We start from the raw sequence: 72,089 nt of genomic DNA on the forward strand, positions 1-72,089 counted from the left end.
TTCCCCCAAAATTCGAAAATCTACTTCCCCGAAAAGTCGATAATCTACTTTCCCGAAAAGTAGAAAAATCTATCTACTTTCGAAAGTAGATAACCAACTTTCCCTGAAAGTAGATATTTCCCATTTTATGATACAAATTTCCTGCTTTCTATGATAATCACTTCGCAAAATTAGGTAATATTTCCAGTTTCGAAAATCTGCTTCCGATAATCTACTTTCCCGAAAAGTAGAAGTTGAATATTTTTCGGGAGATAACCAACTTTCCCGGAAAGTATATCAAAGTTTTATGATACAAATTTCCTGTTTTCTATGATAATCTACTTCGCAAAATTCAGTAATATTTCAAAATTCGAAAAATCTACTTCCCGAAAAGTCGATAATCTACTTTCCCGAAAAGTAGAAAATTTATCTACTTTTCGAAAGTAGATAACCAACTTTCCCGGAAAGTATATATTTCCCATTTTTTGTGATACAAATTTCCCGTTTTCTATGATAATCTACTTCGCAAAATTAGGTAATATTTCCCCCAAAATTCGAAAATCTATTCCCCCGAAAAATCGATAATCTACTTTCCCGAAAAGCAGAAAATCTATCTACTTTTCGGGAAAGTAGATAACCAACTTTCCCGGAAAGTAGATATTTCCCATTTTTTATGATACAAATTTCCCGTTTTCTATGATAATCTACTTCGCAAAATTAGGTAATATTTCCCCAAAAATTCGAAAATCTACTTCCCCGAAAAGTTGATAATCCACTTTCCCGAAAAGTAGAAAATCTACTTTTCAGGAAAGTAGATAACCAACTTTCCGGGAAAGTAGATATTTCCCAATTTCTGTGATACAAATTTCCCGTTTCCTATGATAATCTACTTCGGAAAATTCGGTAATATTTCCCAAAAAGTCGATAATCTACATCCCCGAATAGTCGATAATCTACTTTCCCGAAAAGTAGATAATCTACTTTTCAGGAAAGTAGATAACCAACTTTCCCGGAAAGTTGATATTTCCCACTTTCTATGAAACAAATTTCCCATTTTCTATGATAATCTACTGCAAAATTAGGTAATATTTCCAAAGTCGAAATTCTTCGAAAAGTCGATAATCTATTTCCCGAAAGTAGAAATTCTATCTACTTTTCAGGAAAGTAGATAACCAACTTTCCGGAAAGAGATTTCATTTTTTATGATACAATTCCTTTATGATAATCTACTTCGCTAAATTAGGTAATATTTCCCGAAACGTCGAAAATCTACTTCCTGAAATATAATCTACTTCTGAAAAGTAGAATATCTATTTTCAGTAGATAACCAACTTTCCCGGAAAGTAGATATTTCATTTTTATGATACAAATTTCCTGTTTCTATGATAATCTACTTCGCAAAATTAGGTAATATTTCCCAAAAATCGATAATCTACTTCCTTGAAAAGTCGATAATCTACTTCTTTAAAATCTATCTACTTTTCGAAAGTAGATAACCAACTTTCCCGAAAGTAGATATTTCCCATTTTTATGATAAATTTCCCGTTTTATGATAATCTACTTAAAATTAGGTAATATTTCAAAAATCGATAATCTACTCTTGAAAAGTCGATAATCTACTTTCCCGAAAGTAGAAAATTCATCTACTTTTCGGGAAAGTAGATAACCAACTTTCCCGGAAAGTAGATATTTCCATTTTTATGATACAAATTTCCCGTTTCTATGATAATCTACTTCGCAAAATTAGGTAATATTTCCCAAAATTGAAAATCTATCCAAATGATATCTACTTTCCGAAAAGTAGAAAATCTTTCTACTTTTCAGGAAAGTAGATATTTTCCTTTTCATTTTTTATGATACAAATTTCTATGATAATCTACTTCGCAAAATTAGGTAATATTTCCCCAAAAACTCGAAAATCTACTTCCCCGAAAAGTCGATAATCTACTTTCCCGAAAAGTAGAAAATCTTTCTACTTTTCAGGAAAGTAGATAACCAACTTTCCCAGAAAGTAGATATTTCCCATTTTCTGTTATACAAATTTCCCATTTTCTATCATAATCAACTTCGGAAAATTAGGTAATATTTCCCAAAAGTCGATATCTACTTTCCCTTAAAGTCGATATCTACTTTCCCTTAAAGTCGATATCTACTTTCCCAAAAAGTAGATAATCTACTTTTTAGAAAAGTAGATAACCAACTTTCCCGGAAAGTAGATATTTCCCATTTTCTATGATAAGTAGATAACCAACTTTCCCAGAATTAGATATTTCCCATTTTCTGTTATACAAATTTCCCATTTTCTATGATAATCTACTTTGGAAAATTAGGTAATATTTCCCCAAAAGTCGATAATCTACTTTCCCGAAAAGTATATAATCTACTAACCAGAGAGGAAACTTGGTAATCATGACAGAAAATTACACAACAATGAAGTCAAGATGTCTTGCACTGGTAATGTGGCTGTTGTGAACAGATAGTGGTAATATGACTTAAAAAGTGGTTGTATACAAATGAGACTACATACCGAAGCTGACTACATAATGACATTAACTGGATAAAATAATGGTCATTCTAAGAAAGATACACATACACTACACAATTTATCACAGGAATGAATTATACAGCAATTTAAATACATCTTTATTGACTAGTTTAATAAAAATATAAAATTTATAAAAATGCCCTTAAGCTTACATGTTTTGAGGCAGAAGTATCTCAAACCTTTGTGACATTATGAATATTAACCAAATATATTTTGCAAGAAGTGTCCAGTTCTTAAACTCATGAATTCTGACAAGTAGGCTACAGAATGGCCATATTGTTCACATAATGTTGAAGATTGAAGACTATTCAAGCTAACCGAAATGTTTCATGGCCATTATTATTATTAGTGGGATTATGCATAACACATCAAATATGTTAAACTTTTTTTTTAGTTTGGTATGTAATGTGTCACATGAAATAGAACTGTACCACATGCTAAATATACCTGGAAACTACATGCACTAGGAATATTTGACAATTTGATCTGAGTAAAATGACAATATCCACAAGAGATAAAACGAAGTAAAACACTAACCAATTGGATGTATTGTAGAGGTTTACACCATATTTTCCCCCCAACTCTCAACATTAAACTGAGGTTATTTCTCATTATCTGTGTATAGGCTGCAGATACTTGCATAATCAAGATCACCTTTGAACAACTTGCACATGAGGGACATACAGTACAGGTACACAGTACACAGAAAAATTAATAACTTTTAAGTAGGCAAAACTGCACTTTAACAAGTTTGCCACAAACTTTAACACAGGGAGCAGAACAAACACGATACAGTAAAATAAGGCCACAATATTATACTGGGTCACATGATCAAGTACACGATACAATATCAATAATGCAACAGAACAAATGTAAGAATTCCAAGGTACATCTTTGACCATGAACATGTCTACCTAATTTTCCTCATGTGCAAAGGCATCAAACAGCTACTATACACTCTATTTACATTTGCAACCTCATATATCATATTTAACATACAAAAAGTACAATAACAATTTGAGAAAAATCACAGCCCATATCACAGCTTTATCTAAAAATAGTATTGGAGAAATGGCTTCACATGTAGTCTCCTTGTGACCATATTGTCTAACAAATGTATTACAGTCTTGTATATGACTATTTCTGTTGATCCCTGAGCCTAGCACACTCCATACTAGAGAGCAATACATCACTTCACAAATATGGGATAATACTCCTGAAAAATGGAAGACTTCAAACACAATTAATCGTAAATAGCATAAATACGGTGATATCTCCGTTGGGTGGAACAATTTGTGCAGAGCACTTCCGAGAATGAGAGATTTCCTGGTAACGAGACGACTCTCTTAAATCCGGAAAAAATCCCCCATCCCCGGAAATTTCCGGGTAACGGAAAAATTTTCTTGGAAGTTCCAGAAATTGCCCATTACAGTAAATCATCTCTCGAACCCGGAAAAATATCCCTCATCCCCGGAATTTTCCGGGTAAAGGAAAAAATTTCTCGGAATTTCCAGAAGATGAGCCTGATTTTCATCTCTCAAACCCGGAAAAACTCCCCTATCCCCAGAATTTTTTCGGGAAAACTTTCTCAGAATTTTCCGGAAAATGTTCCCCTTGGAAAATAGTTCCCAAAGGCGAAATTTTCCGGAAAAATCCGGCTTTGGGAACGATTTTCCTAGAAAATTTACATTCCGGCTATCGGAGAGTTCCGGGTTTGAGGGATTCCGGCTAACGGAGATATTACTGTACATTGCCCTTCAATTTATACTAATCACACTGGCCACATCCATTGAGACAATAATTATCAATAGACCACCAGTTGTATTTTATCAATTATCACAATGACAGTTTAAAGTAATAACCTTCCAGTGTACAGTATTGGTCACACTCATCTTTTCTACAGTTTATTGTTATGTGCTTTAATAGTTTCTACCAGTCTATGATGCAATTGACACCTGATAGACTCGGCTGATCAAGTAAGTCACGATCCCACTGTAATAACTGTTATCTATATGGTGACTGGTGACAACACAAGATGCAGTAAAATCTTCCAATATCAATACAGTATATTAATTTTGATAAAAACAAAGTCTTACAGAATCAGACTTTAAAAGTTCATTCAATGTAAATGTAAAATAAACAGTACATATAGTAATCATCTCAAGAAAACATTTCATAAATTGTTCAGATATTTCAAATTAAGCATTGGTCTATAACTGAAGAGCTGTTTCCAAAAACTCTGGTGTTATCAGCAGTTTTAGTTTATTAGAATTTGAGGACCAGTTTTATGCAGTGGGACTCGCATCATCACGAGAATGTCTTGTAACAAAAAGTCTAGAGCTTTATTTTTTCTACACATAAGCCAAAAACAAGTGAACAAGGCTTACACCTGTACTATAGTGCTGTACATATAAAACACAGTGTAAGTTCCTTATGGTGTGTTCACTGTGAGTGGACAAAGGTTCTCAGGTTATGACATTAAGAACAGTTAATCGGAATGTCACATTTGTCCTTCCATATTTAACCTAATCACCCAGCATGATTCACAGTGATTTATACCATGCATTATGTAAGTTCCTAGCTACTGGTAATGTAATATTGTCCAATTTGAGGCACATGCATTTGTAATGGAAATGGAGTTTTTCCCCTTGACCTTAACATAAAAAAGTCTAATAAGTTTGGTATGGCTAGCGAGGCTTTTTCATCTCATTCTTAGAATAGGAATAATTGTAGCAGCATTGGCACAAAACTAATAAAGTTTAATTTAAAATAATCAGAGACAAAGTTAGAATTGGTTCTAAAAAGCCTGTCAGGAGACTTTAACTGCTTTGGGTGATAGTGCAAGTCTTTCAAATGAAGACATTTCTCTGCCCATCCTTTCTACTCGATGGTACAGTATTAACAAGTTTCCAGGACTTTGGTACATTATATTGAAGCTACCCACCCTGTGTTGTAAAGAAACACTTTTTAAACAGTTTGAAGGAAGTTTTTCATGGAAGCCAGTTCTTTAGACAACTTGCCTATCTCTGATACATTGCAAAACTGAACACTGTACAGTGGTGGACCACAAGTCATTACCTACCTAAACATTAGACTCTTGTCTTTTACTAAGTAATGGGCTGTGGTCAACAATTTACTAATACCTGTACCATGTATCAAGAATTGCAAAATTTATAATAATTGACTTAGCTCCAAGTTGCATTTCAGCTTGTATCCTGTGTACACAGGTATACCACAACCAGGAGAGTTGTTGCAACACTGGTGGCAACATGATTCGGTAATACAGGATTTAACACAACATTCAAACAATGAGTCATAACAGGGATTTACTCTAGTGTTACCTGTGACTCGGTAGGTGCTGCCACATTACAATGATACAGTATAAAGAGAGCAGTAAAACTTAATTCAACCAGTCAGAAAAATGATCGGCTACTGAAACGGCCAAAATTCAATTATGGTGATAGTGTTACACCACAGAAGAGTACTCAATGTGTGGATGTATGTGTGTTTTTATTACTGATAATTATAAGCCAATTTCTTAAGCATTTTGTTGTTATTAAGTTAGTGCCTCTCCCATGGCTGACCCTGGTGATAACTGATTTACACAGGTTTTATTTAGTTATTGAAGGAAAGTTTTTGATGATGTATATAAGTGTTGAAGAAGAAACTACTTCAAAAATTAATTTAATAACAAAGACTATTGACCTCAACCTCAATGTAAAAGTGTTTGTGACCACATTTATCATAGAACAAGTTGCTACCCTTGTTAATTTTTCTCAATAAATTCACTAAATAATGAATAATTAATTTGAATCATTAAATAAGGAAATATATATGACAGTTAACTCAAAGTCCACTATCCAAGTCACACTATCACTATAGCTATCCATCTCTCACTGGGAAAATTAAATGTTTACTTGAAATAAAATCTATATCTAAATAATGGCTGGAAGTAATGTGAGTCCTGCCAGTCATGTAAATTACAACTTCCTGAGATAAATCTTCCCTTAATACCTAGACATTAGGCATAACTAATATGACCATAATAATGTCTTATACATAATAGTTTAATGAACTATTCTCTCTCCCTCGCATTCTTGCTCCTCCACGAGTACTTTTCCACAAGTTTACTTAAAGTAAACCACAATGACAATCTTGTCGGAGAGGTTACTTACGTATTTTCTATTGATGTTCTTACAGCTGAAGCATAAATAAATGCTTAGTTTCATTTTAGTCACATAAAACATTTATATATTACAGTCAAGTTTAAGTTTAAATAGTTACTTACTGAATAGAGTTTGGCACAAGACTGTATGACATAGGTTCAGTGACCCACCTGTATCAAGACTACCTGCACCATCCTCACCTACCTCCACTACAGTACATGGTGTAACAGTGAAGACCTCAAGCGGCAACAATAAACTCCTTTAATACCCATACGTATACAGTACACAAACTCTTTTGTAATATAACTTTAATTGGTAATATTCAAGTATGTCTATGTCTGATTAATAAAATTATTTGTCCAAAATTATGTTACAGATAAATCGTTTTAATTTTCATCTAAAAACATAAATTCTCTCCCCTTTTAGCACTTTTTTATCTTAATGAAATCTAGGAGAAACATTAAACCATTGGGCTGGACAAAGGGAATGTTTGTTTATGTTAGAAAGCAGAAAACATGAACCTACCCAACATAAATGTCTACTTTTACCATTTTATTTTTGGTTGCATTGTGTTTAGTTGAGTTAAAGAAGTTTAATAAGGTCTGGCTGTGTTGGGTTAGGGAAGTTTAATAAGGTCTGGCTGTGTTGGGTTAGGGAAGTTTAATAAGGTCTGGCTGTGTTGGGTTAGGGAAGTTTAATAAGGTCTGGCTGTGTTGGGTTAGAAAAGGTGACTAAGAGCTGTTGGGTTATGGAAGGTTAACGAGGTCTCACTGTGCTGGGTTAAGGTAAGTTAATAAATTTTTAAATCTTATAATTTAAGCTTATTGTAGAGAATTTGTAGTCAATAAGTTGATTAAGCAGACTTTGTATACTTAATAATTACCATTTAATATATTAATTTTGCTTACCTAATTGTTATAGCAGAATATAACAGACACATGTCAGCTGGGGCATTTTCAAGGCTGGCATAGTGATAAAAGTAGGTTGGGTACTGCATTTATATTGAACTTTCATATGTTGGCATTAATGTGTGTGAAGGTCATGGTAACCTTCAATGAAGAACTTTATGTTTCCATACAGTTACACAACACACTTTCCAATTCATTATGTGTGCAACTGCCAGTAATTATTGTCAATTATTAATATCTAACTTTCTGATACTAATCATCATTCTATACCCTTCCCATTTTTCCATCTTAAAGATTTTGAAGAAATTTCACTTGCACATTACTCATCTAATTGTCAGGCCAAACATGCGTGTGAGGGCCGGTGTATGTGTTGAGGCAACTGCCAGCAAGAGTGGCAAATCATTAAGGTCTAAACCTAATGCTCGAGTTAACTCTGGTAAATGGTAGGGTCCAAGACCTGCTTCTGATCCTGCAAGAGAAACACCAGCTCCACCCAGTAAGTACTCGGCCAACAACTGTGACTTCAGGTACAATTCACACAAGCGTTCTTCCAGGTGCTGCATGATCTGTGAGGAGAAATTTTATTCAACATTTCAACAATTTCAATAATCAAGAAATACAAGAAAGCATTCATTCAATAGTTACATTTTAATTTGCCTTTGATTAACATTACAGTACACATGAAAGAGTTTACTAGTATGCCACGAAAGTAATGATAGGTACAGTAATAAGTATATGAGTACTTAAAACAACTACTACAGAGAAGTATAATCCTTAGTATCTTATCTTCTCAACCCTCCGTTGAATAGGATTAACTAGCAGTGCCTATATATCAGTGACCTATTCTCCACATACCACATATATCAACTACCCTATAACTATACAGTACAGTGTATATACTGTAAAAACACAGTATATGACCTAATCAAAGATACACTCTGGACACCCAATGAACATTTAATTTGGGAAGCCCACATTATCCTCCCAACAAATTTATATTAATAAAACAAAATCCATATCAAGGATATTCTATTTTTCTAATCAGGTTCTATATTATGGATGCAGGCTTCTTTGCCTGTATATTCAGGTCTTTAACCATTTCTTAGGTGGATTCATCCTCAATTTAATTCATACGTAAACCTTTTATTATGCTGTCTACCCGGTTATGTGGGCTGTTAGGGTAGTGATGCCTTTTTCATATCAGTGTTTTATGTATGTAATGATCTGTGTTCTAGGTATCTTTATGGATAGGCCTGATGAATTTCAAAATGAACACCACGAACACCTGTTGTCTCGGTAGGGTTATCAAAATCCTTCGTCCGTTATGTCATATTTTCTAGCACAGAGTCGTAAAGAAACTTTCTGGAGTTTGTGTACATCCCTGATACAGAATTTTGAGTTCATGGTGCTAAGGTCCATTGCAGCTATGTTAAGTCACTAATTAGCTCTCAACATTACTTACTTCACCAGCCTATCAGTCCCAAGACTAATTAAATTTAGTGATTCTACTGTAAAAATTTAAATTACTGTATAAAGATGCATCAATGCTGGGTACTTACAAATTGGGGGTCGACATCCAAGCGAGTGAGGTCCAGCAAAGAATCTGTGATGGCTGACACTAGGGGAGACATGCCCACTCTCAGACCCACTTGACCACTCGAGCCACTACGTTCCACAACGTATGAGTGAGATGACATCACCTGCACTTCCCTGGTGTACCAATAAAGTTTTCTTAAATGAGACACTTACAGTAGCTAACCTAACACCCAGGTTAATGTATAACAGTAAAAACAAAAGATGACAATTTGTCAAATCATTCCAAAGTCATATAGCAACAAATGTTAATAGACCAATATATTCTGAAAATGTTTTAAACATGATAACAATTATGAAAAAGTTCTAAGCAAACAAGGTTTCAATGGTTGCCTAAGTATTTTGTGTAAAGACTATCATTGTTCACAAATGAAAGACATAACTACAGTACTGTATATCTTTGATGATGTAGATGGGAAAAGGGTCTTGACCTGTTGTGCTACTACTATTTACCAGAATCTACAACTCGTGAGAATATTTGATGGTAATATCCTCTGCATTAACCAACAGTGCTAAGTCTTGTTTATAGACCTTTGTATTGAATTAAATAAATCTGCCATCAACACTCCATCATCATACATAATAATCAATAACCAAGATAACCTCCTCCATACTTACCTCAAACTTTGCACTATACTGTACTGTAATTTAATTTTCTATATCACTAAAAGCTTTATACACCTTCTGTAATACAATTATCTAGAGGAAAACAAAAGTAATAAATATATACCAAGTGTCTGTGTCAGCCACAACTGCCACAGCTTCGGCGACCTGCTGATCAAGAGTGGAGCGTTGAGCCGCAGCCGAGAGATCTTGTCGAAGTGCATCCTCCCAGTGGAGAGTCTGAGTGGTGGCATGGACCACAAACACTGAGGAATAGTGGTCCATTACACCCCCGAGTAAGGAGCCTGCCAGACACATAACACTGCTGCTCCCTGAAGGTGATCCCCCGGGTGCACTATTGTGAGTCACACAAGCACACCTGTCACAGAAATATTTTAATGGTACATGAACCATAATGGGTGACAATAAAATAACAGTTTCACCAGTAAAAAGGCTATACTGCACACAAAAAATTCGGCAATACTTCTATGATACTTTTAAGACAAAAGGCTTCAACTAACATGTAATGACTAGATATATATAACCAGGGTACTAAAATTGTGTAGAACTGTGGGAATATATTACATCATACAGTACTAGACTCTTTTAACATATGCCATCAAAAATAACTTAGTTTATTAGGTCTATTCATAATTAGGTTTAACGGCCAAAACAGCTTATAGAGGAAAGTAATGTTCAGTACACTTGCTCTTCATCCACTGAGTTAAATGAGAAACTTAAGATCAAGATATCTATGTCCTATTTAATGTAATTCCCACTTGCATTCACGCAGCTATGACATTGCAGAGCTCTGTGAATGTTTGTAGATATCCCCATAAGACAAAATATACCGTTAGTAGCGTACAACTGTTAAAGAAGAGATCTCAAGTTTGGCAATCTTAAATCACACAAGCTGGGATACAAATTCTCTAATCTCTACTTCCTAATCCCTATATTAATGTTTTTATTTTTTGAGTCGTCATTTGAATCTGTACTGTGATAATGACTTACCTGGGCATTTGGATATTGGTCGACTGCTCAGTAACACAAGCAACATTTACTTCTTTCAACACTTCACTTGTAGAATCTTTCTTCAGAGATGAATCAAAACTATCAGCACACATTGAACCACAGGTGCTATGAGACTGTTGTCTGCTACATATGCAAGATTCACCCTTTACAGCTTCCGGCAATGGTTTTTGTATATCATGTTTCCTTTCACTATCAATGGGTTTCAATGATTTTTTAACTGTTGCAGGTTCTTTGTGGTCTGCTGCCTGTTCCTCCACAACCCCTTTTAAAGGTTCAGCTTTCTGATGGTAAAGCACTTTTGAGGCAAATACACCATTGGTTGGATCACTGTGATGTCTTCTGTGTGTTTTAGTGACTACTTTCATATTGGTAATGGTATTACTTTCACCCAATTTAGGATCCTGCTTGAAATCACTCAGGGAAGGGTAGATTACCATCTCTCTCTCAAGTTTGGTCAGGTCTCGGGCAGAATCGCGTCCAACATTCCTGGTTCTGACTATTTTTCTTGTGTCAAGTGGCGATGGTAAACAACATACTCCGGCTACTTTAGACACCCCGAAATAATTTTTTTCTTTACCGGCAGCAACTATCCCTTCAAACCCTATGGCAGTGGCAACATTACTGTTCTTTGAAACATGAGGGAAGGCTGCTTCACACTTAACTGGCAAGTTAACTTTTGGTGTCATTTCCATGGAGTCCTTTACTCCATCATGAACATCTCTCTCTTCTAATAAATATAAAACTTTTCCTCCTACTTCTATCTCAGGGTGAATATCTGTTGCTGGCACAGTAACTTCATCTAGAGATATTTTTTCACTGGTTCTAGTACCATAAAATTTTACACTATTACTACTTCCATTTTGGTCATTATCAACAAAATCCATTTCTGTGGAGTGATTCAAACCCACATCACTACAATGAAAACCATAACCCAAGGCCTGTGACTTTTTGGTCCGAGGCAAAGAATTAACACTACTCACAGGTTGTGACTTATCAAGTGATACCTTTGTCCTGAGCTGGTCAGCTTCCTGAGACACAGACTGATCTTTCTTCTGAGATCCACTACACTTAGATACTCTGAAAAGTTTATGTACTTTTTCAGCAATTATTTCTGGTTCTAATATGACTGGCCCAAAAGTTTCTCTATGGTCATCTAGCTCATGCAGTGTTGGATACAAACGTTCAGGGGTTACTTTCACATTCTTGATAATAGTACTGTCACTACCACTAGAGTTTGAAAAATAAAGATTTGAATCACTGCCATTATCACTTACTAAAGAGGCTAGATTTGTTGAGGTCTTACTAGAGGTTAAAGTTCTACCAACATCATGTGATAGTGTTAACAGTGTTGCTTCATCTGGAGATAAAAAGTCATTGCCTTTATTCTCAAAACTTTGCTGATTTTTGTTATTTTTGTTACGCGAAACACTTTCAATATATTTAACATCTCTAATTACAATCTCTTCATCATCATTTAGCATCCACTTTGAAGATTGATCTGTTTCTTTTTTGTGAGGCTGCTGTCCTACTGCTGCAGGATCTGGTTCACACGCTGACCCACGTTGAGGTTCTTCAGCCTGAGTGTGACTAGCTGTCCTCATGGTCATCTCAGCAGTGCCATCTCCCCTGGACTCTGTAGGGAGAAGCCTGCTGTTACGTCCATCCCGGTTTGTTCGCCAACTTCGTCTGATACTGGACTCCCTCTGTAACTGTCGTGTCTGTGGCTGTTGTGCATCCCTCACACAATCTTTCTGAGAGTCTCTTCTTCCACCCTCAACAATGGTAACAATGGATGCGACAGAAGAAGTGCGTGAAAAACATGGACGTTGTTGTTGTTGTTGTTGTTCAGGAGATGTGTTACTTCCCATATGGTGGGACTGAATGTCTTGTTCCACAACCTGAGAAAAAAGAAAAAATAGAGCCAATATATATAGAGCTGGACAGTATGGTGCCACATAATTTTATTATTTCCATAACAACACAAGCAGGAGAGGATGACCCCTCACTCTGCATGTATACACCTGGTGTACACTCTGCATGCATACACCCAGTGTACACTGCATGCATACACTTGGTGTATACTCTACAAACATACACCCAGTGTACACTCTACATACATACACCAGGTGTAAACTACAGCACATATATGCATACACCCATGTACATTCTACATACACCAAAGGCTTATGGAAGAAAATTACATTAAAATAAATAAATAAGTGCTAAAATGTTTGTTACCTGTGAGCAGCGAATTACGTAGGAAAGGATAGTGAGGAGCCGAGCAAGGAGGGAGGCGTTTGAGCCAACCAAGAGAGTACGAGCTGCTCGAGGGGGATATCCAACTGCACCATTTAATTCACATAATTGCGCCCAAATAGCATTATAGGGATGGGACTCGTTAAGGCGCTCAACCTAAAACAAATAAGATAATTATTGTAGTGTGTGTGTTAAGGGGGAGGGCACATAAATGTAAAAACACACACGCCATCTCTGAAATCAAGATAAACACTGGGACCACTGCTTCAAGACCAGACAAACAGACTACTGTACACCTGTCTTCAACACGCTAGTTAGCGATTATTTTTTTCTTTTAAAACTACACTTGGTCCTTTTACCATCTATGAAATCAAACAATATACAGAACTTTCAACATACAGGTGTACTGTATTTTAATTAGATATCCAGCTGATGAAGCCAGTGAGGGAATAATAACAACCAATTGATGTGGCTGGGGACGGATATTATCATTCAATGATACACAAGCTTATGATCATTCTGTCCTGTATGTGTGCATCCCAAAATTCCTAAAACAAAGAATTACGCACCTGCACAAACACACACAAACAAAGATATGCACACATAAACAGTCTCTTCTATGTTTTAGTGATTACCATCACATTTTTAGCGACAATTTTTAAACAATATCCCCAAAAATTAGCTACTGTACTATAAAAATATCTTAAGTATACAAAGAACTAATCCAACAATAAGTAAGTGGCAAAAAGCTGTGGTATCTTTAAGCATGAATGTCAGTGCCAAAATTTATTTCATGCTTTATCTACAGTGCTTCAACAATGCATCAAACTATACTTTAATAAATCCATGAGCATAGAGGAATACTTTAGGAAAATCATGTTTTCTGTAAAAATATCTTAATTACTGTATATGAGGCAGGAAGTGATGGTAGCTAATGACAGTTATGCTTTTTATCAGCGAGACAGTGGAAGCCAGTGCACTCACACTCATTTTTTATATTGTACCAACAATGCCATGCAATGTTTTTCTTCACCTCTGGCCACCACAAAATGTACTGTATACAGAACATATATTCAAGTTTAATTTTGTTTTGGGGTTGAAACTCTTTGGACTGGAGTACATCTCAGTTTATAATGGGTTTTTGGGGTGGAACTCTTCTCAGGTTTTAACACAGGATCCTATGAGATAAGGGATCCCATTTAGCTAGAATTCATCTAATGAAATTATTTTTTATCCCACTAATAAGTTTGCTAATGGTTTTTGATTGAAAGTAATATCTTATTATTTAAATCAGAGCAGACAGATTGTTGTTTAACACTACATATCAGTGATACCTACAGGCTGTAAAGAGCACCCACCTGACATTACTCTATGGGTGTAAAACATGGTGTCTGCACTTAGGAAAGAGAAAATTTGAAACAAAGTGAATAAATTGCAGCAATACAGTACAGTGGAATGAATAGGATGCACAGAATAACACAGAAGTGAGATAATTTGGAAGACTAAGAAAAAAATCCATCACACAGTTAACCAGAGTTTGCTTAGGTGGTACAGTATAAACAAGTAGAGAATAAGAAGTAAATGATTGCCAAAAAGTAAAATTCAAGGGTGGATGATAGAAGGGTCAGGAAGGGTGAGGCTAAGGATGAATTGGAAGTGACAGGGATGGACTTCCAGGAGGCAGCAATGTGTGTGATGTGACTGGACAGTCTTAAGTACAGTTGTATGTGGGGGATAGATCTACAATACTGCAGATGAGTGATGACAGCTTATATGATATGACAAGGATAAGCCAGAAAGATGGCTTGTGGCTTTGTTGTGAAAGGGAAACACCAAAGAAGAACACAACTGCTCCAGAAGAAAGAGTGACTGAAAGACAGCACATGAAGAGAATGGGTTTGTTCTTGGTTCCAGTTACCATGCAACATTTCATATTTCTGCTTACCCATGATGCCTGAGCAGCAGTAGGTGTACACACTACATGGTCCCCAGGAGCAACAGTTGACACCCATCCAAGATGATGAGTCAGCACAGCAGTCAACAACTTGCTCACAAAACTGAAAATGTTCAGCAAAACAATTTACTTCATTTATACACAATTACAGAATACTTGTCCTGTCTACCAATACATTATGCTACCTTCTCCTATATTAAAAATACACTCATATATAATTCATCTTATATCACAGAGCACTACTCTTGCAGCAGGAGCCAACACTAAATCAAATTCGGCTCATATTTTGTATTAAACCCTTCCTTATTGCAAGAAAAACTGGCATATACACATACAACAACAATAGTCTACGTAAAATGGAGTTGTTTGAGCATGTGATAGGATGCAGATTATATTATACTTACATGTCAAAAGAAATCTTAGGCTCTTAAACAGTAATACAATATATGATAGACAACTGTAAGGCTGTACTGATGAACAACACCATGAAATATACAGTTTGTGGACACTGTAAAAGAGGAAGAAATCATCATCACTGTTTACAACCATCTTCCACAATTAATGTAGCAGCTCTCCATGGTTTCTTGCAGCCTCTCTTCTCAGATTTTTATCTGGTCATTTCTCCCAACCTCTCCCCAGGTCAATTTTGGCTATCCCTGACTCCCCTCCCCTTCACAATCAAGCATATCCACCTCCTGACCCAATGGGTCTCCATTCTCACCAAATGCCCATACCATCTCGGCCTATTTCTGCATAAAACCTTGCCAATACTCTCATTACCCAGCTGCCGTCTTAACTCCGAAGAGGGTTTCCTATCTCGGTACATTATCTCTCAATGTTAAGTTGAACATCTACCTCACCACTATCATTTAATTGATTTCAACTTACTCAAACCTATGTTTGAGTATGCCATCATCTTTAACCCACAATTTTTCACTATTATTCAACATCACACTTATCACATCGGTTGTACAGTCGACCCTCGTTAATTCGGACTAATAGGGGGGAAGGGTGTCAGTTTTAGCCGATTGTCCGAATTAACCGATTTAGGGGTTAATATTGCATTATATTTCAAAGTCATTGTTTTCGTCACGATTTTATCCCGTACGTCATTTCAGCAAAAATATTACATTTCCGTGAATGTATTATATCAAGCACAGTATGAATAGAATATCATTGTAATATAACAGTATTTTAACCGAAAACTAGTAAAAAAACGAATAACATCTCAAGAACATCGGAAGCTTAGGTAAAGTCTTTTGTTTTCGTCACGTATTTTATCCTATTTTACATTGAAATACATCACGTTTCAGCAAAACTACTGTTTATTTCCGAGAATATATTCTTTCAGGCGCAGTTTAGGTAAAATATACGTGTGATGTAACAGTTTTTTAACTGAAAACGATTCGAAAAACACGTATCCTCAAGCCCTGTTCAAGGAGAGGACTGGGAGAAGCTGTTTCATGCTGCAGATGATGACAAGGAAAATGATTTGGATGGATTTTAATGAAAATATTCAGAAATATGGTATCGTAGTATTTATTCAAGTCAATTAGGATAGAATATTATTGTAATACAACAGTTTTTTAACTGAAAACCAATCGAAAAGTGATTACGGTAACATCTTTTGAACAAAAGAAAGCGAAAGTCATTGTTTTCGTCACGATTTTATCCCACTTTCCACTGTAATACGTACATCATTTCAGCAAAAATACTACATTTCCGTGAATGCATTATATCAAGCACAGTATGAATAGAATACCATTGTAATATAACAATATTTTAACCAAAAACTATTAAAAAAACGAGTAACTTCTCTTGAACATCGGAAGGTTAGGTAAAATCTTTTGTTTTCGTCATGTATTTTATCCTATTTTACATTAAAATACATCATGTTTCAGCAAAACTACTATTTATTTCCGAGAATATATTCATTCAGGCACAGTTAAGGTAAAATGTACATGTGATGTAACAGTTTTTTAACTGAAAACGATTCGAAAAACACGTGTGCCGTCTAGCTGATACTCAACAGCTGGTGGTGCGTCATGCGTCGTTGTAAACAATAGGAGGTTGAAGTAGATTACCGGGTATTATATTAAGTGTGAAATATCAAAAAGGTTTTTATTACCGGTATTTTTTGTAGATCAATGAGAACTGTTATACCGTATATGATATGATAAGTTAGCCTGTGCTAAGAACTTCAACATAGACTACTGAAAACACGTTGTAAGGTAATTTAGCCTATTGTAAGTTGGTGAGCTTCATTTGCTGAAGAAATTGCACAACTTTTCATTACTAATTGGTACATATTTTACGTTTCCATTGTTTACTGGCAGTAAATGGTAAATATTTTTCATGTCTGAAGCTAAAAGTTGCATTCCCCCCCCCACACTAGTGGTGATGTTACATTTAACCAAAAAGACGCTGGTGTTTTATCCCAGCAGTGGGTGGACCAGAATTTTAGCTTAAGGTCCGCGTAGGTAATATTCCTACAAGTTCGTTCAGATTTTGTCCGAATTATCCGAAATCCGGATTAAAGGTGTCCGAATTAACGAGGGTCGACTGTATACACCTTAACTTACAAGAAGAGAAATGGTCCTCCTGCTGTCAATAAAAGTAACAACTCCCTAAACTTCTTCAAAGCACTTCTGACTCTGACAAATGAGTCAGCTTCAGCACCCCCTCCAGCAATGATTATGTCAACCAGATAACAAAACTCAGATATACAGTAGTCCAAATGTTTAGTATTTCCAGCCTTGCTAAGGCCACACGATTTTCTGCACAATTAACACACTTAAATCCTGCATTTTGGCATTAACATTAACATCAGGATTGAGCCACAAACTAGTCACTGACTGTGTTAGTCGTTTAATAATAACACATCTGGCTGAAAGACACATCCAGCAGTACCATGTGAGCTCATACACAGGCTGAGCAAGTGGCCCATGAGGTAAAATATTCTATATCAATAATGAGTTGCTGATAAGCCTGGAGCAGTAGTCATTGTTGTACTTGTGTAGCATGATACATTTAAGAATGTATTTATCAGGTTAACTGAGGAATACCCAGTTACCTGTACTACAATGATGATCGGAGATGCACTAGTTCCTGTGTGTGTGTGTGTGTGTGTGTGTGTGTGTGTGTGTGTGTGTTTTGTGTTCACCACTGAGTGACGGGTCCCCCTCTCCTTGACACCCACAGCTCACTTCTTCAAACTAGCACTGAACTTTACACAACTTAAAATTATCTCTTCCTACAGCAAGTGTGACAATGCAACAAGTCTTTATATGTACATTTTGTACAGTAAAACTTCCTCTCTGCTGTGAGAGCCAATGATTCATTCCTCTCATACTGATCATCTTACCATTTGTAAAAGTATACAAGAAACTACAGCACATGGGGATTACTGTATTATTTATTTATCATCATCTTTATGCTTCAACAGTTTTGTTTCTTCTTGTATTAGTTTATTTTCTGGCTGTGGCACCAGAAAATTGCATTAACAACTAGAAATGACTGGCTTTGGGAGAAATCTGACTGGTCAAGGGAACAGTGATAAGTACTGGAATAATCCGTTTACTAAGTTGTCTGGACATCAGTTTATCCCGTTACAGGAGGCTTACTGTAGTACTGTACTGTGCTTGAAACAAAGAGAAAAAGTCTAGAGCTGATCTTTACAGAATAAGATTGTTAAGAGGAGGTCTTGATGTATGTCAGAAGATTGAAAACATTAGTCTTGTTAATAAGATGAATACTGCACTTCAATGAGAAAAAATAATCAAGGTTTTCTGTGAAAAGCCACATAAGTTACACCAATCCGCAGTTCTGCACTGAGGCTTTAACCAGTTATCATAATAGTCAGTCTATCAGCCAATGATCCCCCTTTGTCAGAATCCTGGATCTGATCCAACTTCAAGTTTGCAATGAACTGCAACAAAACACTAACCACTCATAAAGCTTTCTTTTAGTAGTTTCAGAGGTTTATCACACTGAAAAAGTTAATAATTTTAGTAAAAACATTATCAGCAAATTACTCTGAATATGCAATAAACTTACAAGTTGGTTTGCTTTGTGTCAAAAGTGGTAAGTACTGAGGCCAGGGTATCTACAAAGGTGGAGCACAGGGTCTGCCGATCACTTGTCGATGGTTTGCCCAACAGCCCCAGCCAGACAGGTCGACACAGTCGTGGCCCACTCACCAGATCTATTATGTCCTGCAACCATTTAATAAAATGCACATAAAAGTAGTAATTAAGCACTCAGGACTTTTTTCAGGTTATTCTAATTAATTACAGTAAGTAAGTAGTTCATCCACAACCTTCATCCTGAAGTCACAAGCATCATTATTTTATATACTGTATTTGTGTTAGGTGTTTTTTGCTATAAATAATCAACTTGTTACTGCTCCAGAAAATCATACAATAGACCACAAGTACAAGAAATTATGACTGATAATGATAAATATTCATATTTAAAATAAAATAAAATTTAAAAGGCAAACAAACAGTATTCTGTTTAAGATCCTCTAAAATTGTTTGGTGCTCATACAGAAGCTGTGGGAGGATGCATCAACCATTTTCTCAACTCTTTGATGACAAGTCCAGAGTTACATGACCATTACGTGAATGGATCTACAGTGGTCCCTTGGTTAACAAACACAATTCGTTCCAGAGGGTCGTTCGTTAACCGAATCCATTGTTTCAATGGGATATTGGGTAATTGGTTCCAGTTCATCGAAAAGTACATACAAAGTAAAAATAAAAAAAAATGCAGTAAAGTACACTTACTTTGAGGTGTGTATGTAGAAGGTTCCTGGTTGATGATGATGATGATGACGATGAGAATTAGAAGTGGGAGTGGAGGAGAAGGGAGAAGAGAAGGAAGTGGGGATGGAGGAGAAATCACCAATAAAATTTTAAGTTCACTAGGTGTAATTCAAGAGTATTTTATTTAAATCAACACTGCACTGCGCTATATATTATCAATATGATAACTAAATTTCAGAATGACCAATACATGTAATTTCAATGAAAAATGCAAAAATATTCAAGACACCAACAAAATAGATGTTCACACCACTGTCAACAAAGCCCAACTGACGCTTAGTGGCTGAGTCAAGTGTCTGATGGGCGCACAAAAAACTAGTTCCCTGTACTGCATATATTATCAATATGTTAAATAAATGTTAAAATGACTAATAATTTTAATATAAAAAATGAAAAAATATTAAAGAGCACAACTTTCTTGATATTTACTCCACTGGAAACGAATGTAAACATAGAACAGATTACTGAATTGGCAGACTAGCCCATCAGCTGAGCAGCTGATGCTCGCAACAAAACGTGATGTTCATAAGGATTTCGTTAATCAAAGTTTTGTTCATTAACCAAATTGAAGATCCTTATGGGAGGTAATTCGTTTACCGAAATTTCATTAATCGAGGGACCACTGTATTAGCATTCATTAAGGAAGTTACCAAAACCGTTTCTGTAATTACTGGTTTTAAGGTCAAGAAATTCAACTTAATATCCCATAAGAAAAGACAGACCACTGTAACTAGGCAGTAATATCTCCGTTAACCGGAATCCCTCAAACCCGGAACTCTCCGATAACCGGAATTGAAATTTTCTTGGAAAATCGTTCCCAAAGCCGGAAAATAAGATTTTCTGAGGGGCACATTTTCCGTAAAATTCTTCGAGAAAATTTTCCTGATACCCAGAAAATTCCGGGGATGGGGGGAGTTTTTTCTGTGTTTGAGAGATGAAAATCAGGAGCATTTTCTGGAAATTCCGAGAAAAATTTTCCTTTACCCAGAAAATTCCGGGGGATGAGGGACATTTTTCCGGGTTCAAGAGATGATGCAATAGGTTTTAAGGCTGTATCAAAGGGTATACTGTAGATGTACTAAATATACATAATCTTTTCATTTTTTACAATATGTTTGGTATCTACAAGAGTAAAGTTGGACTTGCAAACAAGCCCCAGGAACGTAACTCGTTTGTAAGTAGAGGAGCACCTGTCTAGTTTACATTAGGCCATTAAACTGAATTTCAAGGATAAATTGAATATCATTTATGACCTTATATCTGTATTATTGAATCTTGTACCTGAGGCCAGCTAGATACAGTACAGTACATGGAAAAGGCTACCAAAAGATAATTCTGAAGTGCTACTATGACATACACACACTGAGCCTACTGCTATTGTAAGGCACAAGAAATCTTTTAAACCAACCATGTCACAACCTTCCTGTGTTACTCTAAACCTTGGAGTAAACATGGTTCCTCAAATAACCCAGTGCCTCCTGCAGAAAGGGCTTTACATTCCCCTCCAAAATTGGTAACAAGTATGCAATGGCTCCCAAGTTTTGAGCCAATACTTTGCAGGTCAATTATGAGAACTCGAGGCACCTTGGAAGTTTACACACATGTGAATCAAAATGTAAAGCCTTTCAACTATTAACCAGAAACAACTAATTCATTATATACTTGGAAATGCACCCTAGAAAAATCTGCTGCTTCTATAACAACAATAATTAAATTATAAAAATATAACTACTGTAAAAGTAACGCTATACTGCAGGTATAGAGAACTACTATAAGTAACACTAAGCAACAGGTATACAGAACGACTATAATTAACACTATACTACAGGTATACAGAACTACTATAATTAACACTATACTTCAGGTATACACAACTACTATAAGTAACACTATACAACAGGTATACAGAACTACACTGTACTATAATTAACACTATACTACAGGTATACAGAACTACTATAATTAACACTATACTACAGGTATACAGAACTACTATAAGTAACACTATACTACAAGTTTACAGAACTACTATAAGTAATACCACAGCAGGACTTCGGGAGTCTTTTTTATAATGTTATTACTGCCCTTTAACAATGAAGGTCTTTAAGCACACTAGTACAAAAACATTAAATATTATGCAAGACAGAACTCTCTGTGTGATGGTGTCTTCCTCTTCTGGATGGTGTACCAAAATCCACTGAGTCAAGCTCCTCATAAAGATGATGTTTATGTTAGTAATGGATCTTAAAAGTTAAATTTTTTTTAAAGTCTATAAAGAAAATAGCTAGTGGTCAAAAAACACATTCATGGAAGTGTTAAAACTTGACAGGCAGTACTGTCCTACCAGTATATAAACACACAAACATGCATATACAATGTATGTATTACAGTAAGTCTATGTGAATATGAATTCTCTTCACCTGACAATGTATTTTCCATGTGTACTGTCTGTCCTAACCTCACATTAAAGGCAGAACAAAACAATGTTAGACGAACTATCTTTCAAGAAAGGTACAAATGATACTAGGAGGATGGGATGCCCTTTTGTGATTTAAGAAACTAAAACAGTATTTACACTATTGGGTTAGTACAATATTACACCCCTACAAGAACCTGTAGGCACTGAGGGCAATAGCTGTGTCTGGCAAACATTCAATAAGAACTACCTTACCAAGCTGAAACAAACTTCACACAACACTTATACATGAATTATAAGTTCACACCAACCTGCTGGAGCTGTGTGACAGCTTGATGGGTTGTTGAGACGAAACTCTGGCGGTTTAAGTAAGCAACATCTAGAGATGACTGGAGCTTGTTCATCAAGGCTTCTATTACACTAAGATGCAGAAATACCCATTCTTCCACCTCTAAAATTTAGGATACTCAAATTTCAATATATATATATATATATATATATATATATATATATATATATATATATATATATATATATATATATATATATATATATATATATATATATATATATATATATATATATATATATATATATATATATATATATATATATATATATATATATATATATATATATATATATATATATATATATATATATATATATATATATATATATATATATATATATATATATATATATATATATGCAGTGGGGTATGCTATAACGAACGGATCCTACTACGAATATTCCTATAACGAACGGTTTTACCTATAAAATTGAGAATGCTATAACGAACGAAACTCCTACAACGAACATTATTTAAAATTTTTATTTATTTTTTAATAATTTATTGTTTTTTATTACAAGTATTAATGATATTCTTTATTTCAGGGGTTTAGATGCATATTTATGCACTTTTTTACAATTTTTACAATTTTATTATATTTTTCAGTGTTAAGTGGTTGTATTTGGGGGCCTGGAACGGATTAATCCTATAACGAACGAATGCTATATTCTATTAGATATATATATGTATATATATATATATATATATATATATATATATATATATATATATATATATATATATATATATATATATATATATATATATATATATATATATATATATATATATATATATTTATATAAAACACTGCAGATACTGTACCTTATTTATCATATAACTTCTGGAGATAAAGTAGAGCAAAATACTACATAAAGAAGTGCTAATTTACCTCTCCAGTTCAGACAAGTTATTGCCAAGTTGGATAATGACAGCAAAGCCCAACTTGGTAACCCGACGTGCAGGCTGTGACAACGAAGCAGTTCCTTCCTCTTGAATTTCACCTTCACGTCCCAGAGCTTCCAGAGAGGTGTTGACATTGCGCAAGAACCGCCGCTGTAGGCTGTTAAAGCTACCTGAATGTTTGAGACTACTGCCTGATCCTGCAACAAGAGAACCACCTTTACCAATCTATGGAACAACTCAGCCACTTACCACACAGTAACATGGATCAGTGCATTACTGTATTATAGTAATGAGTGCAGTATGATCTGAGTACTAGTAGAGAGTGCAGCATTATCAGAGTACTGGTCGTGAGTGCAGCATTATCAGAGTACTGTACTGGTTGTGAGTGCAGCTTTATATGTTTATGATGTGACAAGGAAACCTTCTTTAAGTGACTTCTGCAGGAGTAACACACATCAGAGCAGATAACGAGGCACAGGGAGTAGCTATTTACCTTGACGTGAGGATGGTGTTCCCTGAGGGGTGTTGGGTATTGATGGTGGGGAAAGAAATGAGCCACACGTTGATGAATATGGCGAGGGAGGTCCACCAAATCCTGAATCTCCTTCACTGTTAGATGTACTCAGCATGTGGGGCATTTCCATTGCCCAAGTGGAGCCTCCACCACAGCCACCTGGCCCCCAAGGTGCTTCCAAGCTGTCTGTTCGTGACGTGGCTTCACTCCATGAACTAATGGAACTACTGAATGATGTATCTTCTATTCCCTGGTCACTGTTAGAAATGTATGAAAAAAACACTTACAGTAATATACATCCAGAGTAAAATGATAAATAAAGAAATCTATCCATAAACATAGAGTGACAATTTACTAGCAGTCTGTACTGGATATCAGTGAATGAGTAAATGCCTTCTTCTCACCTTAGTGCTGTATCACAAAATTATACAATACATATACATACTAGTGATAACCATAAATGAGACCAGTTGCTATTTCAGCCCTTATGGATCACCCAAATACCAGCTCCCATCCCCACCCCAGATAGTTTTGGGTAGTTAAACTTCAGGCTGGTTAAGCTGGGAGGCTGTGTCGGGGAGGGGAAGGGAGGGGAGGGGAGGGGAGGGAGCAGACTTCAGGTGATCCATAAAAACTAAAATTGTATATGGTCTCCTTCGTTGGCCTCACACAGATGAATGGCGGAAAAAAATTAAATAATAAATAAGGAACACGACCAGCAAGGCAAACAAAAGAAAGAAGGGAAAGCCTGTAGGAGGTAGGAGTTGGAAGAACTGATGGGGTGTACAGTAAGAGGGGATGGCTGGGACAACAGGTGGATGGAGCCTAAATTACAGTTAAGGTACATGACTGGATGAGGGTAAACATAGGTAGAGTCTAAACAAGAACAAGAAGTGTGATTTAACTGGAAGAACATGAGAGTGGAGCAAATGTGTGTGTGTGTGTGTGTGACTGGAAAAACAGGAGAGTGGAACCATGCAAAAAAAAAAATTATGTATACAGTGGTCCCTCGGTTAACGAACGCCTCGGTTAACGAAATTTCAGTTAACGAACTGCCTCCCATAAGATTCTTAAATTCGGTTAACGAACAAAAATTCGGTTAATGAATTTCTTACGAACCGACCTCAACATGTTTTCGCTTGCACTGGCCGGTCAACCAGCTTTAGTATTAGTCTGCCAATACATTAATCAGTTCTAGGGCTTAAATTCCTTACTATTTTAGTAAATATCAAGAAGTTTATACTATTCAATAATTTTAAAAGTTTAATATTCAATTTTTTAGTCATTTTAACAATTATTGAACATAATTGAAGGTAAAGTGACTAGTTTAATGCACGGCATCCAGCCTCTTAACACAGCAAACAGGCGTTAGTCTCTCTCTGTTTTCACTGGAGGTAACATCTTACTTGAGACTCTCTTCAACTAAATGCTTTTTTTCTGTTTCCAAGCAAATTATTGGTCATTTTAAAATATATTTTACATATTGACAATATATAATGCAGTGCAGTGTTGATTTAAAGAAAATAATCTTGAAATACACCAAGAGAACTATAATTTTATGGTGAAATGGTGCCATGGGGTGACTTCTCTTCCACCACAATGCCTTCTCTTCTTCCTTCTCCTCCACCCCCATTCTAATTCCCATCATCATCATCATCCAGGAGCCTTCTACATACACACCTCAAAGTAAGTGAACTTTTCTACCATTTTTGTTGAATTTAGGCAATTTTCGGTGAGCTGGAACCAATTACCCAAAAACCCATTGAAACAATGGTTTCGGTTAACGAACAACCTGCTGGAACGGATTGTGTTCGTTAACCGAGGGACCAATGTATATATATATATATATATATATATATATATATATATATATATATATATATATATATATATATATATATATATATATATATATATATATATATATATATATATATATATATATATATATATATATATATATATATATATATATATATATATATATATATATATATATATATATACAGTATAACATACCTGCTAGCACCAGAGGGTCGTAAATATGAGTGGGGCGCAGGAGCAGTGCGAGACAAGAGAATGCGATGAGGGTTGTGTAGAAGGTGTAGCTTGGAGCACGACCCTCGGTAGGCCAGGGCAACAGCTCCAAACACCATCTCTCCCAGTAGCTTGGTATCGTTTTCCTGCTGCCGGTACTGTAATATCACAAATTCTTGAGGAATGTTATCCATTGGCTGGGATTATACAGCATCTGACAGTCTTTCGCAAAAATAATATAAATTAGAATTTTGACGATTTTCCAATTTCAAATGACTAGAACTATCTGATTTTCTCCCAAGAAAAAACCAATAACTGATTATCCAAGTATCCTATTAATTTAAAAACACAGCACATTAAATATTAGTACAATTCTGATTTTCTAATTCATCTGAACAACTACCTTTTACTTAAGTTCCAAGAACAAACTCCTGTAATTCAATGGCTGAACTAGGAACATTGGTTTGGTGGAATGATTCTCGTGGTAAAAAGGTTCTTACTCCTGCCCTAATACTACAATGTTGCAACTGTGTGACCCTGGGTGGCTTTATCACTTACTGCTGAATATTAAATGGACTATACAGTATAGTACCTGTATCAATAGATGTGAAAGTAATCAGCAAAGTTGTACATTCGTCCCATTATGAAAATTTGGGGTTATAAAATAACTTAATATCTGCAACATTTGTGTCTCAAGAACACCACAAAAGTGTAAACCCAATAAGAGGCAGAGGAGCATCTTGACTGCCCAGTGGTATCAACTCTAATGATGTTTTCAATATCCTTGTGTTAGTTGGGATTAAGAACAACTCAAGACTGGTACAAAAAAGCTTCTTGTAGGATCTGGACATTACAACATATAAACTCCAGGAAGTTATTAGAAACCTTGTAATGTTTTAGTTTTAGTAATACCGTAGTAAATTTTTTTACTCAAAACCTATACAGGGCCAGTACAACACTTGTATTAAAAAAAAGGGGGGGGAGGCAATTAGTTGATATTTGACCTGTACCAAAACAGATAAAGTTTCTAATACATTTTTTTCATAATTTCTAGCAAAAATGGAACTGCTTTAACAATGTTAAAGAAGTCACCATTTATTACCCAATGGTGATGTGTACAATGAGCTACGGTACAGTATAGAACAGGATAGAACAACACATTTTCTTTCTTTAGAACTACCATCAGCAATCTTATACTGTAATGTTAAATAATAAAAAACTTGAAACCAATACATGTGCAGTATAACTCTCTTTTTTTAAGCCATAACTAAAGACACCAACATTTTTTCCACATGGATCTTAAGAAAATTAGATTACTGTAGTGACTATAACAGGTACTATTAACTATTTTTCTTTTAAAAGTTTAACCATAACAGTAACTGAAGGGTTATCTTTATAATACAATTCAGTTCCTTTCCACCCACATCCTGAATGATAATTTGGGAAATATCATGTATGTACAGTATTTGATTTAAAAAGAAAAAATCAGTGTTCGGTGCACATAAAACTGTCATAACTCACCTGATAGCCATAGCCTCCACTTATCTCTGCAAAGATGTCAGACTTGAAGGATGAGGAGGAAGGTGCTGTAGACTTAACATTAATTGATGAATTTGTGTTGTTAATGACTTGTGACACATGTGGCGCTGCAGCACTGTTGACTGAGCTGACCGATGACCCACTGCTCCAGCTGGTCTTGAACAATGTTTTACATGAGGGGACAACAGATGAACTGTCCGAGATGGGAACCTGCACCACCGTCTTTGAGTCGTAGAGTAACTTACGTCCTCGTGTGTCACATTCGCGGAACAAGAGAACTCTAATACCATCCCTCTGCAGGTGAAATGGAGGAGCTCCTCCTCCAGACTGGTTCTGGGAGCTGGAACATGGAGTGAAAGAGTTTTCAGGAATATTGTTACCACTATTATCACATCCACATTTATTAATACCTTCTTCTGATAACTGTACTGGTGTGTACAGGGGTAAGTACTTCACCAGACCATTTGAACTTGGGCAGATATCTGCCTTCCTTCCTCTGTTGTCCATAGCCTTTCTCTTTCCATTTCTATTAAAACAGCACTCCCGGTAGAGTTGTCTCAACCTTGTAACTAACGGCAAGAGAACGTCACCGCCATTTGACATAGTAGTCACACACCAACAATTTTGACACATTCCAACACAGTTTAATCTATGCCACGGACAGAAAATTTTGCATTAATATAATGGATTTAATTGTTACTGCAAATTGTTTTATAAACACATTTCATTAAGTTTACTAACAATTACTTCATTTCATTGACACTGCAAGGTATTGTAAGTCATCTGACTACCCTTCATCCACACAAATTGAGGAGAAGTTGGCAGTGGTGAGGTCCAGCGTAACCATAGAGGACGACTGAGAGTCTTGTGACTAAACTTGGCACACAACACCTTACAGGCACGAGGGTTCACGTGAGCTGTCAGGCAAACCCATCTGTTCCCCCCATCTGCCTCACTCCTCCACCCTAACCAGCACTACTCCCTCCACCCACCTCAGCTAACACTACTCCCCCAACCTCCTCAACCAAAACTACTCCTCAACCAACATTACTCCCCCACCCACCTCAACCTACACTACTTCCCCACAAACCACCCCAGCCTCAACTAACTCATTCCTACACCCACCAGTCCTTAACACCTTCCTTCACCTTGGCTGACTCACTAATACTTCCTCCCATATTTACCTAATGCCCACACAACAGAGGCGGCTATGCCGAAGGAAGGGCAGTGGCTTGTCACTGTCATTTATTCATTCACAGTAGAGTGTCGTAAGACTTACGTTATATGCACACACACACACATTACAAGTAGTTTCTCACTTAACTTACACTGGATATGTTCATCAAGGTGATTATATTGGCACCTAGACTGTACATTGGTTCCCTGGTTGTCATACACATTGTCAAAAGGTATGTACTAATAGAAAGACGAAGATTGAGTGGCTGATCGGATACCTAGAATGACAGTAGGGAAATATTGTGGGCGTATATTTAATTTTCGTTTTAAACATTATGGAATAAAGTAAAGACTTTGTAAATATGTAAATATTATATATATTATATATATATATATATATATATATATATATATATATATATATATATATATATATATATATATATATTTGAAGTTAATAATAATTACTAATACCAAATTCATAACATTATTACTCATAATTATGTAAGAGGATAATAATTACTTGTATACATCAGGTAAGGGACGGCGTGGCGGCAAGCTGTCCTAGAAAACCTTTCACGCTAAATGTATCTTGATAAAAATAATATCAGATAAGTTCTGCTGATCGATGATATTCTTTAATGTTTTAGTTAATACACTGTATACCACAAAACAAATGATGCATTTATCAGTCTAATTTTATTAGCCAACCAGGGTCGACGTAGGCTAGTACATACCTGTTGTTCAAGTACAAGACAACACGGGAACCAGTTTAGACTGTTGCTATGCAAGTACGTTGTGTTCATAGTTGAGACCACAAATGTACATTTGTAAATCCATAAATGCAATTTTATTATTGCCAGAAAATGTTTTTGACCTTAAAACCTGTCACCATCCTTAGATGTGTAAGAATAATTGTATGAATGTGTGTATGGTTGTGTACAGTACATGTCTATGCATCTATGAACGTATGTGTGGGTATTAGTGTATATATTTTCTATGTACAAGTATAATTAAACATGTAACGGCATGTTAACGTGTGTGTGTGTGTGTGTTTATTTTGTAATGTATGTGTTTAAGCGCACGCGTTTTCATGTTTTCCATTTATATTGCGTGTGTATTAAAAACTATGTATACTGTAGACGAATATAAGGAAATGTGTACTTCTTCACACAGTCTACCAGCTCAAGTTGTGGAATCGAGACCAGGACGGACTTCAAAATAACCCTTGACAAAACTACTGTATCAAGATCGATGGAGGGATCCTACACAGGCCACTGACCTTCCCTCGGCATGGCCACCTCGTGTTTGGGTGGCCATAGGAATTGAATTGAAACAGTTTATTTAGCCAGAAAAACACAGATACAGAGTGGATAATAATAACAATATTAACATGGCTGAGCCAGTTGAGAACCTGAGCTCTCTTTTAGGCATGTGATATATAATATACATTTACCTCAAGGAAGTATTATGTAACATTTAGTATCATCTGAAATAATACAATAGCATGGTAGTAATAAGAACATCTCATAATATCTCATAATGTTACCACAGTTATCACTTCAATATTTATTTATTTTATGTAGGTTTTTTTTTTTTGGGGGGGGGGGTAAATAAGGTAAATATAAACTAAAACTGTGTGTAAATGTTGGGCTGACAGAAAACTGGTGACACAACCCATTCATGTCTCATTGCTCTCGTTGCCTTGGGAGATCCAAATACTGTACTGTACTATAAAAAAAAATAGTCGAGTTTTAATACCTCCATCAGTGTGTTGAGGGGTTACCGGGTCCACAGGCCACGGGGGATGGCCCAATTCAGCGCCGCCGTTTCAGCGCCAGACTATTCAGCGCCGAGACCTTTCAGCGCCTGTGCGTTCCGTTCAACTCAGAAGCTATCTGTCTTTCATTAACGTGGTATAACACTGTATACTACACTTGATTTATATTATGTTGTATTCAACTTATTAATATTTGGTTAGGTTAGGTTAGGTTAAATCAACCAATCCAATAAATATGTATGATTCTTTGAAGAAATTATTGATTTGGTGGCGCTGAAACGGTGGCGCTGAATAGTCTGGCGCTGAAATGGGCTGGCGCTGAAACGGCGGCGCTGGAATGGCGGCGCTGAATCGTACCCTACCCCAGGCCACGATGGTGCTCGCTATCTTATAATACAATACTGTATCCCAGGATATGTGTCTGGAATATAAATAACCTCACACACACCATCATCACTTACACAGTTCACATCATCAATTTACCTACACCATAATGTACTGTACTCAATAACACCATCATTGTCGCCAACATCATCCTCGCTTTTTTATATTAGGTAAAGTTGGGGACAAAAGTTCGCTACCTGTGGTGCAACCGATTGAGTCTCCGAAATGATTTACCCTGACAGTTTCATCTCATTTTGGGTCGATGCTGCTTCATCTGGGCGGGAGCTATCATGTGACTGTACACTTGGTTCAAAAAAAAAATAATATATCTTTACAATTCTTGTGCGACACAAAATGACACTACGGACTAAGGTTTTTGATAAAGGCCCATGTGGTACTATTATCCACCGATCACGTTGCAACAACTAATTTTATATTCCGAATGAAATAACTAAATTAGGCCTACCATAATAGGTTGGAAATGTCTCACAATCACGCCTACCAACCCTAGCCTAGTGAGGCAACAGGATTGTTTAGTTCAAAATAATGGGAGCCCTCCTGAAAGATAATTTTTTTTACAGTGTACATACTACGTATGAATTCGTCTGCTAACATCAATATCTCGTCGTTTAAAAGATTTTCAAAGTTTTCTCGCAAGTAATAAAATATGGGGAACTATGACCCCCGTGGGCTACACTTCACCTAAGTTAACATCAGCCTACGTGTCTAACACATCAGTTATGTTACTTTTCGTGTAGGTATTGGTTGGCAAGTGTGGGTACACTTGCCGGGGACGTTATAATTGTCACAACCCACACCTACATTACAGAAGACTGGCATCTGAACCAATTTTTTAATTGGCGAAACAAATCGATTTTATAAAAGAAAAATAAAGACGAGGAGCATGTTAGACATTTATCATTACTAATTGAAGACAATTCATTGTGGCTTCTGATCTCATAGTACTGGCACCCTTTCTTACTTATAAGGAAAATAAGTTGATAATTAACATGAATTATTTTGTTTAATTTCTTAATAAAAAATTACACGGGGTGAAAGCTTGAACCAGGAAGTAAACAAGTAAAATAATTAATTTCTTGGAGGACAGTATATGGCCTCCCACACGACAAGGGTATTAAGGCCGCCGTGTACCTGTGGTGCTGGAGGGTAGGCCAGGCACGCGTCCAACTGTGCCGCTCACAGCCTCATGTGACTAGTAGTTAGCTCACAGAAATAACCCAGCCGCCTGCTGCTGCCCCCCCTTCCCCATCCATATTACCCCACGTTCACCCTGCCCTCCGCATCCCACCTAAATATTCTTGTACTCAATACAATTACCCACTTATCAAGAACCTCTATAATGTCCGTGCTTTCTCTCGACTTGACCAATATATATAGGAATGTATCTATTCATGCGTGTTGGTCAAAAAGAACACGTAGCTAAGAAATATAAATTACAGGAACCATATAAATTTCGTTTAACTTAATTTAAACTTTACATAAATTCCTGTCTGTCTTGTATACCGGTATTTAAACGTATTGTTTAGCTTCGCCAAGTAACTATATCTTCAAATGACTAATATTTTGGTTATATCAAAAGTAAACCTAAATTAAATGTTATTAATTAAATTATTAGCGTAAAAGTATTAAAAAATTAGATAATTTACAAACTTCCTTTTTCAACTTGTTAATAACACTCCGAAATGAACAAAATTTATGAAAGAACTATTTAATAGCTACAATAAAGCTCAGTGGACCTCACCAGTCATGTAATCTTGATAGCTGTCATAAACAGCAAACACATGAGAGGACAAAGGCGCTGGAGGTCTAAGGGCCAATTGCAAGAACAAACTGCTGTAGTAATTTTAGTCATCTTGATCCACAGACCTACCAGACTATCCAGCTTAAGCTACTGGACTTACCTTTCACATGTAAAAACCCAAACACACATTTATTCCGCCATATACAGTAGTTAACACTACACTATGCAGTACTGCACTGCACTTTTCCATTAAAAACTCTCATTTAGTGAGTGCGGGAGTGTTTATTCTGGGTTAAATTATGAAGTTAAACTCACAAACCCATTAATCACGTTGAAATGGATGTGGGAGTCACAGCTACCTGACCTAAGCTTTCCACTATTTAACAAAATCTGAACTTTCAACAATACCCAGCCTTACTTTTTACTTTTATCCTCTTCGCCACTGGGTGGTCGGTCACGTCTAGCTTAGCCCCCCCCCCCCACTTGCTATTACTCCCAACTACTTTACTTCCCATTTCTATTCTTTCCTTCTCTCTTTCCTCTCCTCTCTCATGTCTAAGTCATATGCCACTTTACTTCAATATCATGGGTCACGTCTCTGTTACACACTGTTGGCAAATATGGATGCAGAATATATCTGTACCTGTCGTAGGTCAGTTTTTCAAGCACTTCTTGGATCCATTGCCGAACAATTATTAGCCATAGATAAGTTTTAGTTTTACAGACAAATTTTAGTTTACATACAAAACTTTAGTCTATAAATTAAAATAATGAGTTATGTAAATCAATAAATTACTCCTCCATTACCAGTTTTTATTTACATAGTATATTTTTCTACAAAGGTTATTTATATAGTTCGTACCTAATGCTCATAGACGCTAATGGGATGAGACGAAACAGAACAAGACAAACCTTTCTATAGCAGAGAAATTAACTCCATTTTTAATACAGCGCTGTATAATCAACAAACTTTATGGTAGTGTTAGCAGGAAAATTGGGGAGATATGGAAAACAACGGACAAGAATCCTCATTTAAATTAAACATATCAGAGTAAAAGAATACTGCATAGCCTAATGAGGTCAGACAAGGTAGAGTCATTTTCGTTGGTCGCCAAAAACTTTTATAGCTTCGTGTGATCATAATTCGCGGGGCAGGTGTAACAGTTAGGAATAATATTCATTTCGCGTCTTTGTTCCAGCTTAATCCAGCCAATAATTTATACCTATCGGCGTTTCTTTTGATGTGGATTCAGTAAATTGGAAAACTGAAAGCTTAGCAAACGAAATGTGCACGGCAAATACCTGCATAAATAAACGCAGCACTCATACCCGAAATTGCTAAAAACTCTTCCCACATTTTGTAATTATTTGTGTAAAAAACACGAGTGGAACACGGGTCACAAACTTCAACCAAAGAAACGCTAAATGGTATAGAGTACTCCATACAAAGGAAAAGAAGTGAAAGAAATTTGTTAAAAGCACATGTAAATGGCAGAGACGAGGAAGTAGGGGTGGGGGAGGGAGGAGAGTGCGCGCGTGTCGTTGTGTGGTGGTGTAGGTCGGGTGAGGGACAGGCGAGTATGAGCACAGTCTCCGGCCACCTGATTTATGCACCGTCCTCTCCCCCCCCATACACTGCCTTTCATTTTTTTTTAATTTCCACCTCTTATCAACTTATAGACGTTCGGGCAGTCGGTCTGTTCATTCATACTTTGTTGTGTTGTTCGGTAGTGCCATAGCTAAGCTAACGCTTTACTGCACCACCAATAGTTTATTCCCTCACCTGTGGAGTCACGTGAGAAGGGTCAGTGACTTCTGTAGTCAATACTTCTAAGTAATAAGTATACATCAAGCAATATCTGCTGTCAATAATGGAGACAGCTACAATGTTTAAATTCATTAGTCAGATTCTTCAAATCAACCACTCTTCCATTTAGTGACAGATCCAGCCCACAATTTCACCGTGATCAGCATGGGGGATAGTCCTTTGGTACAAAAAATAATTGACGACCATCTGGCAACAACAATCTCAAGTACAGCAATCAATTGATAAATATATCATGAATTCATGATACTCTTCAACAATATACTGCAAACACTTGTAAAATACAGTTACTGCACAAAACTGGCTAACACAGCCCATCCTCACTGATGGCTTAAACACTTTGGGAACATAAAACTGCGCATACAAATGCCCATTGTAGTACAAATATCAACATGGTATAAAAAAACATACAGTAAATATATATATATATATATATATATATATATATATATATATATATATATATATATATATATATATATATATATATATATATATATATAGTACACTGTATGTTTTTTTATACCATTGTCTGAAGACAATGGAGCTTGCCAGGAGTGTGTGTGTTTCACCAAGTGTTTTTCTTTCAGGGCAGTAACTGTCACTAGCTGATAATCCACATGAAATTTGGTGGCTACTGTCATGTTGCATTACTATAATAGCTACCTAGAATATAGTCATGGTGATCCACTTTTCAAGCACATTCTTAAACATTTCTAGTTAATGATGCACATGAAATTTGGTAATTATGCAATGTTGTGAAAAGTTTACTAAAAAGTAGGTCACATTAACATATTTTTCAATAGGGTGACAAGGTGCAAAGATAATCAGAGAACATATAAAGGATCCTACTTGCCCAGTACTGTACAGTACTTTTCAACAGTTCATAACAGCAGTGACCAACTGTCCAAAGCTCAGAGTATAACATGAGTGCCCTACAGTATATTTCCTAGAAATAGGTTAGAGAAAATTTATTGATATAACCTAAGTATCATTAATAACAATTCTCATCAAGTCTGAGGACTTGTTTCATTACTGAAGAAAAAACTCTAAATATAATAGGTTTACATTAAACACCAACAATAATGCCAACTTTAACACTTCAGGCAGACAACTAGAGAAGATATAAAAAGGATATATGCCATTGCCTAACAAAGTACTGAACACTGTACTGTTCTTCAACAAGTACTGTAGTTAAAGATGCCACATCCTGCCAAACTCAGCAAGTCTAAAAAAAGAACGAGTGTTAACCAGCTACAGTATCTACCGTAGACAGAAAGCTACACAACTTCCACCTATTTCAAACACACTCAACCTTTAACTTTAACAATTCCTTCCACACCAGTTTGTAATGACCTGATGGTGTATAAAATCATCTTAGGAGGAAAAATATGAATGGTAATTACATGTAATATCAAAGTCTGTAAAGTCCAGTAAAGAGGCAATGGTGACATGATAGATAGCAGTGAGCTAGTAGTCCAACAGTCCTAAGTTTCAATTACAGTACTGTACAATATACTACTATCGAAATTTATTCAACTGATATCTAGTTCGAGCTGGTATAGTATCACTAATATGATTATTAACATATTCTAAATACCCACCAGTTAACAAACTAACAAATACAGGAAACAGAAATACAATTATCTCATCTGGTGTGTACTGTAATAAGCAATGCTGGGCCACATGGTTGGTGACATTAATTGTCTTGTGAATACTCAGGAAATGGCAGGTATGCCAAACACAAAGCAGCCAATTAACCACATCTTGAAGGTATACGAAGGTGTTATGTTCTTAAGTGTAAGGCACAAGTCTACTGTTGCCCACCATGACATGAACATTTTCACTATTCAAAACATAGTTATGCAGCTGCACAAGTTAATTCAAGGGTGAATGCTGTCGTCAGACAAGCTTAAAATTATTTTTCAAATCAAACAAATTCAGGCTAACCTTTACGGTAAAACTAAATAACTTACTTTTTTAGGTGTGACAAAGTGGCAGTCTCACCTCCTCTTACACATTGTAAGTCTATACTTTACACATCATCTTCAGATAAAACCAATCTTATAAATGTCAAGTTATGCAAGTCAGGTTAGGTTAGGTTTGATTTTTCATTCCAATACTAGGGGACAGTACTGTAGTTTGTTTACATACATCTATAAATCTTATCCCACAATTTCATTTTCAGTGTCAAGGCCACCTGGGCTGAGTGAATGAATGAATTATTATGAAGATGATGTTAGTGCTGCAATAGTCAAGGTCATATGGCACCCGAGAAAATTAATGCTAAAAGGTTAAACTAAGAACAAAATGACGGAAAAGAAAACAAAACCGGAAAGAAAAGCAACCCCAAAAAAGATAAGAATAAAGAAACCTAAAAAAGAGAAAGGAGGCAAGCCTGCTCCAAAAGCAGTGTCTTAATCCCCAGGCAGCACGACTTCTCCCCCAGCACCACAGAGAGTAAGAACCGTTTCCCCACTAAAAATAGTAAAATGCTTAAAACGAACACTATATCTAAAATCCCACATATTTCAGCCATAAAAACGGAGGCAGCGAAGGGCATCGCACTGGAGCAAATAAAAGACATCGACACCGCAGAATATCCTACCCCGGCATCTGTCTTCGACCCACCTGCGAAGATAAAAATAGTTACCGAGCTCAGCAGCATGCTCCAAAAAGAGCGACTGTATGTGGCAAGGGAGATAGGCACCCTTGATACCCGAAAAATACATAGAGAGTGGCACAAACATCCTGAGGCACACAACTGGCAATGCCACAGATGGCCAAAGCACATAGGGAGAAACTGAGGATGCTGCCCTGAGGAACAGCCTCAACCTATGACAGGATGGTAGAAAGAGCAGTACCCACCCTGGGTTGAGTGATGTGTAAGATAATACTGTATGGACTAGTGATGAGTGAAGCCTTACTCCTCCACCTGATCTGTATATACAGGTTTGTAAAACACATCACTAAACCTTTTAAATTTGGGTTCTACACCACAGCTAAACTCAACATTTATCTCTAGTCTTTAAAAGAACAGAGATATTAGCTTCAATGTAATCTTTATTGTCTTCTGCTGTCATGATGTGAAAGTATCAACTAATGGCCCCCTAAACACACTCCTCCATAACCAAACTAATGACAGGGCAAACTCCTCCAGCTATTACATGTATCTGGAAAATACCTTTGCTCACTACAGTATCAACTAATACTGTACTGTACAGCTCCTCCCCAACTTACGACCTGCCTCAGTCGTACCAAAATTTGGTCAAATTACGTATTTTCGAGTCCCAAAGTCAGTACACAGACAAAATTTTCATTTGTAATTCACTTTAAAATGGCTAGCAAGCTTAAAAATGAGTGTTTTGTGGTGCTGAGAAGAAAAAGAGACCCCCATTTTAGATTTTCTATGTATTATTTAAGCATTTCCGACTTACGACCTGGATATCGGTCTTTAACCCCGTCGTAAGTCGGGGAGCAGCTGTATTTGACAATTACTTACTTGAACTACAACCCTCTTACTTGTATTAACACCAATAAAATCAATTTGCTTCTATAACAAACATGATCACAGATGATAAGGAGGTTAAGTAAAGAACAACATTAAAGATGTCTTGTGATGCCTTAATATGGGAGGTACTGGTGGCACCCTACAGAGGTAACACCAATATCTCTCGCAAATATCTTTAGGATTCAAGCCTCGGCAATGACATACATGAGATGTGTGTATCCAGTGTGACTCTCACTACCAAACATCACAAGTTTCCCGGTCCCCAGTTTCTTCTTGTACTACCACTGAATGGCTAGTAAGCGGATAATTGGTGGAAATGATAAAATAATATATATATATATATATATATATATATATATATATATATATATATATATATATATATATATATATATATATATATATATATATATATATATATATATATATATATATCATTATTGTAAGTATTTTAAAAGAGGCAACAACTTTTTGTTTTAAATACTGTACTTGTATAGTAGTATAATTATTTTATTTTTTCTCTATCTACAATCATAAATCACCTGTAGTGGGCAAGGCATCAAGGCGGAGGAAAATTGTGGGGTAAAAAAACAGTGAAAAACTCATCACATCACACTAAGAGGATGTTTCTACGTGCTTTATACGTGAACAAATTAATTATTTACTGTAAACACTCCTATGAAAAATTTACCAAGTCCCCGCATGTTGTCCGATTGTTTACAACCAACCCGCTCGGTCCGAGAGTACTCTCACGTCCACAAAAAATTTAAATTACACCATGACGCTTCAATAAAGTTGCTTTCATTAGTACCAGATATCAAAATAAGTACTTTCTGTTTAATAAGGCGGGGTCCGCCCTCAGCTAAAAAGTTAGGTAAGGTTAGGTATGTTTCTTCAGTTTGTTAAATCAGGTTCTAGTAAATGTTACCTCTTTTAAAATACTTACTATAATGATAACAACATCTATGGAAAAAATTAACAATATTGAACAACTTCTGGTGGGAGTGCTGTTCTCAGACGTTACCTTAATAAATTTTCAATTTGATTTTTCTAAGGTCTGCCACCTGTCTGTGTGACAAGAAATATGCTTTACTAATTCTTTGGAAAAAATAGGAAGAGGAAGGTGAGGCGAGAAAGAGTGTTGTATTACCACAGAGTCAACTACTACTGGTCTGGTAGGAGCCTGATGGTGACACTTCCAGGAAAACTTTAGGCTCACAATGTTTACTGTACATCTCTTGGGATATCCATTACAGTGTTAACTTGGAAAAACCTTGCCACACTTCAAGGTGTACAGAAACTTACTTCCCATCACAAGTACAGTGAAAATTATTTTACTGACCATAAAGAACTACATTATCCAACTTAGGTACAACCAACAAGGTTCAAAGAGCTGAGTCAATTAAACATTTCTGTCCAACTTCTAAGTTACAAAAATACCTGGGGAAGTAAAAGTTTAAACAACACGAGTGTTCTTATCCATAATTAACTATAAATCCCACAGTTGCAGACGTGTGTAAATTTACCAGTTGAAAATACCTTTAAGCTCACATGACCCAAGGTGTCACAATCAGCTGATGACTCCTGGGAGCTGGCCAACACCTTCCCCTCAACACTCTAACTCTCTCTTAAACCCAAACTTCACACTGTCTCAGCTACACTGGATAATCCTTACCTCTTCTTAGGTGTTGGGGCCGGAGTCTTCTGTACCTTATTAATTTCATTTTTCCTGCGGGGAGTGAAGAGCTTGTTCCATATCTCCATCACTCGCTGCTGCCACACATTGTACGATAAACTCGCTAAACAAAATTCAAATTCCCAGTACTAATGTAACTCCTTCCTTTATTTATTCTGTGATGCTGACGGTGTTTTATACTTAGTACTGAAGAAATATTGAGAGTTAGTGATGTAAGTGGTATGGTGTGAGCGAGGAGAGAGGAAGGCAGCACTAGCCAGCGAGCCTCCACCATAACCCTGGTAAACATCACGTGCTGCCGCCTCAACCACAACACAAATCTTAACGAGTCTTAAAATTCGCGATATTCTCATTAATAATTGTGTGTGTAATTCAAATACATTATTTCTAAAAATATAATAGATACATTTATTAGCATTAGGTTCGTATTATAGAATGACCAAACTAGTTTTAGTTAACAGTTTTATAATGAGTGAAATGACCCGAAATGACGTCAGTTGTGTGTCAGCCATGACGTATGACAGGTAAGGTGTTGGAGGGAAAAAAGTTCAGACGTCAATGGGCAGTTGAATGTATTTATAATTCTACGCATCCTACTCTCACCTGTTTACTATGGCACCTGCATCTGCTGTTTATCACTAACTTACATTTTTATTGTTACACCAAAAGTAATGTATGCTATTACTAATATACAGTATATACATATTTATAACTAAAAATAATAATATAACTAAAAATAATAATAAATAAATAAAATAAATAAATATTGAAGTGATAACCGTGGTAACATTATGAGATGTTCTTATTACCACCATGCTATTGTACTATTCCAAATGTTACTAAATGTTACATAATACTTCCTTGAGATGCCTAAAAGAAAGCTCAGGTTCTCAAGTGGCTCATCCATGTTAATATTGTTATTATTATCCACTCTGTATGTGTTTTTCTGGCTAAATAACGGTTTCAATTCAATTCAATTCAATTCAATCAACCCAAGCGGTTAATGAGCCGATTAGTGGCAAAGAGGATAAAAGTTACATAATTACTGGCATAATTTTATGTATTGTATCAGTAAGCTAGGCAATTACAGCTGTTCTAACTCTTTCACGGCGGGAGGTTACCCTAAGCTGAATAAAATCGTCTGGCGGTAGCCAGAATAAATTGGCAAGTGCGTGACACGCGGTGAGAGGATTAATCTCTGGGTAACTGAAGTGCCGTACTGCAGGCACCAGTCTGGTGGCCCTCCTTCGGACGTTTTCAATCAACTGACAGTCTCGACTCAAGCATATCTCGGAGATCAGATGGGGTGACTACTCCAAACTGAAAGTGCTTCACTTTTGAAGAGCATTATAATGACCTTATAAGACCTACTAGCTTAGTCGCTTGATTCTACCTTCTTCTCACAATGGTCCAAGAACTTTAGGTCGGTGTGAAAAGGACCAAATTTTGGTTTCCTTAAATGCTGTTTCATTGTCCCGCTGGGAGATGTGATATGCCTCCTTAATGTTGGTACGACCTAGGTGCATCCTCTTAAGAACATAAGAAAATAAGGAGTCTGCAATAGGCCGGTTGGCCTGTGCATGGCTGCTCCTGTCGAGAGTTCACTACCACTCTCTATCATCCATGAATCTATCCAGCCTCCTTTTGAAACTTTCCAGCGTTCCAACACTTACTACAAAGTTGCTAAGCTTGTTCCACTCGTCTACCACCCTATTAGTGAACCAGTTCCTATCTCTCTCCTAAACCTAAACTTATCCAACTTAAATCCGTTGCTCTGAGTCCTATCGTGCTCGGATATTATAAGAACTTTATCTATATCCCCTTTATGGATTCCTTTCACCCACTTAAATACTTCTATCATATCTCCCCGCACTCTTCGTCTTTCTAAGTCCCGGAATCATTTTCGTCATCCTTCGCTGCACCGACTCCAGTGTGTTGATATCCATTCTATAATAAGGGCACCAGAACTGAACAGCATAGTCGAGGTGCGGCCTGACTAGCGCAAGATATAATTGCAATATGACCTCCGCACTCTTATTACTTACACTTCTAGACACAAAACCCAACACTCTGTTTGCCTTAATTAGGACATTAACGCATTAGTTTCTCGGCCGAAGGTCCGGGCTTACAAGTAAGTACCCCTGATAAGCACACGAGGATGTTGTAGTGGACGTCTCCCCTACAAACTGCGTAGCTGCATCCCACCTGCTACCATCCTCCCTAGCAACCAAGCGAGCGGCGACACCAGATGTTACGGTAACCTAGCAACGGAACTAGAGACCGGCGACTTTCTCGGGTTTTCCCAACATGACTCATAGAGGACTCACGGCTGCTGGGTATATAAGCTCTGTCTCTCCATTGAGATTCATTCTGGTCTCTCTTCTTGAACAAGCAACACCTCCTCCTCCGCCGCTGCCTGGCGGCCCTCGCTTCTCCTCGCCTGCCTGGCGGTCCTTGCTCCCGCCAGCGAGCATGGCGACCCACCAGCTGTCCTTCTCTGAGCTTCCTCACCAACCAGCTTTCTCATTCTGCCCATCTTCCTGAACACGCAACACCTTCTCCAGCAAGCTCCACGCTGTCCAGCTTTCATTCAACCAGGAGGCCAGCAACAGGCAACATCTTCTCTAACGAAGCTCCTGCACATCTACCTCCTTCAACACGCTACTCACTGAATGTCTCCACTGAGCAGATCCTCACCACACGGCACCTCCAGCACCAGACTGTAAATCATATAACTTATATTATATAAGAAAACCACCTTAGAGTTTCCATCCATCCTGAGTGCTTGACAACATTATACCACGAATTCCTACAATGTATCAAGTGTCTTTCTGGAGAAACAGGACCATGTTCACACCAGCTCAGCTGTCGTGTACAGTCACCCAAAAAAGTCCTGTCGCGAACCATGAACCCTGACATTCAGACTCTTGAATCCGAAGCATTTATGGACAGAATAATGTATCAGTCTACTGCCTCGGGTTCATGAGTCTGAATCTCGGGGTTCGTGGTTCGCGACAGGACTTTTTTGGGTGACTATACTCTTACTTGGTAGACTTTCTAATTTTTGTTTTCAGTGCATTTACAGAGTATATTTCTATTTTAACAGATGGCGATATGAGTAAATTTAGAAGTGATGGCATTGTCTGGACTTTGTTTTGATGCCTGATGCTAGCTAAACATGACAACATATGCTGTTATTGTACTGATGATTCACTAATGAACCACTGGGATATATCAATATTTATATTAATTAATGGGTAAAATTTTACGATAACTACCATAAGTGTTTTGATGTTTAGATTCGATATAGGCTATATTGGGTAAATTTTAAGTTTTGGTCATCCCTGTACTTAGATATGCAGACTGCATTTTCGTAATTGAAAACCGCTGTCAAGAACTGGACAGGGTCTGTTGGGATTTCTGAGTTTGGAAACTCCTCTTTCCAATTAGTTTTCATAGAGATGCGTTCATACTGGTCTGCTACTTTATTCACATAAAAGTTTCTTCTCTAGCCAACTGTCCAAAGGGTAGAGCACTGAATCGTGACTTAACTTGCCTGAGACAAATCTTAGGATCCAAATATTTTATGTATTCTATTTTCATTGTTATATTGTCTATTCTTTTATCTAACCCGCTTTCTGCCTGCAGTACGAAATAGCGGCAGCGTTGCTAAATCATTTGCTTGCAGTCACTGCTTATTTTGCTCAATCTTATGTCATATTCAAATTTATCTCCAAGCTTACCATCACACAGTGACCAAGGGAATTTTCTCTGATTAAAATCTTTGTATAGGGCAGGGAAAGGGAGGGGCTGGGGCAAATCTGACTCATACGACGCGTATACTGAACGGCGCTCATCTTTGGGGAGAGGAGAGGGTGTATGAACGAGTGTTGGACTGGTGGATTCAGTACAGGTCGTCACAAAAATGATACGGACAACAGGATATTACTTAGTAAAGTATTATGTTTTATGTTACATTAAGCTTTATAAGTAGAAGGAAACTAAAAAATAGAAAAGGTAATTTTTGGCTGTCCTTTTTAATAAAAAAATATAGGACAAGCAGGTCTCAAAAAGGACAGATTGTCTTTTATAGGACAGACCTGGCCGCTGGGAAGTTCACCCCAACCAGTGACGTCACAACAAATCTCAGTTTTTTCGCAACTTTAACTCTTATTTTTTACTTTTTGGCCCAATTTATTTAAAAATATCATTACCATAGTGAATTTAAGCGTTTTCTTTGCCCAATACAGTGCAGTACCGAGAGGAGAGAAAGCTGTACTTTGTACTTGTAGACTTAGAGGAGGCATTTGACTGGGTACCATGTGAGGTAGTGCAGTGAGCATTGAGAAAGCTAGGGATCAAGAAGTGTCTTGTGGCATTGTATGAGGGCTCAAGAATCACTGTGAGAGAAAATTATGAGAATTTTCTTTTACAGGGATTAGCCCACCAAGACACAGGTCACCGATCCACATAGGGGCCTGGGGTGCGAAACAATGAGTTGAACCATAAATAAATACTGTACAGAAATGTGGGAAAAAAAAAGAAGACATCGAGTGTGAGAAATGTTATGCAGTTTATGTTGTGTTATCAAAGTAAGATAAACAATTGAGATTCTGCAATTGTGTAAATGAGGCAGAAAGTTAGTCAGATCAGCAACCTGGGATTTGGTCAAAAAAATTTGTGATGCCATATGGAAGCAGGGTCTACCATTAGACAACATATTATACTTCTAAGTGAGGAATTTGAAATGAAAGGGTCTGAGCCTCCTGTTTCATGGTGCTTAGAGGAACTACCACAGGACTTTAAAACTGGTCTACCCTGGGAGTTGCTGTATACTAATGAATTGGTGTTGATAGCAGATAGTTTTGAAGAAGTAGCAGAGAAATTTAAGAGACATAACGACAAAATGGAGTCGAATGGTATGAGAGCGAGATGTGGCAAAATAAAAAGTACTGATTAGTGGTGTGTGTGTACTGTAGCTACTCTGAAAATGGTATTGGCAGCAACTCCATAATTTGCAGTGAGTGTGGAAGGTGTATACAAGATGTGCAGTGGTGTAGATGACAGACTGCAAGATGTTGCCGACTTTCAGTGTTCTGTATGTGTAGGCAGTCAGAAGGGCAAAAAGCTTAACACTAGGGATATACAGTATATCCTTGGACTGTGTTGATAAGTTTTACTACCTGGGTGAGTACTGGAGGCAGTGCTGAAGCTAGCTCAGTCGCAAGTCAAAGTGGCTGGAAGAAGTTTTGGGTGCTGTTACTTTTATTGACAGCTAGAGAGCTTTCTCTAAGAGAGAGGATAGGTTGTATGTAGCTGGGATGCGAAACATACTGTATTGTTGAATGGCAGTGAATCATGGGCAGTTAAAGATGATGACAATATGTGTAGGCTTGAGTGAGCAAAAATTATAACGAGGAGATGGATGTGCGCTGTGACATTGAAAGATAGGAAATCCTGTTCAGAGCCAAGACTGTGGCAGGGTATTGAGATTACGTACAATATTAGAGAGGTTTTGCATAGATGTAGATTAACATGGCTCAAGCATGTTGAAATAACGGAGGAGACCAACTGGGTCAAGAGATGCAGAAGTTTGAATGTGGAGGAGAAGAGAGCTAATGGTAGCAAAGTATAATTTGGGAAGTTGTGAAAAATGACCTCAGGGATAAAAACCTGACAAGAGGCTGTAATCATGTAAAATAGCAGTAAAATGATGATGATGATTTAAGTAAGAAAAACTTATTCAGGGGTCACCTTAACAAATTTGTCTCGGTAACTAAATTTACTCTTAAACATGTTCAAGTTTATTAATAAGATACTGTATCTTTAGCTTCACTTGATTGACTAAAAAAGGAAGATATTTGAATAGGTTTTAAAGTAAACATTAATACTGTAATTTAAAATACATGTAATTTTTAATAACTTGTACATGTTATGCTCGCAAAGCTTACGATCTCTGGCAACTTAGTGTTTGTTAACAGAGGTAAAATAATTATGTAAAATAAACACACGCGGCATTGAACCTTTTCTTAATTTACAAAGCTCAAAGCTACAAGTGTTAATTTTTTGGTTGAAAATTGTATACTGTACATCTTCTATACAGATAATTACATATATAATGTAGTGTTGTTTATCCAGTTACATCATACAAACATTGATAGTAATCACTGCTGGCTTGTATATAGTCTTTGGTCATACAGTATTAGCACATCATCATGAAAGACTGTGCAGTTTGTAAAACAAGTGGAACCAACTCTTTGGTGAAATTATACCAAAATACTCAAATTTTACAAAATGACCATACCTTGAAAATATAAACAATAATTTTCAAGTCGTCATAAATGTGATTAATCTGGTTTGTACTTTACAAATTTAATCAATTAACTGAGAATCAATAAATTTGATATAGGTAGCACTTTACCACCTAGACATGCATAGGTATGTACAGTTCTTTATAGAATGGGAGTGTATAGTCACATGTCAAAACTCTCCACTTACTATGTACAAGAACCATTTGTTTGAAGTCTTATGGTGAACAATGCATTACAGTTACTGACTACCTGGGGGCACAGTACAGTACAGTACAGTATATCTATGTTTTCTTGTGTGTGTGTAGTTTTACTTCAGTTATAAAATTTGCTTATGTTGGACATTATTTCATATCTGGAACATTGTGTGCAGTTAGTCCAAAAATAGGTTTTTCTATATATATTTTTTTTACGTAGAAGTTTCAGAATTCACCATTACGCAAACAACACCTAAATCTAATACCGTTTGAATTGCACCAGTGTTGCTGACTCCACTTCAAATACTGAAACCTGGTAAATATGAACTCAAAGTATACATTATTACATAGTATTTATACATTATATACAGGTTGTACAGTTCTTTGTGTATTACATGTACAGTACATTACAGTATATAGTCAAATATAATGATTTGATGTGGAGGCAATTTTTTGCTGTGGGGATGTTTGGTTAATACCTTGATAATGTACTGGGTACTTCAATTCAAAGACTAAAAAAATAAACCCCTGTACCACAAAGTGGTCTAACCTCTATTTTCATGAAACTGGGACTGTAGATGTGACACCGACCATATCCAGATTGACAATACTGGGCATATATGCCATTATTTTAGTCTTTCTAGTATTTTCTTCAGACAAAAGCGAGTCATATTCAACTTTTTTTACTTCCTATTTACTTTCCTAAAAGTTTGTCATCTGCATACAGACAAGATACTGTAGGCCACATCTTAGTACCCATTTCCAGGATTTCTCCTGCCCAGTCACCCTGGCCTTATCTCCACCACCACTCAATGATATACAACTTATATTGAACTACAGGTACCATAAAAACATCACAAATCCTGTCTCACCCCGACCCCCACCTCAAAGTTCACTTGTCTTCCATATACTGTACCCATATAACATGCCTTTATTATCCTTAAAAGTATCATGTCACTGCAAAAAGTTTTTCTCCTATTCATTTTCCAGTCCCAAAGTACTGTAATGCAATTTCTTTCTCATATACAGGTAATTTTCTGTTTGTTGTATTAATGTAAACTTATGATTTTCACATCCCCTAACATCCCAAAATGTACATTGGAATCAGGACATCACTTGACTCCTGACCCAACAGTCCATCATTTGAATTTTGTAGCCTGTCAAGGAGTCAATCCATCTACAGCATGGGAACCCAACTCGTGTGTTGGGAAAGCAAAAAAAATGTCGAGTAATGCTGGCTACAATGACTCCTTGTATATTAAAGGTTAAAATCCAATGATCCTAGCCACTGTCTCTAATGTACCGTCAGGCATTTGGAACCTGAAATCTTTCCCCTCACTCACTGTTGCTTTTCTCACTTAATCCTACAAAATACTTAAATTGTGTATACTGTACTAACAGATTGGCTCCTTAAGTGTTTGCAGTCTCCGTACATTTCCACAAAGGGATTACTCCTGTTTTTGATCACTCACCTGGTACAGTACAGTACTTTCCATTTTCCTTGCCCAATAACAAGTCTTAGAAAGGTACAGGTATTTTTTTCCACTTCATATTTCAAAAATTTTACTCATTTAGCTGACATTGAGTTTTTCTTAATTTCTACATTTATAAATGGTTTTAATCTTCTCCATAGACATATCTCCCTGTACTTCAATTTTCCTTCCTCTTATTCCTTGCCTCAAGAGCATTACCTTTGTCCACCATTGCCAGCATTCAACTTCTTAAAAAAGCAATATACAGTACAGTACAGTACAGTAATTGCCATGTCTACTCTGTACAATTATTCTACTGGTCAAATTACCCCACTTTACTATTAATTTTGTTCACAAAATTGCTTTTCAAATTCTTGAAATCTTTCTCTTTTCTAGCCTTGTGTCACCTTACATGCACTCTAACTTAAAACAAACACCAAGAAGGCATTTGACAAGTTAGTTTATTACTATTTTCTTGCCAGACTAATAAAACAAAGAAACTTAGACTTACCTACAAAATAACTTTGATTTTCTCATATATTAAAAAGGAAACTGACATGTACAATAACAAGTTACGACTGCATCTGAGGATTCAAGGTGAATTTCACCTAACTTGTACAGTATTTACACTGATGAATTAAATGTGCTGGGATCATATTGTAAAAAATGATGGAACAAATGATATGGATAAAATAAGTTTAAAAAACTCATTCTTAGAATTAATTTTTTGAGGAGGAAATTCTTTCTGTATCATAAATATCAAATTGGAAGTTTTCTGGTGGTATTGCAACTGCCTAAAAGGTTATACAGTATGCTCTTGATAAAGTACTATATACCAACTTTTAATGAACCTCAGGTCTGTCAATATTAAGTACTGCAGAACCTATGTTTCCAGAACAAGATCCTTGATTATCTTGTCAACAAAGTAAAAGTTTTTCCAGTACAGTGTATGTACTAATGTGATGCACTTGTTTAGTTTAATGTTGAGGTTAAGACCTTTAACAACACAGTACATTCATTGCATAACTAAAACAATTGTGGCATACTTGCTGTCTTACATCTGCAGAGCCATTATGACTTACCAGGTATTAAAGGACCAAGAATTGATTACGAGTGTGCTGACATGAAGACTATAAATTCTGTGTAATTATTATTATAAACTCCAAGAAGCTTCGTATTTCTTCATATTTATATTCTATACATTGTGTGAATGCAATTGCAAAAAAATTTCAATTACCTTTATAACTATTTGGAACTTTTTTGATCTCTGATCTTGTGGGGGTCAAAGGTCATCAGAAATTTGTGACACTAGTAAGGTTGTGGCCAATCATTCCAACATTTACTGACCAAATTAGGGGTTTTGGGGTCAACCATTCTTGCAAATATTGACCAAATTAAGGGGGATTGGGCCAAGTATTTCTGTACATTTTAAGGCTTCGACCAATCAATCCAACACATGGACAAAATTAGTGTGGCTTGTACCAATCATTCCTATACATTTTGAATAGTCTAGGTTTAATGATTTCTTCAAATGAGGTATACAGGTCAATCTGCCAAATTCTCAAAAGAGCAGTTACCATCTGCTCATCACTCAAAATGTTCAAGGGCAAGGCAAGTAATGGTGTACCCCTTAGACCACTTCATATACTGTACATATATATTAAATTATTCATGGATACTAATAATTAGGTGAAACCATGGTATAAAGTTGAGGGGACATGTTAAAGCCTTCTTGTGATATCTTTACTATTGAAATTCTCAGTAAAAGGTCACATGACCTTGAAAAATTGGTCAACATAACTCAACTCTATTCTCGTATAGTAAAAGGATTAAGAAGAGGAAGCCATTGTATGAATTTACAGAGACGTTAAATTCTTGGCTAATGGTTTGAAGTTACATGTGTGAAACAACAGGTTCTTCTAGCAATGAAGGTAACTTGGATGTAAAATGTTGAAATGTGAACAGGAACAGACAATGAGTAGAGATATGTGAAAGAACCATGTTCATGATGGTTTTGATAAGGCAAGTGTGTCAAATCAGTAATTAGGGATTCAGTATACTGTACTTGTGGCCTGACAGACATCATAAGTGGAAGAAAGGAAAAGGAGTGCTTAATATATAAAAATTAAGTCTCACCAAGTTCCCTTTAATATTAGTGAACTTTAGTTTACATTTAGCTTTACAAAAGTTTGCTTACAATTATATTCAGTCTTAATAATAATATATACACAGACATGGGATTCCAGTTTAAGATCTAACACTTTTTAATCAAAGGAAAGATCTCTACACTCTTGTACTTGACTCCTAAAGCACTTTTGAGAGGTTCAATGTGTGAAATTGCAATTATACAATATAAAGCAGCTTCTAGAATGCTTACACATGCCTGACCAGATACACGAGAAACCGAGGATTTGCCTCTCTCACAACAGCTTGGAACAATTCAGATCCAAATTAATACATCACTAATATTTGTGTTCATTAATACCAGGCAATGAAATTCACTCGTCTTTTCGTCTGCAATAATGCAGGTTCAATGTAACAACTGGCATACACTATTAATGGAAAAGATAAGATGCTTTCACACTTCTTTAAACTTTGCCTTTTAAAGAGTACAGTATATGGAAAATGTGTTCCCGTCAGACAGCTGATATAATATTTTCGCACAAAATATGGAATAAATAATGAGGTCAGTATCACAGTTAAATGTCAAAGTGAATATTTGATGTGTGGATATATGAAGAGCAGTAGCATGGAAAACTGGGGGTGGGGGTGGGGGGTTGTGGTATATCTCGCATTCAGACAAATTGCATACATGGAATACTCATTCATCCCGTTTAACTAAAATATCGTCTCGAGTTTACACTTAAAGTATATAATTGATACTTTCAAGGTTGGTTAAATTACTACTTACAAATATGCACTGTAAGAGGTAATACCACTGCACTAAGACTTCTCATCCTCATCCTCCACCTCAGAGTTTGTGCCGCTTTTTTCACCATTTTCAACTTCCTTTGTGCTCAAATTTTGAGCATCCACTCCTTGTACATGTTTGGCAGGTTCAGATTCACGACTCAAGTTTTCTGGAGTATCTTGTGTTCTCTCACTGCGATGACTTTCTTGACTCCAGTGTGACAAATCTAAGTGAGCCGCATAGGGGTCATGCCCTCCCCGAGCTTCAATTTCCCGAGCCAACCGCTCTGCTTTCATCTGCTTTAGAAGGTAACGTTCCTCTTTAGAAAGTCCAGCCTGTTCCTTTATTTTTTCTTTGCGTGCACTCAAACCTCGTTCTATCTCATCACTAAGATCTGGCCGATCTAATCCTCTTCGGTGTTCATCCCTTGCTTCACGGGACCGCCGGTTTTCCTGTTTCCACTTGCTACTACTGCTCATTATGGTAGAAGCTTGGCTGGTGTGACGTGAGGTACCAGCCATGGACATTATGCTTGCAGGAAGGCCATTAAGGAGAACACTAGATGCTGAAGACATGGAGGGTAATTGGAAGGAACCTAAACCACCCAGGCCTAGTGGTGGGTACATCAGCCCAGCTGTACTTGCCCCAGGGAACATTCCTGGGAAAGATAAACTAGCTGCAGAACTGGCAGCCGCATTTCTATGGTCTTTGCTCTTAGAGGTTGAAGGATAGTCATTCAGGTTTGTCAAGCCAGGTATACCAAATCCAGCCAGTCCCCCTAGAAGAGGATTAGCCATTCCTAGTCCAGCCATACCTGGTAAGCCACCAAAGCCTGCCATCATCATCATGTTTGGATCCATACCCATAGTTGCCAACAGCTTGGAATCAAGGCCACAAAGAGCCTTGGGATCTAATCCTCCAAGAAGCTTCGGATCCAGGCTTGCTAATAATTTGGGGTCCATACCTCCAAACATTTTGGGATCTAGACCAAGCATCTTGGGGTCAGGACACAACATCTTTGGATCTAGTCCTGCCAATAATTTAGGGTCAAGACCACCTAGTAATTTAGGGTCAAGACCACCTAATAATTTGGGGTCAAGACCACCTAGTAATTTAGGGTCAAGACCACCTAGTAATTTGGGGTCAAGACCACCTAGTAATTTGGGGTCTAAGCCACCTAGTAATTTGGGATCTAATCCCCCTAATAACTTTGGGTCTAAACCAGCTAACAATTTGGGATCAATACCAGTTAATAGTTTAGGATCAAGACCAGATAATAACTTGGAATCTAGACCTGCCATGGCTTTTGGATCAAATCCAGCTAGAGCTTTGGGATCAAGACTGGCCAATAGCTTGGGATCCAGTCCTGCCAGAGCTTTAGGGTCAAGACCTGCCAATGCCTTAGGGTCCAAACCAGTTAAATTTGCAAGCAACTTTGGATCAAGTGAAGCTAATGTTTTGGTATCTAATCCTGCAAATAATTTTGGATCAAAACCTAGCAATTTGGGATCAATATTATGAAGCAAGGACTTGCTGTCTGAGCCTCGTGAGGAGGATGATGATGCTTTACTCTCTTTTTCATGGCGTTTACTTTCGTAATGCTTTGTGTCTAGTCCCAAGAGTTTTGGGTCTAGGCCCATAGCTGCTAGTAATTTTGGGTCTAACGGAGGTAGCAGCTTTGGGTCTAGACCAAGAGCCTTTGGATCGAGGCTTCCTAGAAGTTTAGGATCAAGTCCCAGGAGTTTTGGGTCTAATCCTGCAAGTGCTGCAGTAAGGTGGTTCTTTGGGTCCAGACCCTGCAGAAAACTCTTGGTATCAAATGGCAATCCCTTGGAGGAATGGTATGAGGGAAGGAAAGCGCAAGTGCTTCCTCCAGCAGCCGAGGTAGATGTGGTGGTGGTGTTGGAGCCAGAGGCCAGGGATAGAGGGGATGTAGTGGTGCTGCTGGAAGATGTACTGCCATGTAGGAAGTTGGACACTGAGGAAATGATGGAAGCGCGGCTTGACATGTGCTTCTTTTCTGCACCCACTAATTTTTTCTGAAGCTCAGATAGAAATCCTGCACTACTGCTACGCTCCTTTATCACATCGGCCCACTGAGGATCCACATCGTAGTTAGGATGCTCCATAAGCCACTGGGCGAGGTACTTAAGTTTAGGAGCCTCTTGTCCACTTATCTGAAAAAAAAGTACTGTATAAATAATAATTCCAATTACAAAGTCACCTGTGAAGGAATCAGTCTGCAGTGTGTGTGGAAAGTACTTGTGGGAGAATACAGGTGTTGGTGTCTGAAAGGGTTCAGAGAGATGAAAAAGCCTTCATGGTATGGAGCAGTACCTCCATAATTCAGGTTAATAAGGGCTCTACCCTTACTAAAAAAAGGCAAATTCAAATAATGATCAATTGTGTATGACACCACTGCCAATGTTGTTGCAAGATTTACAGTAGTTATTATTCTAGCAACTATATTTGTATAACATTAGTATTTAACAACAATTACTTACTCTATTTGAAAAGGTTTTTCAAGTTTTGTAGTACAGTATATATCAAATATATATTACAATATAAGAGTTTAACAACATCAATGCAGTTTGTTGGCCAATAAGATAACATTTACCTTTCTTGCATTCCTTAATTAAGGCATTTAGTGCTGATAAGAAAAGTTGTTTGATTATCATCATCATTTTATGGCTTTTTTCCACTGTTGCATGGGTTAGCCGCAGTTACCTAATGACAGGTTCCTAACTCTAATGTCATTTCTTACAATCTCTCCCTGTCATTCTTGGCTTACCCCTGGTTTTCCTCCCCTCCACATTTAGGGACATCCACCTTCTTGACCCAATTGGTTTCATCCATTCTCTCCAAATGCCCAAACCATCTTGACCTGCCTCTATGCAAGACTTCAGCAATACTCTCAATACCCATTACCCTCTTAGCTCTAAACAGGGCCTCCTGTCTTTCAGTGTCACACTACACATCAACCTTGCCAGCCTCATTTCAACTTGCTCAAGCCGACTTATGTCATCCTCTATCACTGCCATACAACATCACACTTCTCACACCAGCTGCATACATTCTTCCTTTCACTTGGAGGGAAGGTTCTCTTGCTGTCAATAAAGGCAGCAGTTCTCTAAACTACCTCCAGCCACTTCTGACTCTTGCAGCTGGGCAGACTTCAGCACCCCCACTTATGCACTGATCATGTTACCCAGGCAACAGAACTCACTGATGCAATCCAAGGACATATCCCCAAGGTTCAGTTTCTCCAGACTTGCTGTGAGTAAATGGTTACTTGCACATAGAAAACACTTGAGTGTCAACAGTCTACCAACTAACCACACCACTAATCAATACTTTTGCCACATTCACTCTCAGGCCCTTTGCCTCTATTCCAGGGCAAGCCAGTCCTTAAGTTCTGTGATATTCCCTACAACACCATGATAAACAGTAGGGGACTGCAACCTTTACTTCGAATTCCTCACTTTTCTCTGCATTTACTCTCAGAGGTTTATGAGCCCCCATATAATGCCATAACCACTCCTTGGCTCCCAGCCCTTTCTTTGCCCATTTTACAACTTCACGTGGTATCCTGTCAATGTCTTTTCCAAGATATTTCTCTTGTAGCTGCCTGGCTCTAAATATTACCTCTGTAGTCCCCCTACCTGGCACTACCTGGCATAAACCCAAAATGTATTTCATTGTCCACTCTCTCCCCTACCAATTTCTCAATCACTCTTTCTACAACTTTTATAACTTGATCTAGCAGTTTCAGGCTACTGTAGTTCCAACATTCAAGTACATCACCTTTACCTTTGTAAGTAAAGTATTCAAGTTTACACTCCTTCTCCAGTCATCTGGAACAGTACATACCATCATCATTGCATTAGTCTATTTGGTCACCACTGACATGCCTACATCGCCTAATGCTTTCAGCATTGCTGTAACTCTTCCAGAGTTTCCAGCTGCCTTTCCATTTCATTGTGTTAGGCATGGTCTCTGTTTGATACCTTCTCAACATTATTAGTATGGTATATGTGAATTCAGTTATGTGTGTTATGAATTCTGTCCTTCAAAATTTACCAAAAATACAAATTTGAATCTATTGGTGCCAGGCTTGGTTTAAAATGCACACCAATATTTCAAGACCAAATACTGTACAAAGAAAAAAGAAATAATTTATATTATGACTAAGATCAATGTTTTAAATGTTTATACCTACCAGTGATCTCCAATTATATACACAATTTGGTGTCTAATATTAGAGTAATCACAGAAACATCATGTACAGAACAAACAAAATCATAACCCAAACAATTATCTAAGGAAAGCATCAGAAATCTAAAATTTATGTGAACATTTCATGCGGCCGACTGTGCCTCACTCGTGGAAGTGTGGGGTGCAAAAAAGTGATGAAAATATGTGGAGAATAAAAACGGGGAATATGAGTGACCCTTACATTAAGATAAGAATGGAGGAAGTGAGTGGATGTATCTATGAATGATACAGTAAATGATGAAGTGAGAAATGTATAGATTACTGTGTCTGAGAAGGGTATATTGGGATTTTAAGGGATTTTTTTTACCTGCCATTGTTGTAGAATGTACTCGGGATACATACGGATTGGACAAATAAGGAGGTACAGTACAGGTTGTACCTCTCTAGTCCGGCAACCTCAGGACCTGACCGGTACCGGACCATGGAAATTCACCCTTTTCCTGGATAGATAGTGACTTGTGCTTATGCCTGGAAGCACTAGCACCACTTTCTCTTCGTCATGGTCTCTTTGAAGACATATTGAAGGGTTAAATGTCGTATAGTAGCTTCTCAAATTTCGCGAGTTTTTAATTCTTAACATATTTTATTGGAACACAAAAAAAATAAATAAATAAAAATTTCGACGGCGGAAACTTGAATTTCGACGGGTTTGAACGGCCCGCCAACGTGCAGACGACGTGCATAATCGTGTAAACAGCATCATTTCTCTTATGTACAAAAGATTCATTATTGTTTATTACTGAATGTCTTTTTTATTGAATTAATGTTTATGTGTGCAAAATGAGCAATACAATTCATTAATAATACGTAGAATATTAAAACACACGAGGAAATGACACAGCATTGTTTTCGTTGATTACAAAACCAGTGACTGACTGGTTCTACATATAAAACTGAAGAAAATAAGACCTTGGTTGTAGCTGTAGTAAAATTAATATGGTTGTTTTAAGTAATGTTATTTAATGTTAATAAATGGAACAATAGAAGTAGCTAACGATAATGGTAAAGAAAAAGAGAGATCGCATATGTAAGTGCGCATGCGCACACGTGAAAACATATCGTCATTACTTTACATAAGAATATGAAAGCAACACTTATTTACTGTTCATATATATTTTAATTAATGTTTCTGAATTTGTTTTTATTGAATTAATGTACGTGTGTGCAAAATTAACAATACAATTTATTAATAATACGTGGAATATTAGAGGAGACGAGACGGCTGCCGGCATTGTTTATGTTAAAGCTTACGAAACCAGTGACTGATTGGTTCTACATATAAAACTGAAGAAAATAAGACCCTGAGTTTAGCTGTAGTAAAATTAATGTAAAAAATGAATATGGTTGCTTGAAGTACCTGTAATGTTATTTAATGTTAATAAATGGAACAATATAAGTAGCTAACCATTAATGGTAAAAAAAAAGTGAGACTGCTCGTATGTAAGTGCGCACATGTGAAAATATATCGTCATTACTCTACATAAGAATATGAAAGCAACACTTATTTACTGCTCATATATATTGAAGGGTTAAATGTTGTACTCTGTATAGACAAGCAGAGAGAGAGAGAGAGAGAGAGCAGCCGAACTGCCGGATGTAAACAAACCTTAATTTCCTGCGACTTTTTATTTTTTTTAAGGGGATTAGCCCACCCGGGCATAGGTCACTGACCCACATTGGGCCTGAGGGGCAAAAATTTAATACTCCTGTAATAATAATAATAATTCAGATAAGTAAAAAAAAAAAAAAAAAACTGCCTATCTACCTATTGGACAAACTAAAATCGTTCCGGACCACAGAATGCCGGACTAGAGAGGTACAACCTGTATCATATACGAGAGTAAGACATGGAGAAAAGTACAAAAATACATAGAGCACAGGGTAAGGAAGACAGGTAAAAAGTGTGTAAATTCAGAGGTGGCTGGAAAGAGGGGGAAAAGACCAACAAGGGTTAAGGATGCAATAGATGTGAAATAGAATGGGCAACGAGGAAGCAGTAGTGCAGATTACTGACTGAAGAATATGGTAAGGAGTGGATTTTGAGGGCAGATGTGCTGTTCTTCTGTATAATAATGATGCACAAACCTTACACTATACAGAGAAATCATCAGAGGAAGTGACTCTTCTGTGATGTTTCAGTTGTGGTAATGAAAATCTAAAATTAGTGTATTTGTGAGAGAAAAAAAACATTGAATGTTTATGATAGATTCAGTATTCAGATACAGTGAACATTTTATCTGAAACTGAATCCAAGTAGACAATTGTAGTGTTCTATAACAGAACTGATCACTGATTGTAAATGCATATTTACAGATTACAAAAATGATGATTACGAACCCTTTGTCCAGTGGTGGTGTTAATAACACTGACATGTTCGTCACCAGAAAACTGACTCCAATCCATTGATGCAAAGTCAATCTTCCGTCTCTTCACGTCTTTAGAAGGCCTTGAAGAGTCTGCCAGGAGTCCTTGGTGCTGTTCCAACCACTTATCCACTTTTGCATCAGCTGGTCGGTAGAGCTCAATTCCTGGCGGTAACGTAACACCAGGAGGCAAATCCGATTGTTTTACTAAACCAGGTTTGCCATCTTTGTCACTGGAGGTGGTGATAGTTTTACTTGAAGCTCCACTTTCGTTCACCCGTGTATCAAGAGGTCGCTTAGATACAGTTGGTGTGATGCTAATACTAGATGATAGTTTGGGTGTCGTCACAGCATTAGTTACCTGACTTTTGTCGCGAGAACTTAATAAAGTTACAGATGATCCACGAAGAAGGGACAGTGGGCTGGTGTCCTTAGGAGATGAAGAATGCATTTCAGGACTCTTACCCTTAGAAGTAAGTCCTAATACGATCTCGTCAAGTTTTCTGCGTTTCTTTTCCTGAGTTCTAGAATCTATAGGGGATTCACTGAGACGTCTCTTCTCTATCGATCTCATTGGATCATCTAGCCTTGGCCGACCAGGGCCGCGACGAGACAAGAGACTAGCAGTTGCCATATCCATGGTGTTGTGACCTGGATTAACAGGTTTAATAGTTAAGTCTAGCGTTCCCTGCAGAGCCTGAAGCTGCCGCAATGCGTGTGAATCTGCGGAGAGCTGCTGCTGAGCCTTTTTACTCCTTTCATCTGTTGATTCCATAAGTGACCTGAGACTGGCACTTGAGAAGCTTGGAGGGAGACCCAGAGCAACAGCAGCAGCGGCAGCAGCAGCAGCATTAGAAGAATTCTTATTCAGTCCCAATGTGTGCTGAAGGTTAGGATGCAACATAGCCTGCAGTCGCTGTCGCTCGACCTCTGCTGCCTCCAACTGGCGTCGTTTCCTACGCTCAGAGTCCAGTGAGTCTGATGTGTTTGATGTGTGTGATGATGAGGCACTGCTGGTAACTTGAGGGAGGGAACTTGATTTGCTTTCTTGTTCACTACTTTGAAAATCTATGCCAACTGGCCACTTTTTGTGCTCCACAGCATACATGAGATGTTCAATTCTAGTCTGTAGCATTCGGTCCTTAGGCCATTTAATAGGATTTGCTGCTGACTGAGCAAGCAGCTGTGCGACGGTAGGCTCACTAGACACCAAGTTATCATATGTCAAACTGTTGCCACACTTTGCCATAGCTTCATCCATCTGTTGCAAGCTCAAAAGGGCTGAGCCACATTTTCCTTCTTCCTTCTTTTCACTTTGACTTTCCTTTTTCTCTTCCAACTTTTCTGATTTACTGTTTTTCAGTTCCTCTTTCCTCTCTTTGCTCGTGTCTTTTGACTCATCTATACATTTCTTTCCTGAAAGACTTTCTCTATCCTCCTCATCTTTGGTAGCATCATTACTTTCTTTTCCTTCAGGGGTATCATCTTTACCATTGTCTTCTATACTAACTTGTGTGTCTATGTCTTCTTCCTTCACATCAACCTCGTTCGTATCTTTAGGTTCCTCTTTTACCTCCTCTTTCACTTCCAGCTTGATATGCGCATCTACTATTTCCTTCTTCTCTTCATCATCTTCCTTTTCTTCTTCTTTAATTGTTCCTTCACCAACTGGTGGCTTTTCATCTTCAGATTTCCTTTCTTGTTCCTCACAATTGTCTGTTTCTTCAACATTCATCGTTTCCGCCTCTTCAACATCATTATCATCCTCATCATTATTATCCAGTTTTTCATCACCCTGTTGCCCATCAGCAACCTCCTCCTCTTCAATCTTGATCTCTTTACTACTATCTTCTTCAGTTTTTATATTCTCCTCCTTGATTTCTTCTTTCACTTCCTCCTTTACTTCCACTTTGATTTTTTTGTCTGTGTCTTTGGTGTCCTCTATACAACAACTTTCTTCCACCTTGGGTTTTTCCTCCTCCTCCTCTTCCATTTCCCGGTCTTCCTCCTCTTCATCCTCCTCATTTTCTTTTGTAGTGATAGGTTCTTCCACTTCCATCTCCTCCTCAGGTTTATCTTCAATTTGCTCATCACCTTTGTCATCATCCTCATTTAGGAGAATCATATCACCACTGTCTTCTACTTCTTCTTCCTCCTCCTCTTCTTCCTCCTTTGGTTCTGTATCATCTTCTTCTTCTTCTTCTTGCTCCACCTCTTCTTCCTCTTCCTCCTCCTCCTCATCAACCTTTCCTTTACGTTCTTCCTTCTCCTCACCTTTACCTTTCTTCCCTTCTTTCTCTTCCCCTTTTTGTTCCTCTTTCTTATCTTCCTTTACATTCTCACTCTTGTCTTTCTCATAGTATTTCTTCTTCAGCGCCAGTTTCTCACTTTCAGTAATGAGCGGTTCTCCTGCAGTGTGGCGGCGAATTATATCCCGAAAGTTTAGCTCAGGATCATAAAGGATGTAATAATCTGTGCGGCCCAATCCATGTCTGAAAATAAGACAAATAAATAATTTGCTTGCACAAATGAAGCCATATACAGAAATTTTTTTTTCATATAGGTCATTTCATAGATAAATTTGTTACAGTACTCCAACTTCAATAGACTAACTGTAAGGAAGTGTAATACAAGTAGACCATGATTTACAGAGAGGATGGTTTCCTGAAACTCATTTGTAAATTGAAGTGGATTTTCCCATTGAAAACCATTATAAATTGGAAAATATATTCCTATGGAGGTTCACAGGGGGGTTGATCTAACATTAATGTAATGACACTGAACATACTTTTAAGCACTTTAAGGGCAACCACAATAAAAATTACAATTGCACAATTTATCACCAACATTGTCTGGTGCAGCTTCAATGTTAGGAGCAATTTTCCTGTGTCACTCAGATAAAGCAAGTCACAATTGCTGACACACTTCTTGCATATGTGCTAGAGACTTAACTTACTGTGGTAGACTTTTATGTATGTTGTGTACTGTGGTAGACTTATATGTTAATCTGCAATTTATAAAAATTGAGACACAAATGTCCAAATTACACCAATGTTAGCAAATTTACTGTTACTCTAGCAAGTTGAAACTTATGGACCTATGTAGAACTCCACCTCAGGGATAGCCCTAGAGCAGGGGTCACCAAACTTTTTTCAGTGGGCCGGATAACTGAAAGAATGACGAGAGCGGGCCGTATAATCATTCTGTTCAATACTTGCAAGCCATAACGAAAGCTCTGGCAACGTCAGAGCGTAGGCGGAGCTACCACGAGCCGGGGAAGGACTTGGGATCCGGCCCGCGGGCTGTAGTTTGGTGACCCCTGCCCTAGAGCAAGGATTCTCAACCTAATGTTAATGCGCACCACTAAGCTCCCTGATACTCTTGCTATGTTTATCTATAATGCTTAAAATTATGCTCATGAGCAACAAGTGTCCTTGGGTAGGTATGAGCCAAGCAAGGTGAAAAATCTAAAAATCTTAATTTTAAACAGTAAAACCACTAATATTTGCATAATTCCCTATGTACAATTTTGTCTTTTTTTGGAAAATATTTAATTTTATCAAAGAGCTAACATTGTACCTAATGCAAACACAGATACAAGATAAAGAGTAATAAGAGCAAATTGGGTTCCTCTACTGAACTTGGTCGGATGTCGAAGAATTATATAATCAAAACAATTATTTTTACATAATTCCCCATGTAACTTGCATTCTGCTGATCTGTGAATAAATTAATCCCCTGGATTTCAACAATAGTCAGAACTGGGTTTACTATTTTGTACTGTCCTAATTAACCACCCAAGTTATTGTAGAGAGGAGAGATAATTTGGATCTTTTGGGTAATTCAACTGGGTTAGAGCTCCAAAATTGTTGAATGAGAGGGTTTCTGGTGTACTGCCTGTATACCCGGTAAAGGTTTTCTTACTTTTTTTATACGTTCTTTACTTTCAATACAGGTACTCCTTTTTTAGACAAGCCTCATTCATTATGCATTGTGGAGAGAGCTGCCCTTTAAAAGGGAAAATCAATAAGCAGTAGAAGCCTTAGTAATCTCTAATACAAGGTACAATGCTGTACATAATATGAATATACAATTAAGGGGCCAATACTTAATTTGGTGAGACTTTGCAAAACCCACCTTACTCCAAATACAGGAGACTTCACTGCCACAAAACAAGAAAACTTTCATAATGAAAATGCTAATGAAGTTTTGCCCGATAAGTTTGGAAGAAACTTAATAATTCCTTATCTTACCTGCCAACACCCTTCAGTAGATCATGGTCATGCTTGCCAGGTATCCACCAGTCAGGCATATCTTTGGAGGGTAGTGCTAGCTCTAAGGCCTCCTTCAGGCCTGGGTTTGGTATTATATCATTCCGAAGACGATTTAGGAGATCTACACGCTCTAATACTCGACGTGCTCTTTCTTCAGGGAGTCTGTCTACCCCAATCTCCAGCATTTCTGAAGGGACACAAATTCGGTATGAGAATTATACAATGAAAGTATTATCAGGTTTCATGACAGGAAACAAAGCCCTATCTATGATGCCTCACCCCTCCAAGGAGTTCCTGTGGCCACAATAGAAAAGCCCCCAAGGCCACCCATCACCTCCTTTAACTCTCTTTCCAATGCACCCATTACTTAATGAATTAAAGCAATCTATCTACTGTAGTTTATAAGTTAAATAAATCACTTACTTTCATTTTCTTCTTCGGATAAACGGATACCACACTGTCTCTTGCACATGGCCATGAAGGCTCGAAAATATTCTGTTAAGGTTTCATCATATTTCTTCTCTAGCCGCGAGAGTGTGCGAAACTTAGACCAATCATATCTTTTCTCTTTCCTGTCAAGTGAATAATAACATGTAAGAAAAAGAAATAATACCCGGTACTGTACATACATAAATATATACTGTACTGTATACCATATTATATGAGTGGTTATGGTGGTGGAAACACAGGCTGTAGCTGGAGTTATGTTGTGTGTTTTTTCCATCATCATGAATTACTCCCTTCAGAATATGAATAATTCACAAACACAATGTGTATACAGCATATATCAACATAAACCAAATACGTACAATGAAATTATACAAGTTTCATAAACATACGATGTTTTAATTCAGTGTGAAAATCAGCAAAATATTAAACATAAATGTTTACCGAATGTATTCAACACCAAAGGTTGAAATGGTGCGATAAAACTCGGCTTGTTCTCTATTGGACCAGCGACGTTGGTTATAGTCAGTCTTGCGCAACTCGCGCTCACGGATGTACTCGGCCATGCGTTCCCTTCTCATTAGTTTGTCTGCCAAGTAATGGTCATAACCCTGCAAATGAAAATGATGAAGCATATTAATCTACCTAGTGAGTCCTTTCCTAATGTTGTGGGGGATGGATCAAGGATCAAAGACCCCTGAAGGAAGGTGGGAATAAGAATAATGGTGCATGTCAAGAGTGAAAGTAACAGAAGGATCTAAGGGTAAATATTCCTAAGTGCAAGAATTACTTTGGGGGTCCTAACACACGAGTGGAATTTCCCCAAATAACTTCCTAAACATAAAGTTGCCATATGCTGATGGTTCACTACTAAAGCATAATCTATATTTACTTTGAGTGTGTACTGTGTGATGGTTAGGTTGAGTGAGACAGGATGACTCCACCACTACCATCTGTGAGGTAAAGGATCAGTCTCTCTCATTTGGGTATTCCATCAAGTTTCATATCCTACTATTTTATAACCTATTACTTATAGCTTCTACTTCTGGATTCCACTCTCTTCCTCAGCTTTTCTGTCTGTTTTTTGTCTTTAATGTCTTTCCATTTTGTTTGGAGTAGGACAAGGAATTCATGAACCTCAATGAATGGTGATAAACAAAGTAGAAGAGTATTGCAAAATAACTGGAGTGTGAGGACATAAAAAAATATTCCATGCACTCACCAGTTCATATCTGACTGTGAATAAGCTTTTGTTACTCTTTAATATTCCATCTGTGTTTATATATATATATATATATATATATATATATATATATATATATATATATATATATATATATATATATATATATATATATATATATATATATATATATATATATATATATATATATATACAAAATCTTCCCAAACAATCTCATTGATCACACACTTCAGATATCAAGACTTGATATTTTTACTTTGGTAATCTTTTAGAAGAAAATGCCTAAGTGATTGTACTAAGTGAAGAAAGAAAATGTTGTTCCACCAGAAAATACACTAATGACGGAAAATTTAACGAACAAAGATGAGCAGCCGATACTCACCCTAACTTTAGCCTCATGCCGCAAGTCATTTTTCCTGTTATTTCGTTGATAAGATGTTACCAGCCTCCTCAGTCGACCATTTATATCAGACGTAGTTGGAAAATGCTGTAGTTTTTTATCTGTACCTGATTTTTCATCTTTCTCATCACATTTATCGTCATCAGACTTTGATGTTGAGGTGGACACTGCTGGGCTTGATGGTAGAGGAGTTTGGTTGGAGTCTTCATCATCTTTATCATCCTCTTTATCATCTTTGTCCATATCATCCTCATTTCTGGGGGTAATAACACTTGTGTATATAACCTATCTCTAATGAAGACCATTATCTCATCACTTCACAAACTAACAAGGGTTCTTACTATAAGTACCTTCCATGTTCCTGGCAGGGCATTAAGACTAACAATGAATGAATGTGTGTGTTTATATACTGTATATACATACAGTATACACACATACACAAATCCCAACATGTATAGTTCAGTTAAAATGGTTCCTAAAAAGTATTGTGCCAAGTATAAATGTGTAAAGAACAATCAAAATTCCCATAGGGAAAAATGTAAAAGGTGAGAACTGCTTGTTTAAGGGATAATGTCTTATGTGCTTAATACAGTACTGTATGTATGCATAACATTAAAAAGTTCAAGATTATTAATGCAAATAATGTAAAAGTTCAAAAATCCTAAATTTAACTTAACAACATTCATGACTCCGCAAAGTTTCAAATTAAGAGTTACACCAATATTTGAGCTTGGGTTTGTGAGTTCTAGCTGCTCTGTGTGCTGCTGTTACTCATATGTTCCTGTTCATGGTGTGGTGTAGTTACAGTATTATAAATTGTTGTAGTTGCATATGTGTAGATACTAGCGGTGTATGTGGTTTCTTTCTTGGTGTTGATAGTGGCCATGTGCTTTTGACAATCTTTTGCGAGTAAGCATTTGAACAGCTGCCTACTCATAATAGATACCTTCAAGTAACAATAAAATTTATTACTTACTAACACAACAAGCTACCAGAAGCTAGTCAAGAAATTTAAAAATTCTAATGTCTCCATTGCCTGTTACTTCCAAGCCACCAATAACTTTATCACATTTTATCCTATCCATAGCCACAAATTTTTTACTGAATCTCCAAATGCTTGTCACTTAAAATTTTCATACCCAATACTTTTCCTTGCTCCTCTTTTCTTTCCATATCCAATAAGGAGCAAGTGAAGACCAAGGAAGCAAGATATCTATATATAAATTAGGTAAGGGAATAAGTTTAGAAAAACAAAAGAGACTTACATGGTCGTGTTCATCTCCGCCATGAGTGCAGCTTTGTCAGGTGGTCCACAGCGCCCAAGGAAACACAGTGCGGGGTCATTTCTCATTACATTATATCGCTCATAGCCATGTTTAAATACACCCACCAGAAGAGAACGATCAGCCTCAAAGTCCCACCACGGTTTTGGCGGTAATTCTGTTGTGGGTGGGGTGATGCTCAACTCTGTTGCTTTGCAGCCTTCATCAATCTGCAATAGCAGGTGGAAAAGAAAATATAATTAATTTCTTCAACAAGTATTCAGTATTTTGTTACATCCTTAAGATTAATAATGCAACTAAAACCATAACTTTTGTCACTTATTTTAACAGATTTATAGATGAGAAACTTGAATAACTAAGTAAAATTCACACAATCTTTTTATCTTTAGTACATTATTACATAAATCAACTAAACATTCACACTTCCAACTATACTGGGAAGGACAGATGCATTATACTTAAACTCCCACTCATCCTCTCCAAAGTAATTGATAGATCATAATTAAATCTTTAGATACAGTTTTCTTTCCATCTAGATAAGGTGCCATCTTTATGAATACGAACCATTCTTCCTATTATTTAAAAAGTGAAATAAGGGTCCCATAGGCCTGAAAACCTTTTTGGGGCAGTGCTGAAATGACAATGTAATATTAAGCCTTTGATACACAAGAAGGCAATGTGACCATTACTACATTTAACTGTCTTCAGTTCCCAAACTATGAAGGTTAATACAAATATACATAATAATATTAATAAAAAGAGAATCAGCACAAGTCCTCAAAAACAAAAGCCTTGGATTTTATATACTAACCTGCATGTAATGATCACCAATGATCTCTTGTTTGATGTAAAAGAGAAGTCGCACTCTTAATAGCACCTTATTGGAGTGTCGGGTAAGGTGTCTAGAATAGCCCTGATCTAAGTAAACTTCTGTGTCATATTTTGCGTCTTTAGCCCAATCTGCTCCTTCCATATGAGAGGCAACAAGCTTGGCTTCTCTTATCTTTTTCTTACCCTTCCGACCACGAGGCACAGGTGCAGAGAGGCCAATGTGGTTATGGTGAATACGGGTTTTTCCATCACATGTGGGGGCAATTAGATCAAATATAAACCCTTTGATTTTGTCATCTCCACGATAAAAGCGAATACAGAAGAGAAGTATCATACGAGCACAGTCCTGGACATCAGTTTCTTTCCAAGCTGGACGGAAGTCTCCGTGGGCTAAGATCTCTTTCCAACGACCCCACCCATAGACTAAGAGGCCCTTCTCCACCTTGAAGCATTCTGAACGTAACCAGTGGCCATACTTCACATTATCTGGATCAAGTGCCTCTTCCTCAACCATCCATCTAGACGCTCTCGTCGTGCGTCCACCTCTTCCTCCCCGGCCTCTGTTACGACCTCTGCCACGTCCACGACCCCGAGACCGACTATTTGTCTCGGGAATCATTTCTGGTTCCAAATCCTTTTCTTGACCCGAGTCACTTGCAGAAGATTCTAGATCACTACAATCCAACACCGATTCGTCATGGCCATATCGACGTATCTGTGACCTTCTTCTCGGTTCTTCCACTATCAAGGTTTTCTGCAATGGCATCAAAGAAACAAAAGGTCATCATTATCAAATTACATTACAATTTGCATGAAAAATATCTAACTTATAATTATCAGAAATGTAATATTTTAACTCAGTGGTTTTCAGTTAACAGCAACTGAATCCCTCAGTATTAGCATGGCATGTCATCATATGAAATTATAATATTCTATCTAATAATGGTTTTCTATCCAAACCCCCACACTCTGGCAAAGTAACACAAAACCGATATTAACCCTCCAATTGCTGAAGAAAATCATCTGACATTAGCCAGCAAATACCCAAGTTGTTCATAGCACATCAAGGGTTAATTGATATAGGCTTGAAGCTATTCTTTATACAGTACTGTATAGGTTTAATAATACAAGAAATTTATTTACCTATCTACCAACCAGATTTCATCCATAGTAAAATGGGGTAAAACAGGTACAACAAATGTAATATGAAGCATGAATTAAGATTGTATTTGTTTCCTTGGAAGGCTCTTGATGAAGACCCAGAATATTTCTCAGAGAATGACATACCTTATGCAGCTTGTCCGCTACTTCTGTATCAATTTCTGCTCGTTTTGCCCACTTTTTCCAAAAGTCGGGATCATCTATCTCAATATCTAACCGGTTGTTTGATGCAGAAAAAGAAGCTTTAGAAAATGAAGAACCCTTTTCACTCTCGTGCTGAATGACTGTCGTTCTTCGGGATAAAATTTGATTGATGTCTTCTTCACAGAAGTCCTCTCCTCCATCCCCATCCTCATCCATGAGTGCTCCATATGCACCTAAAAATAATACAATTTCAATTAATGACAAAAGATACAAGCTTGTATAAACTATTCTGGGAAAAGAAATTAACAGATGAGACATAACTAACTTCCTTTTATATAATATGCAATAACTTATAAGAGTTATTGTTCAAGTAACCCATATACAGCATATAAAAAAATCAGTCAAATGAAATGGAAAAGGGGAGGGGGGCATTATCCTCGACGATTCCCCTTAAGAGTAAAATTAATTTGTACAGTATATATCATTGTCTGGTCAAGAGCACCAAAAATAAAAGCCTGCTGAGCAGTTGGAATTTTCATAGGATGAAGATAGATACTGTATCATTATTCCTCAAGCATAGCATACAAAACTATAGCTTATACACGCCAAAAGAGTTGTTAAATTGCACAAAAGATCGACATCACTTTATAATGATAGAGGTGATATGTTCATTACCTTTCTTTAACAGCTCTTCAATGTCTGCTTTAGAGAGACCTAATGAGTTTCCTCCAGCTGCACCATTCTTGCCTTGGTCATTGTTCATGGACTGTAATACCGCTTTATCTAATCCCAGCTTCTTTGAGGCTTTGTCAAACATTTCTCTTTCATATGTGTTTCTGCAGACGAGGCGGTAAATCTTGACACTCTTTGACTGGCCAATACGGTGACAGCGTGCCTGAGCCTGCAGGTCATTCTGGGGGTTCCAGTCACTGTCATAAATTATAACTGTATCTGCTGCTGTCAGATTGATACCTAGGCCGCCTGCTTTAGTACATAAAAGAAAAACAAAGCGATCAGAATCTGGCTTGCAGAAACGATCGATGGCTGCTTGACGCATGTTACCACGAATCCTTCCATCTAATCTTTCATAAGGGTACCTGTGGAAGAGATGGAAAATACATTACATCCTTTACTGCCCTTCACAAGCCTACTAACAATATTTATGAACTAAAAAAACATGTGCAGTCAGTGTTATTAATGAATATCCCAAGCCAACTCACTTTCTATATATGAGGTAGTCTTCTAGGATATCTAAGAGCTTCACCATCTGTGAGAATATAAGTACTCTGTGACCATTGTCCCGTAGCTTTGGCAACAGCTTGTCAACCAAAACCATTTTCCCCGACGATTGTATTAGTGAATTGTAGTAAGTTTCTGTCTCCGAGTTGTTGGATGGGTTGGAGTCTCGGTAGTCCTGCTGGATAGCGTCCTCAGCACCTGTAACAGCAATATAAATTCTACATAACAGTCTTGACAATTTCAAACTCATGATGAGCAGTATGATAAGATACAGAGGGATAATCCAAACTTAGAAGATGATTATTTACTGGATCAACTGATGTAACTTTCTGACTTGACTGAACATAATATTCCAGTGGTTTTAAACATTACTTAACTTATTCCACAGTTACTTATGGGAGATATGGGTACCAGACACAGTGAGAATATAGAATTTTCTTTTTGTATTTGGCATGAAGGTAAGTAAAAAGCTTGTCAGTATTGTTTTTATACAAGTCAAGGCACAGCTTTAGTCATAGTTGTACTTGGAATAATATAGGCTACATAGTGTGCTGCCAAATGCTGAACATAACTGACATATCTCCTTATAGTTCTTATAAATCTATGGGCTCTAGTTTAAGTAATTGTGCAGAAAATATATTTAAGCTGCAAAATTATACTAATGCTAGTTTCCAGGAGAACAAATATTTTGAAGAAAATACAGTACCATTAATGTATATATTTCAATATCGCACAAAAGTTGTAATTTGGTGCCATATGACAGGTAGCTTTACTCTCAAAATAAAATATTCTTCAACATCAACGTACCAAAGAAGACTGATGTTATATTACCACATGGCAGCCAATACAAAACACTAAAAGTGGATGCCTTAAAAGTTGAATCCAGTGTGAGTGATCCAGCAGACAGATTTTCATTGTATACATTGTACCCATTAGCAGAGTCTAATCAAATTTAGATATAAAGACAGCCACTTTTAGGGCATTGTTAAGAATTGACATAAGCTTTGAGCTAGAGGTGAAAAAACCTGTGGTACGGAGGAAGTGTAAAATGTAAGGACATATGTGGTTCTGAAGTGTTAATCAAGTACAGATCTGTATATGAGGAAAGAAGTGGAATAACACCCATGGCAGTGGGTGGGGAAAGGTACATGGTGCTCTCCTCACACTGACCATTAAGCAAGTAGGGGTGGAGGCAACACTTGCGCAATTCCATCATGGTGTTCATCAGGCTAGGCACGTTGGCATACGTTGCTCCCTTCACAAGGAAATCAAAATTCCGCTCCAAGATTGCTCTGTAATACTTCTTCTGAATATTTGTCAGTTCAACCTGGGAAAGATTAACATTACATTAGCATTAAATAATTCATGTCTTTCTCTTGAACTAATTCTGAGAGCTTCAACACTTGTCTGATTTGAATTCCACAAACAGTAATTTAAAATTTTCAAGTTCTCAGTCATTATCATAATTAATTATGGAAATTTTCCACGCTTGCATGACAGCTGGGATTACCCAATGGCAACTCTTCATGCTGCAGTCTCTTGCAGCTTTTTTCATTGGGTTCTTAACTCTAATGTCATATCTTACCTATCCCCATGTCATTTAGGCCTACCAATCTACTGACCTAATTGTCTCCTTCATTCTCTCCCCATGCCCGAACCATCTGTACACAAAACTTCAATACTCTTAGTTCTCAGCAAGGTGTCCCATCTCACAATATTTCATTACATATTCTTCATCTTGGCGCACTCAAGCCTATATAAGTCATCCTTTTTAAATGCCGACATTTCACTACCATACAACAATATGCTTCTCATGCCAGCTACAATCGTCTTCCCTTTCGAGTGAGGAGACTGTGCTCTTGCCATCGATAAAGGCAACAACTATATAACTACTTTAACATATCATAAGTAGGTATGGTTTAGTAATGAGTACCTGAGGGTTTTGCATACTGTATTAGAAACAGAGGAACATTAACAAAAAAATTACTGTAGTACAGTACCTCAATTATAGTTTCCTCTTTGGGTGCCAGACTCTTCTCCACATCCTCCTTCATTCTTCTCAACATCATGGGTTTCAAGAGTGCCTGTAATTTGTTGACTTGATCTTCAGTTTGTAAATTCCCAAACTCTTGTAGGAATGACTCCTGAGAAGAAAACTGTGTGGGTTCCAAGAAGTTGAGAAGAGAGAACAACTCTGTGACATTATTTTGTAGGGGCGTTCCAGACAGTAACACCCGATGATCCATGTACATTAACCTCAGCCCCTCGAGCAGCTTACAGTTCTGGGTGGTAGTGTAGTCAAGATGGCACAATTAATAATAATAATAATAACATTAAATCGCATAATAATAAAGAAATAAAATCCTTTCATTTCAAATTCATATGCAAAAGTATAAATACAGAATAATGGAGACAACTCATAAAACTTCTATAAATTAATATTACAGTTTTGAAAATTTATGATGAAAAAAGGAAGAAATGGCTGCTAAAGCAAATCTGAGTTAAGCAAAAGAAACAGTAGAGTATATACTAACCCTATTCTTGAGTCTGTGAGCCTCATCAATGATGCAACACCGCCAGTGGATCTCCTTCAGATCCAGACAATCTGAGATGATCACTTCAAATGTGGTGATAAGTACATTGAACTTGTATACGTTGGGAATACGCTGGCCCTTCTCATCTTTATAGTACATCTCGTACTCAAGAATCATGTTACGGCTACTTTGTCTGTAAAGATAAAAGCAGATTTAAATAACATGTACTACCAAAAATCACGTGATAAATTATAAATATCTATACTATACATATTCTGGAAAAAAATGGGAGGGAAATATGTATTTTACAGTACATAAGATGCACCTGTCCCCATTTCAGCAGGGAATATTTAGGAAAATCTTTTGTTTATTTTTCTCATGTAGCCATAGTTTTCTTAAAATAATATACACCACTAAATGTGAGGAATAAATAAATTAAAATAACTGTACAGTCGACCCTCGTTAAAACGGACTAATAGGGGGGGAAGGGTGTCCGTTTTAGCCGATTGTCCGAATTAACCGATTTAGGGGTTAATATTGCATTATACAGCTATGTATATGTTTATTTGAGTGCCCCGTCATAGAAGTCCGTTTTCTCTCACTTCAGCACTTCTGAGTCGTCCGTTTTCTCTTAATCTTAAAGTGCACCAGAGACTGTTATATCTTAGTAGTGACACAGAATTTGATAATGCAACTGGGGTTACAATTGTTGAGGCAACTTAGGTATGTCTGATTACAGTTGGAATATTCAAGATCCATTGTGAGTGATGTTTAAAGCTTCAACTGTCTTTATGGTTGGTAAAACTTGTCAAGTCTGTCAGTCTTAATGGCATGTGTGAGGCCTTGTGTTTGTACAACCGCTAATTATATAAATATATAATGTTATGATAATTATCAGAAACACATAGGCATAACGAGATTTATTACAAAGTGATGAAAAGGATACTGCACAGTGGCTAGTCCACAAAACATGTAGCCATGTCTCTTTATACGAGTGCCCCATCATAGGAGTCCGTTTTCTCTCACTTCAGGACGCCTGAGTCGTCCGTTTTCTCTTAATCTTAGAGTGCACCAGGGACTTTGTTATTTCTTAGTAGTGACACAGAATTTGAAATTGCAACCCCAATTGCAACTGGGACAATCCCAGAACCAGAAATTTGATATGGACAGTTCAGATTTCGTCCGATTTATCCGAAATCCGGATTAAAGGGGTCCGAATTAACGAGGGTCGACTGTATTGACATTTTTTTGTTTTTTACCTTAGGATAATTTTTGGGCACATTTTG

At 37.1% G+C, this 72,089-nt stretch overlaps 2 protein-coding genes and 1 non-coding gene across 5 annotated transcripts in view; all 3 read right to left on the reverse strand.

The window, feature by feature from the left end:
• Positions 1 to 4,030: 4,030 nt before the first annotated feature.
• On the reverse strand, positions 4,031 to 40,038 carry LOC121876739. Its single transcript, XM_042382100.1, has 13 exons — positions 39,740 to 40,038; positions 27,609 to 27,966; positions 26,070 to 26,245; positions 24,030 to 24,307; positions 23,522 to 23,733; positions 22,590 to 22,730; positions 19,093 to 19,250; positions 15,028 to 15,139; positions 13,065 to 13,238; positions 10,806 to 12,724; positions 9,922 to 10,173; positions 9,158 to 9,308; positions 4,031 to 8,164 (listed from the first exon to the last, which is right to left on the reverse strand). Exons 1-13 carry the CDS (start codon positions 39,826 to 39,828, stop codon positions 7,922 to 7,924), a joined length of 4,263 nt encoding a protein of 1,420 aa, XP_042238034.1. The 5' UTR covers positions 39,829 to 40,038; the 3' UTR covers positions 4,031 to 7,921.
• Positions 40,039 to 49,867: 9,829 nt separating this feature from the next.
• LOC121876731 (chromodomain-helicase-DNA-binding protein 7-like) overlaps positions 49,868 to 72,089 on the reverse strand; it is a 119,375-nt gene continuing 97,153 nt past the window's right edge. For all 3 annotated transcript variants that reach the window (XM_042382088.1, XM_042382087.1, XM_042382089.1), the window contains 14 exons: positions 70,804 to 70,996; positions 70,270 to 70,551; positions 69,440 to 69,596; positions 68,251 to 68,467; positions 67,706 to 68,127; positions 67,013 to 67,263; positions 65,706 to 66,479; positions 64,877 to 65,103; positions 63,594 to 63,867; positions 62,452 to 62,618; positions 61,984 to 62,132; positions 61,540 to 61,747; positions 57,261 to 59,778; positions 49,868 to 52,825 (listed from right to left, as the gene is read on the reverse strand). In XM_042382088.1, coding sequence (XP_042238022.1) covers positions 50,681 to 52,825; positions 57,261 to 59,778; positions 61,540 to 61,747; positions 61,984 to 62,132; positions 62,452 to 62,618; positions 63,594 to 63,867; positions 64,877 to 65,103; positions 65,706 to 66,479; positions 67,013 to 67,263; positions 67,706 to 68,127; positions 68,251 to 68,467; positions 69,440 to 69,596; positions 70,270 to 70,551; positions 70,804 to 70,996 — 7,984 coding nt within the window. In that variant the 3' untranslated portion in view covers positions 49,868 to 50,680. The remainder of the gene's footprint in view (positions 52,826 to 57,260; positions 59,779 to 61,539; positions 61,748 to 61,983; positions 62,133 to 62,451; positions 62,619 to 63,593; positions 63,868 to 64,876; positions 65,104 to 65,705; positions 66,480 to 67,012; positions 67,264 to 67,705; positions 68,128 to 68,250; positions 68,468 to 69,439; positions 69,597 to 70,269; positions 70,552 to 70,803; positions 70,997 to 72,089) is intronic.
• Positions 66,546 to 66,646, reverse strand: LOC121876895. Its single transcript, XR_006090843.1, has one exon. It is a non-coding gene; the product is annotated as a small nucleolar RNA U6-53/MBII-28 (small nucleolar RNA).

Source organism: Homarus americanus, unplaced genomic scaffold (assembly GCF_018991925.1).
Source record: "Homarus americanus isolate GMGI-L3 unplaced genomic scaffold, GMGI_Hamer_2.0 scaffold50281, whole genome shotgun sequence".
Classification (NCBI taxonomy): Eukaryota; Metazoa; Arthropoda; class Malacostraca; order Decapoda; family Nephropidae; genus Homarus; species Homarus americanus.

Coding starts and splice junctions, on each gene's coding strand:
- LOC121876739 (XM_042382100.1), bottom strand. CDS start 39,828: ATGGAGATATGGAACAAGCTCTTCACTCCCCGCAGGAAAAATGAAATT. Junction 27,967..39,739: donor GCCCCAACACCTAAGAAGAG/GTAAGGATTATC, acceptor TCCATGTTCCAG/CTCCCAGAACCAGTCTGGAG. Junction 19,251..22,589: donor CTGTCACACAGCTCCAGCAG/GTTGGTGTGAAC, acceptor AAATGGTTGCAG/GACATAATAGATCTGGTGAG.